Genomic DNA, 68179 nt, shown 5'->3' on the forward strand with positions numbered 1-68179 from the left:
TTTGGACACTACAGTGAAAATGGTTAACTTTGTCAAGCAATGCCCGTGAACTCTCGTGTATTTTCTGCATTATGCAATGATATGGGCAGCGACCATGTAACGATTTTATAACCTACAGAAGTGCGCTGGTTATCAAGGGGCAAAGTATTGACACATTTTTTTAAATTGAGGGACAAGCTTTACTGAACATAATTTTCACTTGTCTGACCGCTTGCATGATGACGAGTTTCTCACACGACTGGCCTATCTGGGTGATGTTTTTTCTCTATGATTACAGGGACTCTCCGCAACTATATTCAATGTGCGGGACAAAATTGAGGCTATGATTAAGAAGTTGGAGCTCTTCTCTGTCTGTATTAATAAGGACAACACATAGGTCCTTCCATCATTGTATGATTTATTGTTTGCAAATGAAGTCAAGCTTATGGAAAATGTCAAATGTGATATAGCGAAGCACCTGAGTGAGTTAGGTACACAATTACGCAGGTACTTTCCCGAAACGGACGACACAAACAACTGGATTAGTTTTCCCTTTAATGCCCTGCCTCCAGTCCACTTACTGATATCTGAACAAGAGAGCCTCATCAAAATTGCAACAAGCGGTTCTGTGACAATTGAATTTAATCAGAAGCCACTGCCAGATTTCTGGATAGATTTCATGCCTTGGCAAATCGCGCTGTTAAGACACTCATGCCCTTCGTAACCACGTACCTATGTGAGAGTGGATTCTCTGCCCTCTCTAGCATGAAAACTAAATACAGGCACAGATAGTGTGAGGAAATGATTTAAGACTGAGACTCTCTCCAATACAATCCAACATTGCAGAGTTACAGAGTTATGAGCATCCTTTCAAGCATACCCTTCTTATAACCTGTGGTGAGTTATTCACCATTTTTGATGAACAAATAAGGTTTTATATGTAAGATGGCTAAATAAAGAGAAAAATTATTGATTATTATTATATTATTATTTGTGCCGTGGTTCTATAAGAGCTCTTTGTCACGTCCCACGAGCTGGGTTGGGACAAAAACTCACACTCATTCTTATGTTTAATAAATGTATTGTATAGTGTGTGTGTGGCAGGCTTACAATGATTGCAAAAAACAACATTTGAGAGTGCGCTGACCCTGATGCTAGAGGGGGTATGCAGCTGGAGGTTAAATGTTTGAAGGGGTACGGGACTATAAAAAGTTTGGGAACCACTGATGTCATGAAAAGCCTTCCCAGAAGAGTGGAGGCTGTTATAGCAGCAAAAGGGGAACTAACTACATATTAATGCCCAAGATTTAGGAATGATGTTCGAAGAGAAAGTTTCCACATACTTTCGGTCATGTAGTGTATTTCTCATGTAGTGTATTTCTCTTTTTTTTACGCCATAGTCAGAACAAGCTAGAGTACAGATCTACTGTAAAATAAAGGCCATGCACCAAACAATGCACACATCCAGAGTGACGCTATGGAAATGGAAATTCCAGAAGTTCCCAAACTTCATCACTGTTCTGCTCTCTCTTTTCTGCTGCTCGTCTTTGACTAATATTAGTTTGAAAATGTATTTGATGACAAAAGATGCCATATGCATATGTCTTTAAAACAATACACTTCCTGAAATCCTAGGCTTTAGAGGGTGACTTGCTCTTTAAAAAGTACAGTACCTCGTTGACCAAATCGGAGAGTTGTATGTATGAGCGCATATGAAAAAGAGGTGTAGTGCGGATACTTTTCTGACCAATCACACCATTAGCTGGGATTACTGACAAGATGTTCACCCAATCGAAGTGGATATTTTTCAGTTAATGGGCTTATCTGGCATAGTTTGGGATAATGTATCACACAGCTGTTTTTCTCGATTTCAGTGTTATGACAGAATGGAAGGGAGTGGGCGTATTTCTTGAATTGCATTTCGAAAAAGCTACGGACTGTTTAACGAAAATATAATCCTTGTCGTTATTTCTTTGGAACAAATCTGCATGCGCCACTTGTTATGCTTACGACCAATAGGATTTAACTAAATAGTTTACGTTTAAACTTTAACACTAAGGTAGCTGGATGCAGTTCATACATACAGTTTATGGTCTTGTTTATTAGCCGACGCTCTCAGAAGTTCAACGAATGCCATGCGGATTCCCATCGAAAAGTATTGTTTTACAGAGGGAAATCAGAGAGTGGCTCCTCTGACACTGGAAGTAAAGTATCTCTCCGTGTAATACTTATATGCTATTTTTCATTTCAATCTACTTCATGGAGGAATGTGCATGCTCTGTTCCATAATCGATTGACGTGGGGACCTCCGGGGGCTGGCAGAGAACCTGGATGACTGGAGAGTTGGCACTACGCTGAGCCTCGCAGTACAGTAAACATAGACTCATGCTTTTGTTTATAGAGTTTCACCTGAACAACGTTTTGGATGCACATTTCAACAATGTTGCGACTGGCCTGTAAACAAATAAAGCGGGCGTGCGGTAGGCCCAACTTCTGTTTCCGAAAACTCAAGTAGTCCTGGATACATTGAATACGATTTTTGTCAAAAGAATAACCAGCGCCAGGTGAATGTTCACAAAGTAACTGTACCGGCACCCGAATTGCTGCACTCTTTTGTTTTAAGTTTGTTATAGTAGGCCTAGATGGAGTTTTGGCTAACTAATTTTAGTGTTGTCATTTTATTATTTTTAGGCCTAATTACTATCAACAAAATAATACATGTTTTAAATTTGTGAGTTGCTGTTAAAATGGTAGAAAATCGGTGCTCCGTTCAAAGGGAAGGGGTCTACCACTGGTTCTCGATATTGAACTCGGCCCAGAGAGCTGAGTTCCTTTGTGGGCTTTTGGACCTCTGTGTTCCAATCGAACTACGCTTCCTCGGGTCATGCTTGGAAGACTTAGCCCGCAAGGACTATCACTCCCTCAGGGACGCCGAGATCAAAGCCAACAACCCTGCTGACCTCTCGAACCTTACCAACATCACGGACGACGTCGTGAGGAGCAAGCTGCTCATCTCCCTCGCACTTCTCAACTCGGACAACCGAGATGCGGCGGGTGTTCTCTTCCGAACGCTCACGCACATCGACAGCGTCATCAACAACTATGGCCTGCAGCTCAACGATGGACGAACGGGGGAGCAGTTCCTTCTCCTCTTCACCATGGCATCCAATCATCCGGCGTTCAGCTTTCACCAGAAACAGGTGCTAAGACAGGAGCTGACCCAGATCCAGGAGATCCTGCAGGTCACCTGTGGAGAGCAGCAGGCCGGGACTGGAGGCTGCGGCGGGACTGGCGCGCTGGCCACCCTGTCTCCCGCCACTAGCATCCCTACCTACATCACTGCGCCCACCCTCAACTCCAGTCAGGCTGGGTGTCCATGTTGTCATAAGGTAGGTAATATATTGTCCCTGTTGTCACTTACTTGATGGCTATATATATGAATGGTCTTGTGCCACTTCCAAGTTTGAGCAGCCATCCAAAACACAAAGTTGTAGGATACCTAACAAGCAAAATAGTTAGTGAGTGCCAGTGCTAGGAGGCCAACCATAGTCATTCAACAGCTCCCAACACTGTCCAGGTTCTGGTATAGTGGTCTAAACTCCACTACATGGAGTGGAGTTTAGTCCGCTAGTTCTGGTAGTGATGTTGTACAAGGGCCTTCACATCCTTCACAAATGCATCTTGTGGGACAGCTCTGTACCCTCTTTGGTATGAGAAGATCATATGAAGGAAAATGTTTTGTGGTTACACTGTAGGCCTACATTATTTATAACCGATTGAGAATAGAGTATTGTTACACGGTAAGAACACTGTAATACGCCTGCTCCTTTTACTTGTGTGGGTTTTTCCAAAAGTAGGGAGGGGGTGATAACGTTATAGCGCTTCCCCTGTTTCCAGGTCAGGTTGAGACAAACTCTAAGGAAAGTGACCTGAAAGGAATTCATTTAACTAAACAAACATGTTTTTCACTGGTCCCCCAGGGGCATGTCTGTCGGTTGTCCCCGACCATTTGTTGTCCCCCTGAGTCCTGAACATTCACTCACAATGTCTGCCTGTAGATTCAGCATTACTTTTACTTCTCTGGAGAACCGGATGTCAACATAGCAATGTGGGAATAGGAAACCACGTCTTCCTTGTTAACAAAATATACAGCTTTCTTTGGTTTTAAGATGGATTGCAAAACGTTATGAATGATGTTATGACAGTTTAAGGGGCTTTTGACGAACATCAGGAATATTATTATTTACAAAAAACAACCTCTAGATACATCTGAAAATGTGTGTGTGTACGTGTGTGCGTGTGTGCGTGTGTGTGCGTATGTGCATATGCGTGTCTGCACGGGCGTGTGTGAGAAAGAGAGTAAGGAACACTTAAAAGGCCAAATATAATGTTACAAATTAAAAATGAACCGTAAACCATCAGTTGGATTTGAACACATTGGCACACAGGTTTAGGATCACTACGAAGGCCTGTTTGTCATTGGTTTAAATCAGAGACACACAGCAGACAAACACAGGGCCGTTCAAACTCGTGGCTGAGAGGAAAGTACCCTGACTGCTCAAAGGAAAGTGGTTGGTTGTATTTAGTGTTGTTTTGGTCTTGGCCTCCATTAACTGCAGGCCAGCACATTTCTCAACACTGAAATCAACCCTGTGTGAGAGAGACTCAACCCTCCGGTGAATCACCAGCACGCTCTGATTGCTGCTCTCTCTGACTGTTCGAAGAAGAAGCCTTTACGGTCACCCTAACCCAACCAGACATGAAATAATAACCACACTCACATATTAATCATTCAGTAAATTATAAACTTATGGTGATGGGTGATGAGAAGAAAGTCAATGAATAAAAAATAAAAAAACCTCACACATTTGTTATTAGATAATGTACTACTTTATTTGGGGTTTAAGCCTTCAGGAAAAAAGGCAAGAGGAACTCCTTAGCGGTGTTTCAGTATGTTATCTGCCAGGACCTTTGCCACTGTCATGCCCATTTCAGTTCTAAACCTCAGCTCATCCAGCTAGCATCTCTCCTAACAGCAGGATTTCCCCTTTTCCTCAAGAAAAATAGCAGATTTGTCAGGAGTGGATGCGGATGTGGCAGTAGCAGACTGTAAAGCATACTTAATTGGTTTCAGAGCTTGTCTGTGTGTGTTTCTGTTGCTGCTTGGGTGAGCATGTGTGCTGCATGACCTCTGCTGTTAAACACATCAGCCTCACCACTGAGAGTGCTTCAAAAAGGAAAGAAAGACACAACTGTATACACATTCGGTTTGGAATCAAGCCATTCCCATGACCAATCAGTTTGAACTGCACAACTCTAGAAAATACATTTTACCGGTCAATTATTACTGAAGCAGTAAGATTACTAGGCATATACAAGTAAAGATGAGCAGGATAAATTGTCCTGAAATAACATAAGAGTAGACCACCTAACAACGGCTCACCTTTCCAGGAAGCTGGTTAGTTGTACAGACAAGTGTTTAGAGTAACAGTAGCTATTACTCTCCCCTAGCTGTCTTCTTGACAACTTTTCAAGGTACCTAATCACAGAGCAAGCAGGACAGACACCTGCAGGCCTGCTTAGTGTGTCAATGCCCACTGTCAATGGTCATAACGTGTAACTCTTAAGACAATATAGACTACTGTGAAAGAGCTCTAACATTTTGTGAAAGACCAGCTGTCATATTCGTGGGAACCTTTAACTAATGACAGCTTTCCATCTCTTAAAAGGGCACTTCATCACCTCATCATCCATATTCAGTATCTCCAGCACCATACCATTTTCTATGTGAAAACAGACGTTTTCTATGTTCTGTAGTTAAAAAGAGAAAAATTCCTGAGAAAATGACACCCTATGAGGTCAACAGACGTCATTTTCAAATGATTTCAGTGATTTTGAAAAATGTATGTGTGACCCTGTCTCTTACCTCTTTGAGTTATGGTAGAATGTGTGAGACAAGTCTGAAAAGGCTGTCAAGGTGCTGGAAGATTACAGATCCGTAAACTTCTAACTACTTCTGACCATGATATTAACCTCTGACTACTTGACCTGAGCTTTGACCCCTGTTTCACAGACACCGCACCGAGAGGACGGGGCAGGGCGAGTGGACGAGGGGATTGGTCCAGAACCCATGCCTCACATGACATCTCTCTCATGCAAGGAGCTGCCAGTCAAGGTGCATGTTGGGAAACCGAGCAAAGGTGAGACACAGAACTTTGCTCTGACATACTTATATGGTACACAGAAATCTGTCACACTTATCTACCCTGTCTGCGTACGAGACAGGACAGGACATCCCGGTGACAGTAAGGGTCAAGGTTCTCTCCAACAACGTCACACACTAGTATGGGAATCTTGAGTTCAAAGGTAATACTTTGTCAGTCATTCAGTACGTGTCTTTAGAATAAGCAGTTCAGTTTGTGCCAGACACTCACACATGCACCCAGAACAAGAAACCACACGCTGAAACACCGAAATCGACAAACCAGGCTCATTGAGGAATGTGGAGGCATGCTTGCCGTACTGCCCTCCCCCTATCAGATTGGGAAGGGAGAAAGATGGTCATATATCTAGTTCTCAATCTGAGGCTGCGCCGTGGTGCAGTGAAGGGCATCAGTGTTATGTTTTACACATTGCTACGCTGCTCTGGTCCGGATGGAGCAGCTGCTGCAGGAATCTGCCATCATCCTCTGTTTCACACTTCTCATTCTCTCATTTTTCAACCACTCCTTTACACTGTACATACTGTACCTCTCACACACTACTGAACACTTCTACTGCTATGTGGAATGATGTTTACAACCTTTACTCTACTAGAGTATCACTTTAGTATTAAGGTATTTGTTATGACGGGGAATACTACAGTATATATGCTATTCAATCAGAGTGTAGCAGGCTGTTGTCTACTTCTCCTTAGTACAATCTTTTGAAATATTTGCTGTGAGGCTATAAACAGACTGGAATATACACTTGAACGCATGCACACCCACGAAGAAACAAACTCACAAAGGGCCATGCTTGTTTGGATTTGGATGATACTGTTGCATTGCGTTATTTGAAGGTCCCAGACACTACAGCTATAAATATTGTATGTTTCTTAGTTGTCTGCTTTCTTTTCTATCTCTTTTTTCTTGTTGGCTGGACCAACACACAGATGTTGAATCCAAGAGTGGTCACATGTTATGTAATTCACGAGCCACGTTTTCTTCACCAGTTTTGAAAAGTTTAGTCTGGAGGTGGGGGGGAAATGGGAAATGATGACCTCAGCAATGTGTCTTTTCTTCAAAGTTCTCAAAATAGGCAGTAGATGGTAGTACAGTAGAAGTTCTAAATTCTAGATTCCTCTTCTTCTTTGATTCACTGCACTATCTTGTAGGTAGAAGTGACAGGTCACTGGATTGTACTGTAACAATTTCATATTTTGAACACAAGTATATGCACAGACACACACTGTGTCAGTGTGCAGGATTGTCTTTTATCTGAACGTAGTGTAAATATTAAGGGGGTTGCTAGTTTTTTGAAGTGTGCTAGTGGGTTAAAGAGTTGATAGTTAGAGGAGCATGTTAAGCTGGGGTCTAATATTGCTTTGAAAGGAGCAAGTCTCTCGGTTACTCAGTAGGATTGGCCCTTTCATTTTCTGGTAACCCAATGCTGAGTTAGCTACACTACCTCATGGCCAGGGCTGCATGCCTGTCATATGCAGCACAAAGCAGGGCAAGCATACCTCCAAGCACACACACACACATGCACACACACACACAGTGGCAAGAGTGCACTTGTTATTCAAACATGCAGATGGTGAGTGACTATTATTTTGTAATGCAATCTTGGTTTTGCCGTCATTATCATAATACACAACACGAAAGATGATGATAATGCACATAAGAGAATATCTACTTTTGTGTGTTATTGTGTGATGGTGTATTTTCACAGGGTGCAATATGTAACCAGATCTGTTAGAATGGCAGAATGCCCTGGATTAACGAGTCTGGCACCAGGCATGTGGAGCCTCCAGCAGCTGCTGCCTGCTGGGCACGGGGCAGGGCAGGGTGCTGAGGGAGAGGCAAGGTGGTAGTGGGCTGGGTACCTGGGCACTGTGGGCAGTGGGCTGGGTGGCTGGACAGGGGGCTGGGCAGTGGGCTTGGTGTCTGGGCAGTGGGCTGGGTAGATGGGCAGTGGGCTGGGTGGCTGGGCAGTGGGCTGGGTGGATGGGCACTGTGGGCAGTGGGCTGGGTGGCTGGGGAGGGGGCTTGGTGGATCAGCAGGGGGCTGCTTGGCTGGGCACGGGGCTGTGCAGGGGGTTGAGTGGCTGCCTTTACAACAACAACAAACATTTTTTAAATTTAGAGTTCACATGTTAACACCACCTTTTCACATATGAAAAGAAAAACATGTTTACACCTCATATGTGAAATGTGCAGTTTTACATGTGAAAAACTTGTTTACACCTCATATGTGAAATGTGCAGTTTTACATGTGAAAAACTTTCTCATGTGAAAATCTTACTTTCACATGTGGAATAGCATTTTTACATGTAAAAAAACAATCCCATGATTTTCATTTAAGCCCTTGGGCTTCCAACCACACCTGCACCCAGTTTTGTTTTGATCTGTATTGTTGTCTATCACATGTTTTCTTTGGTGAAAATAAATAAAACTAAATAAATAAAACTAAAACATGTAAGAAGATTAAACGGGCAAAAATCTCACTTTCACATGTGGAATTGCATTTTCACATGTGGTGGTGAAATAGTGTTTTTCTCCTCACGTCAAAATGTGGTGTTAAAACTTCACTAGGGTAGGGGAATTTGGAATTTTGGATGAAAAGCGTGCCCAAATTAAACTGCCTGCTACTCAGGCCCAGAAGCTAGGATATGCATATAATTAGTAGATTTGGATAGAAAACACTAAAGTTTCCAAAACTGTTAAAATAATGTCTGTGAGTATAACAGAACTGATATGGCAGGCGAAAACCCGAGGAAAATCCAACCAAGAAGTACTATTATTTTGAAAGGCTGTTTTTACATTGAAAGCCTATCCCCCATACAAAGACTTAGGACCCAGTTCACGAGCTCTATGGCTTCTTCTACATGTGGCCAGTCTTTAGGCATTGTTTCAGGCTTTTACTCTGAAAAATGAGGGAGATACAGCACTTTCAATGAGAGGCCAGTGGAAATTTCCAGACATCAGCCATGTGCCTGATCGGGAACGCGCCTTTCTTGTTTCTCCTTTCCTATTGATGAAGCTTTTGTCCGGTTGAAATATTATTGATTATTGGGGGGCGGAGCTAGCATGTTGGAGTGAACGGCTGTGTGTGAGAGGCTCCTGCAACTTTTTTGCGAAATAATCTAACTTAACCTACTTTATGACACTTTTTACAACAAACGTTTCTTTCTAATACAATATTGTAACTTTCTATGTGAAAATGCAGAGTAATAAGTGACCAAAGGACAATAAATCCACATCGGAGGCCTACTCCACACCAAACAACGAGACAGACATGGCGGAAGGCACAGGTAACAACGTGACACTTTGGGAGAACTACGTGTTGCTTTAGCTGAGGATCTTAAGGCTACTATTGCTGAACTGGACACCAAAATCGAGAGCACCATTCGAACGGTTGCTTCGCAGGGCCAGAGTATTGTGGACCTTGAGAAAGCTTCTGAATTCAACGCTGGTAGGATCGACGAGTTAGAGAAGCTATGCACGTCATTGCAGGATAGTGTACAGAGGCTTTCTGTGAAAGTGGTCGACCTGGAGGGCCGATCCAGACGTAATAACCTTCGCGTTGTTGGTCTGGCAGAGGGGGTAGAGGCGGGCTCTCGCCCCACCGACTTCTTCGCCAAGCTATTGAAGGATGCAATGGGATCGGATGTTTTGGCTTCGGATCCCCAGCTGGACCGTGCACATCGCGCCCTTGTCCCAGTGCCTGGACCGGGCAACGTCCTCGCCCAGTAATCATCTGTTGTCACAGTTTCAAGACCAAGGATCTTATCCTGCGCGAGGCTCGAATGAGAGGCAACCTGTTATATAAAGGACACCCCTTCCGTGTCTATGAGGATTATGCGCCCGATGTGGCAAAGCACCGCGCCGGCTACAGAAATGTCATGACCAAACTCTACAAACTCCATCTTCGCCCAGCCTTGCTCTTCCCTGCAAGACTAAGAATTACCCCGCCTTCCGGTGAGAAGATTTGTCTCTCCTCGGTTTTGGACGCAGAGAAGTTTATCCGGGAATATACGCCAATCCCCCGTACAGGTTAGCGTGCCTTGTCATTGTGTGTTAGGGTCTGCTCATAGATTCGAATCCATACTATACCATAACGGGTGAAACCGTATTAAACGGTCTCAGCAAGGGCTACCGAACATGTAAGATGCTGTGGAGGGTGGTCAGAGCTCTCATTTAAAGTTAAAGTTAAATTCACTTTCATTCCGGCTGTGTTCAGAGCGATGCCTATTTGGGAGGCCTTCCAGGTTTGATCATTGACACTTTCGGATGGATATACTTATATTCCCCCATTTTTGTTTTGTTTCGTTATTTATTTTTCAATTCTTACATTATTGTTATTACCATACCATTTATTTATTGCTTGCGGGGGACTGGGGGTGATGGTTGGGAAGGGGCAGACACAGACACCTGGATAGCAAGTTGCCGTTCTGCCTTTGTCATAGCCGTGGGCCGCTCTCCCGATTAGATCCCCACCAGCCCTCTGTAGTGCTTGTGTCTGTGTAGGTGTGCGTACATATAATTATTATTTGTACTTTATTATTATTTTCTCTTAGCATTTTAGTATTATGTATGTGTATATTTTAAATTAGTGTAGATTATTATTCTGGGGTATGAATGTTTGTGTATGTAGATGTAGGTATGTATGTGTATATATGCATGTATGTATGTGTATATATGTATGTGTGTGTGTATATGTATATATTTTTTAAAATATATATTTTTATATGTATTTTTTTTTAATGTGTGTATGTATGTGTATATATATGTGTATATGTATGTATATGTATATATATATATATATTTTGTTGTTGTTGATTGGGGGGTACGTTTAATTTAGCAAAATCCTTGTTCCGATCTCCTAACCCACAATATGTAAATGTACTGCTGTCTATGTCGGTTGCTGATGGTTCATGTTTAGACCGGCATTGCTTAGCAATATAATCTTGTGATGCTATATCTTGCTTATCTCAGGGATTGACCCAAGATGACGCTTAAGTGCGGAATATGTTTAAGTTGCAACTTATTCTGTTTATGTTTATTAGATGCTAATTGAACACTTTATTCGGGGGAGCCTCCTCAGTTCATATGTTAGTAGAAGTTCTAGGATAGTGAGAGGTGAACGTATAGTTGGGATTTTATTTTTGTTTTACCTCTTGTTCGAGGTCGCAACGTGCTTTTTTGGCATCGGCCAGACAATGTGTTTATTATTTTTATTTTTCATTTTTTTCTCTCCTATTTGTGTATGCCTGTTAAAGGTGGGTTGATGGGGGGGGGGTAAATGTTGGGGAAAGTAGGGGAACAGGTTGGGAAGTAAAGGTGCTTGCAGGGGGGAGCGGTTGGTTGGATACTGCTCGGGTATAGGTGCTACATATGCTGATCGTGATGGTTTGGTGCGCTTTCTTACCTTTTTATTGAGTTACATGTTATGCAGGCCACCATAGGAACTACAAACGAGAGGAGGGCGGGGCTTACATTCAATTCCTGCAATGTCAAGGGTTTAAACGAACCAACTAAGAGAGGCAAGGTCCTAGCCCACTTGAAAGCACTCTCGTCTGATATTATATTTTTGCAAGAAACCCATCTGAAAAATAATTCTCATAGCAGACTTAAATGTAGGTGGGTGGGGCAAGTGTATCACTCTAACTTCTCTGCCAAAACGAGAGGCACAGCGATTCTGGTACGGAAAGGAATTCCCTTTCTACATAAAACCACTATTGTGGATAAAGAGGGTCGTTATGTGATTGTAATAGGAGAGATCCACTCTACTTCTGTAACTCTACTAAATATCTATGGGCCAAACATTGATAACCCCTCTTTTTTCAAAAGAGTCCTTGCCCTGATTCCAGATATCTCCCATACTAACCTGGTCATTGGAGGGGACCTTAAATGCTAGACCAATATTTGGATAGATCCTCTACCCGGCGAACCTCTACCTCCTATTCAAGTGAATTCTTGAATACCTACATAAAAAATTCTAACTTATTTGATATATGGAGGATCGCTAACCCTACGGGTAGGGAATACTCCTTTTACTCTCATGTTCACAATGTTTATACTCGAATTGACTACTTTTGACTACAGAAAACAGGCTACCTAAATATGGTTCCCAATCAGAGGCAGCTGTCAATCGTTGTCCCTGATTGGGAACCATATTTAGATAGCCTGTTTTCTGTTGGGTTTTGTGGGTGGTTGTTTTCAGTCTTTGTGTGTCTGCACCAGATAGAACTGTTTCGGTTGTTTCTTTGTTGTTTTGTTATTCAGTGTTCAGTTTTGGTTATTATTAAATATCATGAACACTTACCACGCTGCGCATTGGTTCTCCGATCCTTGTTACTCTTCATCCTCAGAGGAGGAAGAGGAAAGCCGTTACATTCACAAAGTTAAGTCTGCATCTGGGGAATTACTCTCTTCCCCCAAAGACATCAATGACAGATTCCGTCAGTTTTATGAGACTCTATATACATCTAAAGAGGATCCTAACCCCTTAATTATGCTAAACTTTTTGGAGGACTGTAATCTTCCTGCCCTGAACCAGGAAGATTCTAACTTCCTGAATAAGGAAATATCTCTTGAAGAAATTAGGGAAACAATTAAATCTCTAAAGAGTGGCAAGACCCCGAGCCCAGATGGATACCCTGGTGAATTCTATAAAACATTCAGCAACATGCTCTCTCCCTACCTGCACAAAATGTTGGTTCAGGCCAATGAGGATGGAGCTCTCCCATCTACTTTGGATGAAGCATTCATTACAGTTATACATAAGAAGGGTAAAGATCCGGAAGAGGTAGGGTCATACAGACCAATATCCCTCCTTAAAACAGACCAAAAGATTTTAGCAAAAACTCTGGCTAACAGGCTTAGCACTTTAATTGGCAAATTGGTCCATTCGGACCAGACCGGCTTTATCCCTAACAGAAACTCATTCTTCAATCTCAGGCGCCTCTTCAACATTATGTATTCTCAGAGGTTACCCAATGCGGACCTTGCCGTTATATCTCTTGACGCCGAAAAGGCCTTTGACCAAGTTGAGTTGTCCTATCTATTCAAGGTCCTACAGAAATGTAATATTGGAGATGGGTACATAAATTGGATCCAGCTTTTATATAGGAACCCCTGTGCGAGAATACTCACTAACCAATCATTGTCGCTGTCACGTTCTGACCATAGTTCTTTTGTGTTTCCGTTGTTTTAGTGTTGGTCAGGACGTGAGCTGAGTGGGCATTCTATGTTGTGTGTCTAGTTTTCCTGTTTCTATGTTTGGCTTGATATGGTTCTCAATCAGAGGCAGGTGTTAGTCATTGTCTCTGATTGGGAACCATATTTAGGTAGCCTGTTTGGTGGGTGGTTGTTTTCCGTCTTTGTGTCTCTGCACCAGATAGGACTGTTTCGGTTTTCACGTTTTGTTGTTTATGTATTTTGTAGTGTTTAAGTTTATGGTCTTCATTAAACATGATGAACATTGGCTACGCTGCGCTTTGGTCCTCTCCTTCGTCCACAGAAGAAAACCGTTACAGAATCACCCACCAAAACCGGACCAAGCAGCGTGGTAACGGACAGCGGCAACAACAGCAGCGGCCGAAGACACAGGACTCCTGGACTTGGGAGGAAGTATTAGACGGCAAAGGACCCTGGGCACAGCAGGGGGAATATCGCCGCCCCAAAGCAGAACTGGAGGCAGCGAAAGCAGATAGGCGCCGGTATGAGGAGCTAGCACGGCAGAGCGGCTGGAAGCACGAGAGGCAGCCCCAAAAATTTATTGGGGGAGGCACTCGGGGGGTGTAGCTGGGTCAAGTAGGAGACTTGAGCCAGCTCCCCGTGCTTACCGTGAGGAGCCGAGGATGGAACCGGAGCCAGTCGGGGTGGAGTTGGAGGTGAGCAGGGGGAGTGAAGTAGAGACTGTGAAGGATCTAATGGGGAAATTGGAGGAGAGAGTTATGAGGGAGGTGCTGTGTTGGTGTTTGAGGCACGACATCCGCCCGACGGAGCGTGTGGGGGACTTGATGTCACCTGAGTCAGCTCTCCATACTCGTCCTGAGGTGCGTGCTAGCCGTCTGGTGAAGACTGTGCCAGCACCACGCACCAGGCCTCCTGTGCGCCTCCCTAGCCCTGCACGTCCTGTGCCAGCTCAGCGCACCAGCTCTCCTGTGGCAGCCCCACGCACCAGCTCTCCTGTGGCAGCCCCTCACACTCGCCCAGTGGTGCGTGTTCCCAGCCCAGTACCACCAGTGCCAACACCACGCACCAAGCCTCCTGTGCGTCTCCAGAGTCCAGTACGCCCTGTTCCTCCTCTCCGCACTCGCCCAGTGGTGTGTGTTCCCAGCCCGGTACCACCAGTTCCGGCACCACGCACCAGGCCTACTGTGCGTCTCCAGAGCCCTGTATGCACTGTTCCTTCTCCCCGCACTCGCCCTGAGGTGCGTGCCCTCAGCCCGGTACCACCAGTTCCGGCACCACGCACCAGGCCTACTGTGCGCCTCAGCAGGTCAGAGTCTGCCGTCTGCCCAGCGCCGTCTGCGCTGCATGTCTGCCCAGCGCCATCTGAGTTGCCCATCTGCCCAGCACCATCTGAGCTGCCCGTCTGCCCAGCGCCATCTGAGCCGCCCGTCTATCCAGCGCCATCTGAGCCGCCCGTCTGTCCAGCGCCATCTGAGCCGTCCGTCAGTCAGGAGCCGCCAGAGCCGTCCGCCAGTCAGGAGCCGCCAGAGCCGCCCGCCAGTCAGGAGCCGCCAGAGCCGCCCGCCAGTCAGGAGCCGCCAGAGCCGCCCGCCAGTCAGGAGCCGCCAGAGCCGCCCGCCAGTCAGGAGCCGCCAGAGCCGCCCGCCAGTCAGGAGCTGCCAGAGCTGGCCTCCAGTCATGAGCTGCCCTCCAGTCATGAGCTGCCCTCCAGTCATGAGCTGCCCTCCAGTCATGAGCTGCCATTCAGTCCGGAGCTGCCATTCAGTCCGGAGCTGCCATTCAGTCCGGAGCTGTCCTTAGTCCGGAGCTGCCCTTCAGTCCGGAGCTGCCTCTCAGTCCTGAGCTGCCTCTCAGTCCTGAGCTACCTCTCAGTCCTGAGCTACCTCTCGGTCATGAGCTACCCCTCGGTCATGAGCTACCCCTCGGTCATGAGCTACCCCTCAGTCATGAGCTACCTCTCAGTCATGAGCTACCTCTCAGTCATGAGCTACCTCTCAGTCATGAGCTACCTCTCAGTCATGAGCTGCCCCTCAGTCCGGAGGGGTTTCCTCAGTCCAGAGGCGCTCCTCAGTCCAGTGGGGCCCTTTGTTAGGGTTCCCAGGCCAAGGTCGGCGGTGAGGGTCGCCACTCAAGGGACGCTAAGGAGGTGGACAAAGACAATGGTGGAGTGGGGTCCACGTCCAGCGCCAGAGCCGCCACCGCGGACAGATGCCCACCCAGACCCTCCCCTATAGGTTCAGGTTTTGCGGCCAGGGTCCGCACCTTGGGGGGGGGGGGGGGTACTGTCACGTTCTGACCATAGTTCTTTTGTGTTTTCGTTGTTTTATTGTTGGTCAGGACGTGAGCTGAGTGGGCATTCTATGTTGTGTGTCTAGTTTTCCTGTTTCTATGTTTGGCCTGATATGGTTCTCAATCAGAGGCAGGTGTTAGTCATTGTCTCTGATTGGGAACCATATTTAGGTAGCCTGTTTTGTGTTGGGGTTTGTGGGTGGTTGTCTTCTGTCTTTGTGTTCATTACACCAGATAGGACTGTTTCGGTTAGATTCACTTTTGTTATTTTGTATTGTGTCTTGTTCAGTTGATTATTATTAAAACATGGACACTAACTACGCTGCGTCTTGGTCCGATCCCTGCTACACCTCCTCTTCAGACGAAGAGGAGGAAATCTGTCGTTACAGTCGCCCCGATTTAACCTTTACAGAGGGACAAGGCAGGGTTGTGTGCTGTCGCCTATGCTCTTCGCCCTAATCATTGAACCTCTCGCTCAGGCGATTAGATCTCATGCAGCAATACATGGCTATAATACTAAAGATACTCTAAATAAGATTTCCCTATACGCAGATGACATTCTCCTCTATGTAACAGAACCCAAAGCTAGTATTCCAGCTATTCTTGATGTGATTAATTTGTTTGGTACCTTCTCGGGATACAGAATAAATTGGAACAAGAGTGAATTAATGCCCATACGGTTGCAAAACACCTCCTGGCTAGAACATCTTCCAGTTAAGTTATCTTCAGAAAAATGTACCTACCTAGGACTTGTAGTTACCAAACAATACTCCTTACTATTTAAAGAGAATTTCCCCTCTCTGATGCAAAAACTCATGGCAAACATCCAATTTTGGAGAACTCTCCCAATTTCTCTGCTCGGAAGAATTAATGCCATTAAAATGGTATTCCTCCCACAACTGCTCTACCTATACCAGAACATCCCAGTATTCATACCTAAATCCTGTCGTAAACAACTGGACTCAATTATCAATCCTTTCATCTGGGATTATAAAACACACAGGATAGGTAAAAAACACCTCTGCAAATCCAAGATGGAAGGAGGATTGTCTCTCCCAAATTTTATATTTTATTACTGGGCCGCTAACCTCCGCGCTGTTATGTTTTTACTGGATGACGCACGTCCATCATCCAGCTGGCTTAGTATGGAGCGTGAGGAGTGTCACCCCTTCTCTATTGGTGCTGTGATTTTGTCGCCTGTCAATCTGGAGAGGTCACTTTATCGTAACAATCCTATTATACATAGCACAGTCCGAATCTGGAAGCAAATTAAAGTCCACTTTGAGCTTAGACCAATGTCATTCATGCTCCCTGTTGCCAGGAATCCCTCCTTTGCCCCCTCTAACCTTGATAACACCTTTGAGCGATGGGGAGAGTTGGGGATAAGTACCATAGGGGATTTATATATAGAAGGGACCTTTGCTTCCTTTGAGTTGCTGAGGGAAACTTATAATCTTCCCAGAAGTAACTTTTTCAGATACCTACAAATTAGAGACTATGTTAGAAAACACCTCCCAACATTTGGGAACGCTAAACCTTACATGTTTGACGGATGCATAAAAACATCCCCCACCTCAGACAAACTGATATCTCGTCTATATGATGCTTTTCAATCTGTTAGCCCACCTTCTACAGATGCCATTAAGGCAAAATGGGAGGAAGAACTAGGGACTGACATTTCGGTGACAGACTGGGAAGATAGCTTGGAGTATATCCACACCTGCTCCATTAACTCCAGACATCGTCTCATACAATTCAAGGTATTACACAGGTTACACTATTCCAAAACCAAACTGCATAGGATATTTCCTGATACATCCCCTATGTGTGATAAATGTCAGGCTACGCAGGGTACACTACTCCACTGCTTTGCCCTATGCTCTAGCTTGTATGGTTATTGGTGTGGAAAATTTAGGATCCTCTCTGAAGTTCTGGAGACTTCAATAGACCCAGACCCGCTTCTGATAATCCTGGGAGTGTCTGATTCCCTAAACGGATTAACCAACCCCCAAAAACAACTCATCTCTTACAGTCTCATTTCGGCAAATAAACAAATCTTGTTTTTTTGGAAAAGGAGGGAAGTGCCCTCTACCAAATGATGGCTCAGCGAATTGGCAAACACTGTACACTGTACACAATAAATTATCAACATTTGATCAAATCTGGCAGCCTTTCCTCTCTTACCTGGACCATTCGGTGCTGTGAATTTGTAATTTTTAACGCACTCTCAATTGTAATATTTTAATCTACCTTTGGGCAACATGTGCTGGCCCCGCCACCCGAGCAGTCGGGAGGGGAATAGGGGGTAATAAGGGGGGGGGGATAAGTGGGGGTGTGACATCTACCCTCTTTCTTTCTACCTGTCTCTGTTCTGTATGTCTTGTTTTGTAATATTTGTTTTGTACCCAGAACTCTGGGTCTTGTTGTTTCTGTCTGCTCTTTTATGTTTAGATAAGAATCGTATACCTGTCTTTTATGCCTATACACCATTCTTGTGTGTGTTCAATAAAAAATATTTGAACTAAATATTATTGATTATTTATGACAAAAACAACCGGAGGATTGATTTTAAACATCGTTTGGCATGTTTCTACTAACTTTTATTGTACTTTTTAAAAACTTTTCGTCTGGACTTGTGCACGCGCCTTGTGCATTCGGATTACTGGACAAAACGCGTGAACAAAAAGGAGGTTTTTGGTCATAAAGAGGGAAATTATCTAACAAAACGAACATTTATTGTCTAACATGGAGACCTGGGAGTGCCACCAGATGGAGATCATCAAAGGTTAGTAATTAATTTAATTGCTATTTCTGACTTTTGTGAGCCCTCTCCTTGGCTGGAAAATGGCTGTATGGTTTTCTGTGACTAGGTGCTGACCTAACATAATCGCATGGTGTGCTTTCGCAGTAAAGCCTTTTTGAAATCGGACAATGTGGTTGGATTTACAAGAACTTTATCTTTAAAATGGTGTATAATACTTGTATGTTTGAGGAATTTTAATTATGGGATTTCTGTTGTTTTGAATTTGACGCTTGCGTCCCACTTGTACCAGAGAGGTTAACATGTTGCTGTAGCAATGTTTCACACATGAAATTGCAAATTATGTAATGCCATTCTGTAAAAAGTTAACTTAGCCTACCTGACTATATTAATTCATGTGTGTTAAAAATAATGATTTCTTATTTCTGAGTGTAACTGCTGCAGGCGCACGTCTCTCTTCATACGTTGGTCAATGACTGTCGGAAGTTCATTACCAAGTATATTTTTTATTCGATAAGTAGCTGCTGTCTTGCTAGGGCATACTTAATAACGCTGTTTGATTGCTCAGTTCTTGTGGACTAAAATAAGTTTAATTATCCAGGGCGACTTACATTAGTGAACACATGCATTTTCATACTGGTCTCCCATGGGAATCAAACCCACAACCCTGGCATTGCAAGAGCCTTGCTTTACCAACTGAGCCACACAGGACTTCACCTCTTCCAAGCAATCAGTGCTGGGAGGTGTGTCTTTCACCTCTGCAGGGAAATTAATGCAGGTACTTCAGACTCCCCTGTTTTTTCAGCGGTGGCAGTATTGTGAAGTGGTAATTTTGTCTCTGAAACAAAGACACTCTTCTGAGTTGTTTGAGGAGGGAAGGAAAGGAAGGCTCCACACCACTCTCTCACTTGAGTATCTTACCTAGTTATTTTCTGATGATCTCATTTTGCTCTTTTGTAGCTTTGGTACAGTGTCTTCGCAAAGTATTCACACCCCTTCGAAGTGTTCCACATTTTGTTGTCTTACAACCTGAATTTAAAATGGATTATATTTAGATGTTTTTGTCACTGTCCTACACACAATACCCCATAATGTCAAAGTGGAATTATGTTTTTCGAAATGTTTACAAATGAATAAAAAATGAAAAGATGAAATGTCTTGAGCCAGTTAGTATTCAAGTCCTTTTTTATGGCAAGCCTAAATATGTTCAGGAGTTTACATATGCTTAAAAAGTCACATAATAAGTTGCCTCGACTCACACTGTGTGCAATAATAGTGTTTAACATGAAAGGGATTTTCAATGTCGGCTTTTTTAATTTTTACCAATCTACGACTGAGGGACCTTACAGATAATTGTATGTGTGGGGTACAGAGATTAGGTAGTCATTAAAAAATCATGAATTTCAAACACAGATTCAACCACAGAGACCAGGGAGGTTTTCCAATGCCTCGCAAAGAAATGCCACCTATTGGTAGATGGGTGAAAATATAAAAGTAGACATTGAAAATCCCTTTGAGCATGGTGAAGTTATTAATTACACTTTGGATGGTGTATCAATACACCCAGTCACTACAAAGATACAGGCGGCCTAACTAGGGATGCACGATATATCGGTGCAAAACCGATGTCAAAGCTGAGGTGCATATCTATATAACGTAAGTAGATGAAGTAATGATGCCACGAAAAGTACAGCGCTACACAGAACAAAAGCAGAAAAATACTAAGCGCACACTTCCAAAAACTAAACAAGTTCAAGTCCAGCAGTCATTTGAAAGAGTAAGAAGATTTCAGTGAGGCAACTCAAAGGTAAAATCCATTAACGCCAAGATAATGGCATTCATTGCCCTTGACAATCAACTGTTCTCTGTCGTGGATGATGTTGGCTTTTGCCGACTGGTCGAGCACCTTGAGCCCCAGTAAACACTACTAAGTAGGCTCTATTTTTCAGATGTTGCCCTACCGGAGTTACACAGCATTGTTGAAACGCCTTACCAGGCGGTGATACAGCCCGACAGGATGCTCTCAATTGTGCATCTGTAAAAGTTTGTGAGGGTCTTAGGGGCCAAGCCGAATTTCTTCAGCCTCCTGAGGTTGAATAGGCGCTGTTGCGCCTTCTTCACAACCCTGTCTGTGTGGGTGGACAATTTCAGATTGTCAGTGATGTGTACTCCAAGGAACTTGAAGCTTTCCACCTTCTCCACTGCGGTCCCGTCCATGTGGATAGAGGCGTGCTCCCTCAGCTGTTTCCTGAAGTCCACGATCAGCTCCTTCGTTTTGTTGATGTTGAGGGAGACGTTATTTTCCTGGCACCACTCTACCAGGGCCTTCACCTCCTCCCTGTAGGCTGTCTAGTCATTGTTGGTAATCAGGCCTATTACTGTTGTGTTGTCTGCAAACTTGATGATTGAGTTGGAGGCGTGCGTGGCTACACAGTCATGGGTGAACAGAGAGTACAGAAGGGGGCTGAGCACACACCCTTGTGGGGCCCCTGTGTTGAGGATCAGTGAAGTGGAGGTGTTGTTGCCTACCTTCACCATCTGGGGGCGCCCCGTCAGGAAGTCCAGGACCCAGGAGCAGGGTTCAGACCCAGGGCCCCGAGCTTAATTTAAATGTTTTATTTATTTCACCTTTACTTAACCAGGTAGGCAAGTTGAGAACAAGTTCTCATTTACAAATGCGACCTGGCCAAGATAAAGCAAAGCAGTTCGACACATACAACAACACAGAGTTACACATGGAGTAAAACAAACATACAGTCAATAATACAGTAGAAAAATAAGTCTATATACAATGTGAGCAAGTGAGGTGAGATAAGGGAGGTGAAGGCAAAAAAAAGGCCATGGTGGCGAAGTAAATACAATATAGCAAGTAAAACACTGGAATGGTTGATTTGCAGTGGAAGAATGTGCAAAGTAGCGATAGAAATAATGGGGTGCAAAGGAGCAAAATAAATAAATAAATAAATAAATACAGTAGGGAAAGAGGTAGTTGTTTGGGCTAAATTATAGATGGGATATGTACAGGTGCAGTAATCTGTGAGCTGCTCTGACAGCTGGTGCTTAAAGCTAGTGAGGTAGATATGAGTCTCCAGCTTCAGTGATTTTGCAGTTCGTTCCAGTCATTGGCAGCAGAGAACTGGAAGGAAAGGCGACCAAAGGAGGAATTGGCTTTGGGGGTGACCAGTGAGATATACCTGCTGGAGCGCATGCTACGAGTGGGTGCTACTATGGTGACCAGTGAGCTGAGATAAGGCAGGGCTTTACCTAGCAGAGACTTGTAGGTAACCTGTAGCCACTGGGTTTGGCGACGAGTATGAAGCGAGGGCCAACCAACGAGAGCGTACAGGTCGCAGTGGTGGGTAGTATATGGGGCTTTGGTGACAAAACGGATGGCACTGTGATAGACTGCATCCAATTTATTGAGAAGGGTATTGGAGGCTATTTTGTAAATGACATCACCGAAGTCGAGGATTGGTAGGATGGTCAGTTTTACAAAGGTATGTTTGGCAGCATGAGTGAAGGATGCTTTGTTGCGCAATAGGAAGCCAATTCTAGATTTAACTTTGGATCGGAGATGTTTGATGTGAGTCTGGAAGGAGAGTTTACAGTCTAACCAGACACCTAGGTATTTGTAGTTGTCCACATATTCTAAGTCAGAGCCGTCCAGAGTAGTGATGTTGGACAGGCGGGCAGGTGCAGGCAGCGATCGGTTGAAGAGCATGCATTTAGTTTTACTTGTGTTTAAGAGCAATTGGAGGCCACGGAAGGAGAGTTGTATGGCATTGAAGCTCTCCTGGAGGGTTGTTAACACAGTGTCCAAAGAAGGGCCAGAAGTATACAGAATGGTGTCGTCTGCGTAGAGGTGAATCAGAGACTCACCAGCAGCAAGAGCGACATCATTGATGTATACAGAGAAGAGAGTCGGTCCAAGAATTGAACCCTGTGGCACCCCCATAGAGACTGCCAGAGGCCCGGACAACAGACCCTCCGATTTGACACACTGAACTCTATCAGAGAAGTAGTTGGTGAACCAGGCGAGGCAATCATTTGAGAAACCAAGGCTGTCGAGTCTGCCGATGAGGATGTGGTGATTGACAGAGTCGAAAGCCTTGGCCAGGTCAATGAATACGGCTGCACAGTATTGTTTCTTATCGATGGCGGTTAAGGTATCGTTTAGGACCTTGAGCGTGGCTGAGGTGCACCCATGACCAGCTCTGAAACCAGATTGCATAGCGGAGAAGGTATGGTGGGATTCGAAATGGTCGATAATCTGTTTGTTGACTTGGCTTTCGAAGACCTTAGAAAGGCAGGGTAGGATAGATATTGGTCTGTAGCAGTTTGGGTCAAGAGTGTCCCCCCCTTTGAAGAGGGGAATGACCGCAGCTGCTTTCCAATCTTTGGGAATCTCAGACGACACGAAAGAGAGGTTGACCAGGCTAGTAATTGGCAACAATTTCAGCAGATAATTTTAGAAAGAAAGGGTCCAGATTATCTAGCCCGGCTGATTTGTAGGGGTCCAGATTTTCCAGCTCTTTCAGAATATCAGCTGACTGGATTTGGGAGAAGGAGAAATGGGGAAGGCTTGGGCGAGTAGCTGTGGGGGGTGCAGTGCTGTTGACCGGGGTAGGGGTAGCCAGGTGGAAAGCATGGCCAGCCGTAGAAAAATGCTTATTGAAATTCTCAATTATAGTGGATTTATCGGTGGTGACAGTGTTTCCTATCTTCAGTGCAGTGGGCAGCTGGGAGGAGATGTTCTTATTCTCCATGGACTTTACAGTGTCCCATAACTTTTTTGAGTTTGTGTTGCAGGAAGCAAATTTCTGCTTGAAAAAGCTAGCCTTGGCTTTTCAAACTGCCTGTGTATATTGGTTTCTAGCTTCCCTGAAAAGTTGCATATCACGGGGCCTGTTCGATGCTGATGCATGTTTTTGTGTTGGTTAAGGGCAGTCAGGTCTGGAGAGAACCAAGGGCTATATCTGTTCCTGGTTCTACATTTCTTGAATGGGGCATGCTTATTTAAGATGGTGAGGAAGGCATTTAAAAAAAATAACCAGGCATCCTCTACTGACGGGATGAGATCAATATCCTTCCAGGATACCCCGGCCAGGTCGATTAGAAAGGCCTGCTCGCTGAAGTGTTTCAGGGAGCGTTTGACAGTGATGAGTGGAGGTCGTTTGACCGCTGACCCATTACGGATGCAGGCAATGAGGCAGTGATCGCTGAGATCTTGGTTGAAAACAGCAGAGGTGTATTTAGAGGGCAAGTTGGTTAGGATTATATCTATGAGGGTGCCCGTGTTTACGGCTTTGGGGTGGTACCTGGTAGGTTCATTCATAATTTGTGTGAGATTGAGGGCATCAAGCTTAGATTGTAGGATGGCTGGGGTGTTAAGCATGTTCCAGTTTAGGTCGCCTAGCAGCACGAGCTCTGAAGATAGATGGGGGGCAATCAGTTCACATATGGTGTCCAGAGCACAGCTGGGGGCAGAGGGTGGTCTATAGCAGGCGGCAACGGTGAGAGACTTGTTTTTAAAGAGGTGGATTTTTAAAAGTAGAGGTTCAAATTGTTTGGGTACAGACCTGGATAGTAGGACAGAATTCTGCAGGCTGTCTTTGCAGTAGATTGCAACACTGCCCCCTTTGGCCGTTCTATCTTGTCTGAAAATGTTGTAGTTAGGGATGAAAATGTCCGAATTTTTGATGGTCTTCCTAAGCCAGGATTCAGACACGGCTAGAACATCCGGGTTGGCAGAGTGTGCTAAAGCAGTGAATAAAACAAACTTAGGGAGGAGGCTTCTAATGTTAACATGAAACCAAGGCTATTACGGTTACAGAAGTCATCAAAAGAGAGCGCCTGGGGAATAGGAGTGGAGCTAGGCACTGCAGGGCCTGGATTCACCTCTACATCACCAGAGGAACAGAGGAGGAGTAGGATAAGGGTACGGCTAAAAGCTATGAGAATTGGTCATCTAGAACGTCTAGAACAGAGAGTAAAAGGAAGTTTCTGGGGGCGGAGGATGTGAATACAGTGGAGGTAAACCTAGGTATTGACCACCCCTGAGCTCACCATCATCGTCGAGGTCATCAAGAGTGTGTGCTGCGTCAGCGTCGTCAGGGACTACACTCTATACAGGAAGTACAACCTGCAGGAGGTTGCCAAGGAGGAGGGGCCTAAAGATGGGAAACAGGAAGAGGTCACCACAAACCAGGAAGAGATCAAGTCGAACCAGGAAGAGAAGGATGGGAAACAGGAAGAGATCAAGTCGAACCAGGAAAGGAAGGATGGGAAACAGGAAGAGATCAAGTCGAACCAGGAAGGGAAGGATGGGAAACAGGAAGAGATCAAGTCGAACCAGGAAAGGAAGGATGGGAAACAGGAAGAGATCAAGTCGAACCAGGAAGGGAAGGATGGGAAACAGGAAGAGATCAAGTCGAAACAGGAAGGGAAGGATGGGAAACAGGAAGAGGGAAAGGATGCCCCAAAAACAGACAAGGAAGGAAAGGGGGATGAAGAGGAGAAGTAGATCCCTGTACCAGGAGGGAGAGAAGAAGAGGGAGGATAAAGTAATCCTTCTGACCCCCCCCTTAAAAGATTTAGATGCACTGTTGTAAAGTGGCTGTTCCACTGGATGTCATAAGGTGAATGCACCAATTTGTAAGTCGCTCTGGATAAGAGCGTCTGCTAAATGACTTAAATGTAAATGTAATGTAAATGTATTGAGTGATGATGAGAGAAATATTGTCTCTAGAAACATCATTGAAACCAGGTGATGTCATCGCATGTGTGGGTGGTGGAACTGAAAGGTTGGATAAGGTATAGTGAGCAGGGCTAGAGGCTCTACAGTGAAATAAGCCAATAAACACTAACCAGAACAGCAATGGACAAGGCATATTGAGGAGAGGCATGCTTAGTTGAGTGATCATAAGGGTCCAGTGAGTAGAGGTTGGTTGGGGTCACGGCGATTCAGACAGCCAGCCGGGCCATCGGTAGCAAGCTAGCATAGGATGGAGGTCTGTTTTTAGCCAACTCGTGCGTTTCCGTCGGTAGATTAGTGGGGTTCCGTGTGGTAGAGGGGATCAATCCAATTGGCATAATAGATATAGTTATAGTGACCCAAGAAAAATTGTCCGATAGACTTATTCAGATAGCCAATAAGACAGCTAACGATTAGCGGGCCGCAGATGGCCGTTCAGGTAACGTCGCGACGGAGGTGCCAGTTGGATAACTCCCTCGGGCAGATAACGTCGGTAGGCCAGTCGTGAAGGCCCGGTGGGGCTCCGCATTGGCAGTAAAACGGGTCCGGATAGGTGATTGTAGCCCAGGAGTGGCTGATGGAACTCTTCAGATGGCTAGCTCCGGAATAATTGATGTTTGCTCCGGGATCGACGTAAGCCAATAGTCACACGGGTAGCAGCTAACTAGCTGCGAAAGCCAGGTGTAAATGTCCAGAGCTTGCGGTTGAAATCCGGGGATATGGAGAAAAAATAGGTCCGGTATGTTCTGGTCTGAGTCGCGTTGTAAAAAAGTGCCAATAGATTTTCGAGCTAAAGGAATAGCTGAAGACCACAAACCGTGGTTAGCTGAAATACTAACGTTAGCCAGTAAACTGGTTAGTTTCTGGGTAGCTTCTGGTTAGCTTCTGGCTAGCTTCTGGTTAGCTTCTGGTTAGCTTCTGGCTAGCTTCTGGCTAGCTTCTATTGTGGATTTTCAGATTTGAGGTAAATAATACTTATTTTTTTTTAATTGGTGAGGTGGGTTGCAGGAAAGTGTTTTGAAGTTGAGTTTTTGGAAAAGAAAATATATAAAAGATATGCGAAGAAAGGTGTAAATATATATATATATGGGACACGACAAGACGAGGACAAAGGACGTCTGACTGCTATGCCATCTTGGATGGTGAGCTTGGAGGGTACTATGATGTTGAAGGCTGAGCTATAGTCAATGAACAGCATTCTTACATACAGTACCAGTCAAAAGATTGGACACACCTACTCATTCAAGGGTTTTTATTTATTTTTACTATTTTCTACATTGTAGAATAATAGTGAAGACATCAAAACTATGAAATAACACATATGCAATCATCATCATCAAAAAAGTGTTAAACAAATCTAAATATATTTTAGATTTGAGATTCTTCAAAGTAGCCACCCTTTGCCTTGATGACAGCTTTGCACACTCTTGGCATTCTCTCAACCAGTTTCAGACTGATCCAGTGAAGAATTACAACACTACACAACATATTGTATCAAGTCTGCCAAGAGTTTGCCTGAAGGTGCAGAATTGTTCAATTTATAGTACATAACTATAGAGAACATACACAAATTCTGTGGTAATCCAAAAATGAAGTTGACATATTCCCAGGAATGTCATTCATGATGGATCATTATCTTCCCTACAGAAAAGACACTAACCTTCACACATCTAGATGACCTGGCGGGAAGGGGGGGGCAATATTACGGAATGTAAGTACAGTATTTACCTTCAAAGGTGAATGTATCAAACCAGTTGCTGTGATAAAAATGTTTTGTTGTTGTGCACTATCCTCAAACAATAGCATGGTATTTTTGTTGTTGTAATAGCTACTGTAAATTGGACACTGCAGTTATATTAACAAGAATGTAAGTTTTCTGCCCGTATAAGACATGTCTATGTCCCAGAATTGGCTGTTATTTACAACATCATTCTAGTCACATTATCGCATATTGAGCAACAACCGTCCCGGTTTAGGGACACCAATCCCGTAGAGGTTTTAACATGCTTAAATGTCTTACTCACGTCAGCCACGGAGAATGAGAGCCCACTGTCCTTAGGAGCGGGCTATGTCGGTGGCACTGTGTTATCCTCAAAGTGGGCGAAGAACGTGTTCAGCTTGTCCGGGAGCAAGACCTCGGAACATATCCCAGTCTTGAAGCATGGAATCCAATTGGTCAGACCAGCATTGAATAAACCATAGCACGGGTACTTCCTGTTTGAGTTTCTGCCTAAAGGAAGGGAGGAACAAAATCAAAATGGAGTCGTGATCTGATTTGCCGAAGGAAGAGCGGGGGAGGGCCTTGTAGGCATCTCGGAAGGGGATGTAGCTGTGGTCGAGCGTTTTTCCAGCACAGGTACTACAGTCAATGTGTTGACAGAACTTCGGTAGTGTTTTCCTCAAATTGTCTTTGTTAAAATCCCCAGGTACAATAAATGCGGCCTCGGGATATGTGGTTTCCAGTTTGCACAAAGTCCAGTGTAGTTCCTTGAGGGCTGTCGTGGAATCGGCTTGAGGTGGAATATACACGGCTGTGACTATAACCGAAGAGAATTCTCTTGGGAGGTAATATGGTCTGCATTTGATTGTGAGGTATTCTAGGTCGGATGAACAAAAGGAATTGAGCTTTATGTACGTTATCACAATCACACCATGAATAGTTCTTCATGAAACATACACCACCTCCTTTCTTCTTCCCAGAGAGTTCTTTATTCCTGTCTGCGCGATGTACTGAGAACTCAGCTGGCTGTATGGATGTGAACTGTATATCCGTAGAGAGCCATGATTCTGTGAAACAAAGTATGTTACAGTCCCTGATGTCTCTCTGGAAAGAGATCCTCGCCCTGAGCTCCTCTACTTTATTGTCCAGAGACTGAACATTAGCGAGTAATATACTTGCATCTTAGACCTTTCCACTTCACAATAACAGTACAGTTGACCGGGGGAGCTTTAGCAGGGCAGAAATTTGACGAACTGACTTGTTGGAAAGGTGTCATCCTATGACGGTGCCACGTTGAAAGTCACTGAGCTCTTCAGTAAGGCCATTCTACTATCAGTGTTTGTCTATGGCGATTGCATGGCTGTGTGCTCGAATTTATACACCTGACAGCAATGGGTATGGCTGAAATAGCCGAATCCACTAATTTGAAGGTGTTTCCACAAACTTTTGTATATACTGTATAGTGTTTTATTTTTCATACTGTATATGCTTTACAAATAAAAAAATAATTATCCAATTTGACCTTACAGAGTGTTTTGTGTAGATCGTTGACAAAAAAATGCCAATTAAATCAATTTTAATCCCACTTTGTAGCACAACAATATGTGGAAAAGTCAAAGGTTGTGAATACTTTCTGAAGGCACTTGTATGTGTGTGTTTTCTACCCCAGTTCGCTCCTCTTCAACGTAGGTTTTACAGATGCTCCCCTACCCCGTAGCGGCAACCCCTCTAATGTTGTGTACCCTGCGTGCACAACCCATGTGGAATTCCTAGTGCCATTCAGTCTCTACACTTTTTGGCACTGACGGAGACATTGATTACCCGAGAGAACACTGCTGCACCAGCTGCTCTATTGTCATCTGACTATATTGTTATTTATTTTTTGGGCTCTTTTGCACCCCAGTATCTCTACTTGCACATCATCATCTGTACATCACTCCAGTGTTAATGCGAAATTGTAATTATTTCGCCACTATTGGCCTATTTTATTGCCTTACCTCCCTAAACTTACTACATTTGCACACACTGTACATAGATGTTTCTGTTGTGTTATTGACTGTTTATCCCATGTGTAACTCTGTGTTATTGTTTTTGTCGCACTGCTTTGCTTTTATCTTGGCCCAACCCCAACTCAAACTTGTATCTCAAACAGACTGTTTAAAAAATGTTTGGGATGCTCTGGATCGACGTGTATGACAGAGTGTTTCAGTTTCTGCTAATATCCACCAACTTTGCACAGCAATTGAAGAGGAGTGGGACAACATTCCACAGGCCACAATCAGCAGCCTTATCATCTCTATGCAAAGGAGATTTGTCACGCTGCATGAGGCAAATGGTGGTCGCGCCAGATACTGACTGTTTTTTTAAGGTATCTGTGACCAACAGATGCATATCTGTATTCCCAGTCATGTGAAATCCATAGATTAGGGCCTAATGAATTTATTTAAATTGACTGATTTCCTTATATGAACTGTAGCTCAGTAAAATCTTTGAAATTTTTGCATATTTTGTTTATATTTTTGTTCATGATACCAATTTAAAAAAAGATCTGCTTAGATTTGTTCTAGGTGAGTTTTTATCATTTTCTATTGCGTGAGGATGGAGGGGGCTGTGCCTGATGTGTAAACTCTGCCGTGACGGAGAGTGCATGGTATTGGGGCAGGACTGCTCTATTGCTGAGCCTGTGGCTACTGTATAATTCTGTATGGGCAGGAGAGGGTCATGGCTAGAAGGGATACAGCTTTTTGTAAAATTAATGTCAGATATGACTTTTCACAGCAGGTTAGGAGAATTAACGAGGCAGGTTACGAGAATTAGGTTAAGGTTAAGAAAATAGTTAGAGTTAGCTAAAATGCGACAAAAAAAAAATTGACGTTAATTTTACAAAAGCTGGATCCCTTCTAGCCGTGACTGCAGGAGAGGGAGCTCACACAGGAAGGGAGAATCCAGGCCAGACAGCATGACATAGTTCCTCTGCTGTCTCTCACTCATATCACATTCACTTTCCCCACTTGGCTCTTTTACACACGGTGTTCCTACGCTCTTTCACTTACACACTCACACATGCCTGTGCACGCACGCAGGCACCACGTACACACACACGCACACGCAGGCACCACGCACACACACACGCACACGTGTGCGCGCACACACACACACACACACACACACACACACACACACACACACACACACACACACACACACACACACTCACACTCACACTCACACTCACACTCACACTCACACTCACACTCTCACACACACACAAACAGTGAGAGTAATGACGTTTTAGCCTTTAGTAAAGCAGTTTAGACTTACAGTGAGGCCTATAGACTTTCTGCTACTCAGAACACTTCAGATGAGTTCACACTTGCCTGCCGGGGGAGAGGCCCTTTCCTGGCCTGAGACTGAGAGCCAAATCTCTGGGTAAGAACAGTTACATGGGGAGGTTTTTCAAAATATTTCTACATTTCTGATCCCCTCAGATAGGTCACATTCAGCACAGAGCTTCATTCAGCTTGCTAGTGCCTCTCCCAGTGCTAATACACACCGGAGGAAGTGCTGAGTCTGCAGGGTATATTTAACAAACAGGCCTGTGTGTGTGTGTGTGTGTGTTTGTGTGTGTTTGTGTGTGTTTGTGTGTGTGTGTGTTCTCTGAATCCGATACGGAGTTCAGCCAAATGTTTTAAAATGTCACTGGCAGGATCCCTAAAATGTGCCACTAGTCCAGCCATAAATCTAGATCATCCTCCTGTCGCTTTTTCTCTCCATGGCTCTCTTTCTTTCCAACTTGTTTCTCTATCTGTATGTTCTCTCTAGTCTTTTTTGTTCTATCTCGCTGTCCTCCTCTGTTCTCCAGTTTAAAGTGTTTAATGTGTTTAAATAGACACCCGGTGACATCATTCCCTGTGATGTTCTCTATGAATTCAGATATGTCATTTAAGTACATTTGGTGCCAAAAAAACAGTCTCGACAGTAGATCTAACAGGAACTACGTTTTCATCTAGCATGCATGGTAGAAAAATATGAGACACCAAAGCAATGTCTTACTTGATGTTTTTTGTTTGCTGAACGATAATATCAGATAATCCAAATAATATATATATATTATTTTTTTCAGTGAACATAGAGAGGATAGAGCTGAGTGGAGTGACTCACAAAGGGGAGAAACCAAGTGAATATATGCTAGAGGTGGGTATGCACACGCACACACACACACACACACACACACACACACACACACACACACACACACACACACACACACACACACACACACACACACACACACACACACACACACACACACACACACACACACACACACACACACACACACACACACACACACACACACACACACACACAGGAACACACAAGTTCCAGTATGTACTGTATGTTAGTTATTGTATACTATTGCCCTGTCTACTCACTCTCTCCTTATCCCACAGGTCACATGGTCAGACTCCTCTGTTTCCACTGTGAGCAGGACTCACCAGGAGGTGCTGAACTTTCTCTCCCAGGTAAGAAAGTGGCTGAAGCATAGAGGGGACTGAGCGCTTATGTCTCTTATCGACTGTTCTGCTAACTAGCAGCCATCTTTTTTGAGGCTAAGATTTACAGAATTTGAAGTGGGGGAAAAAACTGTTTTTATGTGCACTGTACCCATCTGCCATCTGTTGAATAGTGAGATGAAGGTCAATATCCTATTTTGTGTTTCTCCCAGGTCTCCCAGCTTTTCCCTGACGAAGGTCTAGAGAAGTTTCTGCTTCAGTCCCTTGGCCTTGATCAGGCCCCTGAGCTGGACCCCAGGTAAGGTCCATCAGCATTGTCACTGACCAAGGTAGCCCACCTGAATATGTTCACTTGATAACAGTGGTGCATAGTTAACACTGTATGTGTTGTGATATATAATATTTTCATACTACATATGTATGATAATGAGTAACAACCAAGTAGTTACTGTACTTCATCAACAAGTGCATCGATGATGTCGTCCCCACAGTGACTGTCTGTACATACCCCAACCAGAAGCCATGGATTACAGGCAACATCCGCACTGAGCTAAAGGGTAGAGCTGCCGCTTTCAAGGAACGTGACTCTAACCCGGAAGCTTATAAGAAATTCTGCTATGCCCTCCAACGAACCATCAAACAGGAAAAGCGTCAATACAGGACCAAGATCGAATCGTACTACACCGGCTCCGACGCTCGTCGGATGTGCCAGGGCTTGCAAACTATTACAGACTACTAAGGGAAGCACAGCCGAGAGCTGCCCAGTGACACGAGCCTACCAAACGAGCTAAATTACTTCTATGTTCGCTTCGAGGCAAGTAACACTGAAACATGCATGAGAGCATCAGCTGTTCCGGACGACTCTGTGATCCCGCTCTCCGCAGCCGATGTGAGTAAGACCTTTAAACAGGTCAACATTCACAAGGCCGTAGGACTAGACGGATTACCAGAACATGTACTCCGAGCTTGCATTGACCAACTGGCAAGTGTCTTCACTGACATTTTCAACCTCTCCCTGTCTGAGTCTGTAATACCAGCATGTTTCAAGCAGATCACCATAGTCCCTGTGCCCAAGAACACTAAGGTAACCTGCATAAATGACTACCGACCCGTAGTACTCACGTCTGTAGCCATGAAGTGCTTTGAAAGGCTTGTCATGGTTCACATCAACACCACCACCCACTCCAATTTGCATACCGCCCTTACAGATCCACAGATGATGCAATCTCTATTTCATTCCACACTGCCCTTTCCCACCTGTACACACCTACAGTATGTGAGAATGCTATTCATTGACTACAGCTCAGCGTTCAACACCATAGTGTCCTCAAAGCTTATCACTAAGCTAAGGACTCTGGGACTAAACACCTCCCTCTGCAACTGGATCCTGGACTTCCTGACGGGCCGCCCCCAGGTAGTAAGGGTAGGTAACAACACATCCGCCACGCTGATCCTCAACACGGGGGCCCCTCAGGGGTGCGTGCTCAGTCCCCTCCTGTACTCCCTGTTCACCCATGACTGCACTGCTAGGCACGACTCCAACACCATCATTAAGTTTGCCGATGACATAACAGTGGTAGGCCTGATCACCGACAACAACGAGACAGCCTACAGGGCCGTGTGATGCCAGGACAACAACCACTCCCTCAATGTGATCAAGACAAAGGAGATGATTGTGGACTACAGGAAAAGAAGGACAAAGCACACTCCCATTCTCATCGATGGGGCTGTAGTGGAGCAGGTTAAGATCTTCAAGTTCCTTGGTGTCCACATCACCAACAAACTAACATGGTCAAAGCACACCAAGACAGTTGTGAAGAGGGCACGACAAAACCTATTCCCCATCAGGAGACTGAAAAGATTTGGCATGGGTCCTCAGATCCGCAAAAGGTTCTACAGCTGCACCATCGAAAGCATCCTGACTGGTTGCATCACTGCCTGTAATGGCAACTGCTCGGCCTCAAACCACAAGACACTACAGAGGGTAGTGCGTACGGCCCAGTACATCACTAGGGCCAAACTTCCTGCCATCCAGGACCTCTATACCAGGCGGTGTCAGAGGAAGGCTCTAAAAATTGTCAAAGACTCCAGCCACCCTAGTCATAGACTGTTCTCTCTGCTACCGCATGGCAAGCGGTACCGGAGTGCCAAGTCTAGGTCCAAGATGCTTCTAAACAGCTTCTACCCCCAAGCCATAAGACTCCTGAACATCTTATCAAATGGCTACCTAGACTATTTGCATTGCCCCCCCACCCCCACTTTTACGCTGCTGCTACTCTCTGTTAATATCTATCACTTTAACTCTACCTACATGTACATATTTTCTCAATTACCTCGACTAACCGGTGCCCCCGCACATTGACTCTGTACCGGTACCACCTGTATATAGCCTTTTGTTATTTTACTGCTTCTCTTTAATTATTTGTTACTTTTATGTCTTAGTCTTTTTTTGTGGTATTTTTTAAAACTGCATTGTTGGATAAGGGCTTGTAAGTAAGCATGTCACTGTAAGGTCTACACCTGTTGTATTCGGCGCATGTGACAAATAAAATTTGATTTGATTTGTTTTGAAAACAAACCATGTTGTTTTAATGTTGTTTTTGACCTAGTTCCAGGTGTTACTGTCAAAGACAAGAGATAAGGAGGGAAGGAATCATATCAAGCATGGAATGTAACGTAATCTCATATGTTCGTTCCTTGTACAGGTGCCTGACAGTGCTTCCAGCCCACATTCTCAAACACTACCAAGCCGAACTCTTCTTCAGCACTGCCACCACCGCCCTCTCCCCCCCCTCCACTGCAAGTAAGACTCCTGTCCTAACCCTACTCTGTGTTCATGGGACGTATATGTCCCCCTCTCTGTTTGGCTGAGAGGAGTGGCACTTCATCTCTGGGGTTTGAAGGGTGTTGGGGGGGGGGGGGGGGGGTTTATTTATAGTTCCATCCTAGAGTTTATTTATAGTTCCGGCTCCCCAGGCAGGGCAGTGGCAGTGGGAGAGCCCTGGATGTCTGTCTGACTGTGTCTGGAGCAGCTAGCCTTTCACCCCTTGGCTGATATTGCGAGACCCTTGGGATGCAGTGAAATAAAAATCTATCTTACTCTGCTGTAATGTGGTACCACAGGCCCCAGTAAAGTGCTGAAATATCACACTGCTCTTAAATTAAACTGGAAAAACGGGTGATCCTCAGCTGATATTTCGTTCCTAACTTGTAAAGAGGTCAAGAAGTCAATAAACAATAGACAAGATTCAAAAATGAGTTTTGCGTACTGTATATATCGCCATTCATAGAGTATACTTGTTTAGAGGTTGTTGATTATGTGGCTGACTGATCTATGTTTCTTTCATGTGCTACAGGTCTTGGGTGCTTGTTTCAATACAGAGGAGCCAACAGGTGGGCTCCCCTCTTTAACACTCAATATACACTATATATACAAAAGTATGGAGACACACCTTCAAATTAGTGGATTCGGCTATTTCAGCCACACCCGTTGCTGACAAGTGTGTAAAATTGAGCACACAGCCATGCAATCTCCATAGACAAACATTGTCAATAGAATGGCCATGCTGAAGAGCTCAGTGACTTTCAACATGGCACCATCATAGGATACCACCTTTCCAACAAGTCAATTCGTCAAATGTCTGCCTTGCTAGAGCTGCCCTGGTCAACTGTTAGTGCTGTTATTGTGAAGTGGAAACGTCTAGGAGCAACAACGGCTCAGCCATGAAGTGGTAGGCCACACAAGCTCACAGAACGGGACTGCCGAATGCTGAAGTGCGTAGACACTCGGTGCTGCAACCGAGTATCCTCGGTTGCAGCACTCACTACCTAAGATCACCGTGCGCAATGCCAAGCTTCGGCTGGAATGGTGTAAAGCTCACCACCATTGGACTCTGGAGCAATAGAAATGCGTTTTCTGTAGTGAAAATCACGCTTCACCATATACAGTGGGGCAAAAAAGTATTTAGTCAGCCACCAATTGTGCAAGTTCTCCCACTTAAAAAGATGAGAGAGAACTGTAATTTTCATCATAGGTACACTTCAACTATGACAGACAAAATGAGAAAAGAAAATCCATAAAATCACATTGTAGGATTTTTAATGAATTTATTTGCAAATTATGGTGGAAAATAAGTATTTGGTCAATAACAAAAGTTTATCTCAATACTTTGTTATATACCCTTTGTTGGCAATGACAGAGGTGAAACGTTTTCTGTAAGTCTTCACACACTGTTGCTGGTATTTTGGCCCATTCCTCCATGCAGATCTCCTCTAGAGCAGTGATGTTTTGGGGCTGTTGCTGGGCAACACAGACTTTCAACTCCCTCCAAAGATTTTCTGGGGTTCTTTGGAGGGAGTTGAAAGTCTGTGTTGCCCAGCAACAGCCCCAAAACATCACTGCTCTAGAGGAGATCTGCATGGAGGAATGGGCCAAAATACCAGCAACAGTGTGTGAAGACTTACAGAAAACGTTGGGGTTGAGATGGGGTTGAGATCTGGAGACTAGGCCACTCCAGGACCTTGAAATGCTTCTTACGAAGCAACTCCTTCATTGCCCGGGCGGTGTGTTTGGGATCATTGTCATGCTGAAAGACCCAGCCACGTCTCATCTTCAATGCCCTTGCTGATCGAAGGAGGTTTTCACTCAAAATCTCACGATACATGGCCCCATTCATTCTGTCCTTTACACGGATCAGTCGTCCTGGTCCCTTTGCAGAAAAACAGCCCCAAAGCATGATGTTTCCACCCCCATGCTTCACAGTAGGTATGGTGTTCTTTGGATGCAACTCAGCATTCTTTGTCCTCCAAACACGACGAGTTGAGTTTTTACCAAAAAGTTATATTTTGGTTTCATCTGACCATATGACATTCTCCCAATTTTCTTCTGGATCATCCAAATGCCTCTCATCTTTTTAAGTGGGAGAACTTGCACAATTGGTGGCTGACTAAATACTTTTTTGCCCCACTGTCGTAGTCCGACGGACGAATCTGAGTTTGGCGGATGCCAGGAGAACGCTACTTTCCCCAATGCATAGTGCCAACTGTAAAGTTTGGTGGAGGAGAAATAATGTTCTGGGGCTGTTTTTCATGATTTGGTCTAGGCACCTTAGTGAAAGGAAGGGAAATCTTAACAATACTGCATTCGATGACATTCTAGACGATTCTGTGCTTCCAACTTTGTGGCAACAGCTTGGGGAAGGCCCTTTCCTGTTTCAGCATGACAATACCTCCATGCACAAAGCGAAGTCCATACAGAAGTGGTTTGTCGAGATCAGTGTGGAAGAACTTGACTGGCCTGCACAGAGTCTTGACCTCAACCCCATCGAACACCTTTGGGATGAATTGGAATGCCAACTGCGAGCCAGGCCTAATCGCCCCACATCAGTGCCCGACCTCAATAATGCTCTTGTGGCTGAATGGAAGCAAGTCCTGCAGCAATGTTCCAACATCTAGTGGAAAGCCTTCGCAGAAGAGTGGAGGCTGTTATAGCAGCAAAGGGGGGACCAACTCCATATTAATACCCATGGTTTTGGAATGAGATGTTCGACTAGCAGGTGTCCACATACTTTTGGTAATGTAGTGTACTCTTTCACTCAGTTTGATATAGACTGTTGCTGCCTATCCAAATCTGCAAACTGTATAATTATCTTAATATCTTAATTACATTAATTCCATCCTTTGCAATATGTCTCTTCACTGTCCTTTTTCTGTCATGAACCTTTCCCTATTTTTCCTCCATGTTTCCTATCCTCTTTCACCCCCCCGCCCCTCTCTCAGGGCTTTATGTGGTGTAGCCAGTATCCAGACAGTCATGAGTGTTCACAACTCCATTCAGACTCGCTCTCCTACCCAGCTGCCCCCCCAGGGCACTGTGCCCATCCTTCCCCCCGGTGGGTCGGGGGTAGCAGGGGGGGACAACGCACTCCCTCCCGGCCACCTCCAGAACCCTGGTCCTCCACTGCAGAGCATCCCAGAACAGAACGGCATCCTGGACTGGCTGAGGAAACTCCGCCTGCACAAGTACTACCCAGTGTTCAAGCAGTTGACCATGGAGGAGGTGGGTGGGCTTTGAGGAAGGAGAGAGTCTCTCATTGGTGGGTTTAGGTTACAGTGGATGAGTGGCATTTAAGACACCTATAGAGCTGAAGAGATAAGGATATAACTAAAAGTGGCTTTGTTCTGGCTTGGAAATGGGGTGTATGCAGGGAAAGAGTTCAGATTCAGAAAACGTTTATGTCCTCAAAGAGGGATTCATTTTGCAGCAATCACAATACTGACAAAATTACATATTAAAAAACAACATCAAACAGCAAAGGATATTTAGAAGCAAGTAGTCTGGACAAGTGCAATATCAATGATAACATGTCAGAATGAGGCTACATGTCTGTTATTAGAAAGCCCCAACAATAGACATTAGAATAGATCAAACAACAGTTGCTGTCTTCCCCTAACAATCACATTCTCCCTAGTAGCCCCTATCTGTGCTCTTAAATGTGTTTTTGTCCCCTGCAGTTCCTTGGACTCACAGAGGAGGATCTGAACAAGTATGACCTCACCCAGGGAGCCAAGAAGAAGCTGAAGACGCAGCTGGAACTGCAGAAGTGAGTCTGAACACTGAACCCAGACCCCTTATCAAGCCCTCTGTCCCCCAGCCCCATAAAAGCAGTGACGTGCCCATTCCAACATACTCCTGTGTAGACACAGGTAGTTCAGTGGGTAATGAGATGGATGGATGGGTAGATGGATGGATGGATGGATGGATGGATGGATGGATGGATGGATGGATGGATGGATGGATGGATGGATGGATGGGTGGGTAGATGGATGGATGGATGGATGGGTAGATGGATGCATGGGTGGGTAGATAGATGGATGGGTGGGTAGATGGATGGATGGGTAGATGGATGGGTGGGTAGATGGATGAATGGATGGGTAGATGGATGGGTGGGTAGATGGATGGATGGGTAGATGGATATGTGGGTAGATGGCTGGATGGGTAGATGGATGGATTGGTGGGTAGATGGATGGATGGGTAGATGAATGGGTAGATGGCTGGATGGGTAGATGGATGGATTGGTGGGTAGATGGATGGATGGGTAGATTAATGGGTAGATGGATGGATGGATGGTAGATGGATGGGTAGATGGATGGATGGGTAGATGGATGGATGGATGGATGGGTAGATGGATGCATGGGTAGATGGATGCATGGGTGGATGGATGGGTAGATGGATGGATGGATGGATGGGTAGATGGATGGATGGGTGCGTAGATGGATGGATGGTAGATGGATGGTGGGTAGATGGGTGGATGGGTAGATGGATGGATGGGTAGATGGATGGATGGATGGGTAGATGGATGGATGGGTGGATGGATGGGTAGATGGATGGATGGATGGGTAGATGGATGGATGGGTGGATGGATGGGTAGATGGATGGATGGATGGGTAGATGGATGGGTAGATGGATGGATGGGTAGATGGGTAGATGGATGGATGGGTAGATAAATGGATGGATGGATGGATGGATGGATGGATGGATGGATGGATGGATGGATGGGTAGATGGATGGATGGGTAGATGGATGGATGGGTAGATGGATAGATACTCTATTTACAACTAATGTTTCATACTTTTATCATTTAGATAGTCATACTTCATAGTTTGTGTAGCATTTGTTTATTTTATTAAACATTAACACAGGAGATTTGTCAATGGTGTTTATGTAAGGGACAATCAAGACGAGGTTATGTGTTCTATGGAATATAATGAACGACACGCGATAGCGGAGTGGAACTAACCTTCCATGGAGTTGCATTATTTCCCTGAGAGCCACAAGTTGATAATCCCTTTTATACTAAGGCTTTCAAAGCAGCTCAAACAAAACATGTAAAAATTAACTATGGCCATTGAATTGCAAATATACCGTGCGTTATAAGAAAATAATGCTCTAGAATGCCCTTCAAGCCAGAAATTTGTATTCAACAATCCCTTACAAAAAAATATTGCAGTTTTTAAACTGATGTAAAAGTGCAGTAACTGCAGTCGACTGTGGTATTTTGGACTCAATAATTGCAGAATAACTACAGTGAACTGCAGTTGAACTGCAGTTATACTGCACTGTAACTGTAGTTATGCTGCACTGTAACTGCAGTTACACTGCAAAATTACCATATTAAAAGAAACTGTGTTATTTTGGACGCAGCATACTGCAGTTGTACTGCATTCTAACTGCAATCTTTTTTTGTAAGGGATGTCATGGTATAAAGATTAATCGTAATTTGGTTGTCAATGGTTAACTAGCATTCCGGTGGGGTAGATTGGTTAGTCCAGATAAGTTGTACCTAAAGGGAAGATGGAAAGAATAAACCGGATGGAAAACCCAGTCACCTGTTGTAGCGTAGGAGTGGTACTGAGAGAGAACACTATCACTCAGCGTGTTTCCACAGCTAATATCAGCATGTTTCCATTAGCCAGGTTTAGCCAGGTACGACCATGTGTGTTGGTGACAGGAAGTGGAAAGTTCCTCAGGTGCTTTTCCATAGATCTGTCTATCAGTGAGCTTAATGGGAGCTTATTCGGGATCACTCATTACACTGTCAAGCCTGTTTTTTTTCTCCACCTGGCAATGCAGCTAAATTAACACGATTTTCCCTAGCTATATAATATGGTGAGTTGTCAAAATTGTGTATGTGTCATATGTCCACCTCCGTGTACTGTATTTGTAAGAGTACTGACTCAAAAGTTGTTCAAAAAAATGTCTAGCAATTCTCTGTACCATTCATGGCACTGGTGTTCATCTCAAATAACTATTTCTCACACAACTTGTTGCTGGTGTGTTGGTGAAACAGAGGGTGTTGATGCTGTGCTTTTGTAATCTTGACGGCTAGACTAGAGCACCCTCTAGGGTTTCAATAGTGCTACTGTCTCCAGATCATACTGTGGCTGTCCCCTATGTAGAGATGGCAAAGATGTTTCTGTGATGACTGACTGTGTTCCTATCAGTAGGGAGAAGATGGAGAAGAGGTATATGTTGTCCCAGTTCCCTGTGTCCTGCAGTGGCATCGCTAGGGTTACTCCATCCAGCCACATAGGCCCAGTGGCACACGTCTACTCAAGTAGCAACACAGGTACAGTATGCAACTCATCTGACAGGTTATAATTTCAATACAAGTAAACTTGACATTTGGAATAAAGGTTACACAAAGACATGATCGGTACTCTGTTGGCATGTAGACTACACATTTATTAACATAGGCAATCCCTCAACATGTGCACCAGAGGAGGATGGTGGGGGGAGCTATAGGAGGATGGTCCCATTTTAATGGCTGAAATGGGATAAACAGAACGGAGTCAAATGTGTGGTTTCCATATGTTTGATGTGTTTGATACTGTTCTGTTCCATTTATTCCATTCCAGCCATTACAATGATCCGTCCTTCTATAGCTCTTCCCACCAGCCTCCTCTGACGTACACCTTCTCAGCATGACCCTACAGTTGAAGTCGGAAGTTTTCATACACCTTTGCCAAATACATTTTAAACTCAGTTTTTCACAATTCCTGACATTTAATCCTAGTAAAAAAATTGTCTGTCTTAGGTCAGTTAGGATCACCACTTTATTTTAAGAATGTGAAATGTCAGAATAATAGTAGAGAGAATGATTTATTTCAGCTTTTATTTCTTTCATCACATTCGTAGTGGATCAGAAGTTTACATACACTCAATTAGTATCTGGTAGCATTGCCTTTAAATTGTTTAACTTGGGTCAAACGTTTCGGGTAGCCTTCTACAAGTTTCCCACAATAAGTTGGGTGAATTTTGGCCCATTCCTCCTGACAGAGCTGGTGTAACTGAGTCAGGTTTGTAGGCCTCCTTGCTTGCACACACTTTTTCAGTTCTTCCCACAAATTTTCTATGGGATTGAGGTCAGGGCTTTGTGATGGCCACTCCAATACCTTAACTTTGTCATACCGCTCAGGAAGGAGATGCGATCTGTCTCCTAGAGATGAACGTACTTTGGTGTGAAAAGTGCAAATCAATCCCAGAAGAACAGCAAAGGATCTTGTGAAGATGCTGGAGGAAACAGGTACAAAAGTATCTATATCCACAGTAAAACGAGTCCTATATCGACATAACCTGAAAGGCCGCTCAGCAAGGAAGAAGCCACTGCTCCAAAACCGTCATAAAAAAGCCAGACTATGGTTTGCAACTGCACATGGGGACAAAGATGATACTTTTTGGAGAAATGTCCTCTGGTCTGATGAAAAAAAATAGGACTGTTTGGCCATAATGACCATCGTTATGTTTGGAGGAAAAAGGGGGAGGCAAGCCGAAGAACGCCATCCCAACGGTGAAGCACGGGGGTGGCAGCATCATGTTGTGGAGGTGCTTTGCTGCAGGAGGGACTGGTGCACTTCACAAAATAGATGGCATCATGAGGAATGATAATTATGTGGATATATTGAAGCAACATCTCAAGACATCAGTCAGGAAGTTAAAGCTTGGTCGCAAATGGGTCTTCCAAATGGACAATGACCCCAAGCATACTTCCAAAGTTGTGGCAAAATGGCTTAAGGACAACAAAGTCAAGGTATTGGAGCGGCCTGACCTCAATCCTATAGAAAATTTGTGGGCAGAACTGAAAAAGCATGTGCGAGCAAGGAGGCCTACAAACCTGACTCAGTTAAACCAGCTCTGTCAGGATGAATGGGCCAAATTTCACCCAACTTATTGTGGGAAGCTTGTGGAAGGCTACCCAAAACATTTGACTCAAGTTAAAACAATTTAAAGGCAATGGTACCAAATACTAATTTAGTGTATGTAAACTTCTGACCCACCGGAAATGTGATGAAAGAAATAAAAGCTGAAATCATTCTCTCTACTATTATTCTGACATTTCACATTCTTAAAATGAAGTGGTGATCCTAACTGACCTAAGACAGGGAATTTTTACTAGGATTAAATGTCAGGAATTGTGAAAAACTGAGTTTAAATGTATTTGGCTAAGGTGTATGTAAACTTCAACTGTACACCTTCAGCTTCATTGATCACAGTTTCTTTGTTTAGAGCTGTGTGTGGAGGTAGAGACGGGCGTGCACCCTCTCACCCGGGACAGCAGCTCCTCTTCAGGGTATTCCAGCGCCCCCTCCAGCCCCATGACCCCTCACTCTCTGTCTTTGTCCCGGGAAGGGGTCTTCAACAGGGCCAAGGAGCCACACAGACGTGAGTCTATCTCCCTCAGCAGTTATCATGCTAACTGAAATGGCCTTCAATAAGTTGGTATATCACTGATAACATTTTGTTCTGTGTCATCCTGTCCCTATCCAGGGATGGAGTCAGGACTAGAACTAGGAGAGAAGGACAGGACTTACGTTCTCCTAAACCCCACCGTTACAACAGGGCCTAGTCGGCCCACTGCTCAGGTTCTGCCCGTGCAGAATGACCCTACTCCCTGCCCCTCCCACATGAGCCTCCCTCCTCCCTCCCGAAGCCTACAGTCACCAGGACGCATCCTGGGTTCCCCCTGTAAGCCCCGGCTACCTCCCTTCTGCCCTGATGAGCGGGCCAAGCCCCTTGGTTCAGGTGTGGCTGTTGGGGTGCGACTGGAGAGAGTGTTCCCTGCCCTGAGTGTGGACAGTATGGGGTCCCCTCCCCTTCGCCAGGACTCTGCTGGGCCCCGGGGGCCCTCTGGGGTCACTGTGCTGCGCCCCCCTCCAGTCTTGATGGTGGACACCAGCTCCGCCCTCACCACAACCTCCAACACCCTTCACCACGCCTCACATCCCCCTCTACACCTGCTGGTGTCCCCCTCTCTACGGCATACTGGACACTACCCATACCCCTCCTCTTCTGCCTCCTCCTCCTCTTCCTCCTCATCTCCTGCCTCCAAGTTAGCTTTTCCGTCTGTGGGTGGCGTTCACATGGGAACTGCGAGCAGTGTTCCCATGGCAGCGGTGCCAGGCAACACCTACTGTGTGAACAGTAGCACCGCTGTCCAACCCAGCTCCAGTCCCACCTCCACGGAGACCAGCATCTACGCTGTCACTTCTGGCTCCACCCCTAACTCCTCTGTCTGCGTCTGCAGCTCTTGTGGCTGCAGTGGGAACTGTGGCTCCTACGGGGCCCTCCCGGCCAGCTACGCAGGGTACTTCCAGCACCCCTTCTCAGGGACGTCAGTGTTCCCCCTGGGGCCCCTGCTTCACCTCAGTCCCCTGCTGGCTGGGAGCAGCACTGCCACCCCCTTCCCCTACCCCTTGGTGGCACCGCCCCTCTACAACAGCAGCGTGTCTCACAGCCACGACACCCAGGGGCAGCAGGGGCTTGTCCTGCCCCCCATGCAGGGCTTCCTGGGGGCCGGTGCCAACGTGCACAAGCCTCATGGGGGGGTGGGGAACGGAGGGCATAGGAAGCCAGGGAGCTTGTCCTGCTACAACTGTGGGGTCACCGGCCATCGTGCACAGGAATGCAAGCAGCCACCCATGGACGCTGCTCAGCAAGGTATAAAGTAGAAACCTTACAGCTACTAAAATAGATATTGTAATTCCATGATTACATATACATATGTTTAATATCTACAGAAACCTCTTGGGGAACTTGATATATTTAGCACCATTGGTATTTTGTTTTGCAGGCACGTTCCGGCTGAAGTATGCTCCCAAATCAGACAGCCAGGACTCTGGGGACTAAGAACAAGGAACTCCTGTGACCTGTGACCCCTGTGCACATCAGCACCTTATGCTCCTCCTGGTGGAGGAGTCCCTTTCATTTAGGTAACTCTTTGACTCTTTGAACACACTTTGATGATTGGTGAATGAATGGTGGCCTGAGGCCACTTAACTCGACTGATGAAAGTCAAAGCATGGAGTCGGTTTGGAAGGAGCTATTAACCCCAGTCCATCTGTAACATATGATTTTGATCATACCAAATAAAAGAGATGGTCAGGTCTAAACCCTGAGGCCGAGGGTATACAGTATTTTCGAATGGGAAATAATTTAGCTGTACAAAACCCACAGTTGAAAATATGATGCAATACGCCTCACACTACTTGGTACACACCTCAGCCTCACTCAGTCAATCGGTCAAACTCCACAGACCTATACCTTTCATAACAACTCATGCGGTATGCAAAGATGTCCTTTTAAGTCGCTCTGGAGATGAGTTGGGTGTATCTGAGAGGATGCTGATGTGTGAATGTAAAGACGTACAGTATAATATGACTGCCAAATAATGCACATTGACTGACTGACTACCAAATCCTTCTCCTCTGGGACAGAGCAGGTCTGTGAGAAACACAGAGGAAGAGAAACGAGTGCTTTATTCTACACATCATTCGCTGTGGGTACTTTGCCCTATACAGTGCAGGTATTAATGGTGAAAGAAATGGTGCGAGCATTCTTAGTTTAGATTTTAAGATGTGCCATTGACATTTGTGTTGTTTAATCGTTTAGAAGTTGGAGCAGTCTAATATTATAATGATTGTCGAAATGTGTGTAGGTTTTAGTTGTATGTATAAGGTTATGTATGTTTGATTTTATAATAGTTGGATTTGATGTGATGAGGTTGTGCTATGTAAGAGGATCCTTTTTGAAAAAGATTTGATATTGAATGTCAGTGAATGTGTCCTTGAGTTGCCATAATGGTGTGGCATGTGAAAGCACTTTTATGAGACCGGCTGGTCCCAGTCCATTGGATGTGAGTGTGACATGAGGACCGTAGTCCTCAAGGATGGAGAAGTTATTATAGTTTTTTTATGTTGCACTGGAATGTTCCTAGCCAGGTCTGGAGGACACAATTCAGTCATAAGGGACATTTCATTGAAAATGATGTTTATGTACCAATAAACACTTGCACCGATTGCTTCAAATTGGTCATTAAAGGGCAACTGCACTTCCTATTTTGGCGTCATTTTAGATTTGACTCATTAAGAAATGCTCGGGCCATGACTGAATTCAAACTGAGTTGGTTTTGGGGTGTGGTTTGATGTGGGTGTCTTTTGTGTGTGTTCGCAGGTGGGACGAGTTAGCCAAATTATTTAGCCAATTTGCTTCAGCCAGCTTGTCCGGGACCTCTGCAAAGTTGATTTGACTTTAGATAGCCTATCTTCTGGGCTAGTTAGGGACCTTCAATAAATGACACAATATAAATTAGACAATATTTTCATGTTGCAGAACTTTTCGTTTTCATTAAATGCTTTCAATATTTGCATATGAATTTCTACAATTTATAGTTGGTTTGATGTTTTAAGTAATTGAAATGTGGAGCTATTGGAATTTTTACATATTGTCCCTTGTATATTGTGTAATATACAGATGGTCCATAACTAGCCCCATAGGGATATCCAAAGTCAACCCAAATTTACCACAGGCATTACGATTGTGTTGCGTGCAGCTCCACTCTGAATTTATGATTACTTGTGTGCTGTCAGCTGTGGGCACATGGGCAGGATTGAAACAAACCCAACCTTCATTTACATTGTGATGCAGTCACGACCACAACACTTACAAAACTCTGTTTTAGACAAGACTGACTTTATGACCAAAATGATCCTATTTACACTTCGTAGTCAATTTTGACAGTATAATAAATGTTTCTGACTCATTTTGATGCCACATAGGCTGTTTCTAAATGAGAAGTTGTTTTTTAGGGGCCGTTGCTCTTTAAGACTTTGACTAAATCAGGATCCTTTGGTTGAAACAGGAAACAGATTTACAGTAGTTCTATTCTGCTGGGTGTGATCTGGTCTGAGGACCGAAGATCAAGGAATTGTAGGGCACAATCAAGGATTGTATCTGACTATCTGTAGAGTATTGCATGCTAGGGAATGTTGTATTTTGTATAAAAAGTGTCAAAGCTTTGTGGTCAAACCTTTTTACCACATCTGTACTGTCTAGTTCTCATGGGAGTAATAGAGCTTACAGTGAGAACATTACTGTAACAGTACGCCACATACAGAACTAGCATGGACCACGGTCACAGAATAGACATGATTATTTCTCTGGTGGTGCATTTGTTTTTACATTGTGCCTAATGAATACACCCTGGTTCATGCTGCAAACATTGTGTAAACCAACCGTTTTCATTATATCATTCAAATGAAAAAGAGTGATATGATTGACCACTGGAAATCATGTTGGAAATCATGTTTGTGCACTAAGCTGTTTATCCTGGGTTCCTTAGCAACCCTGCATGGTACAATCATTTACTAAAGAAAATGTATGGCCATAATAAAATGACACCATATTTTTGATTCTGGAACTGGTTCACCTTACTTGGTTCCAATGAGGTTGTTGTCAAACATACATGACATCCCCCTGTCCAAAATACAAATCTAATTAGCTGGTATTATTTGAATGTAACATAGCTATCTTCTTAGTCAATAGCTATGCATGTTGCTTGATCTCAAGTCAACATTTTGTGCATTTAAAAGGAGTTTTAAAACATTTGGTATTATTTTGAAGCAGATTTGAGCTTGAAGGGCATATCACTTGTTCATTTTTATGTACAATTTTTGTATTGTATGGTGTAGTGTCTTTAAGAAATGTTTGTTTTATATACTGCATCAAAAACATTGTAAAAGACATTAAAATGTTTTCGGTTTCCATCCTTTCATGGCAACATTTGTATGTTTCTCACTGATCAGTATTTTATCTAATTCAAACGTCAGGATAGGAGTTCTAGATGGGGAATACCTTTACATAGTCTGTTTTATTCATAAAATACCAACAAATACAATAAAAGGCTGTGTAATATTGCTGTGAATATGAAGAATGAGAGCGGCAAACAGCAGAGCATGCAGAGGAACGTTGGGCTGATAAAACGGCATCATTCCTCTGTTATTAAACCCTCAATCAAACTGATCATAGAATCATTCGTATTCATTACACACACGTATAGCATATGGACATTTGTACAAGGAAGTAACATCACATTAAATAAAAACAGAAGATTATCTGCCAAAAATTCTAAGATAAAAAGGCATCTAACAGTTCCAACAGTTGAGAGGACAGCGAGAAGGAAAAGCACAACAGTCAGCATACATTATAAAAGGCATAAATAACACTCTATTAAACAAATTGAATATTCCAAAAGCGTGATGCCACCCTGGGATGAGTACTGTTCAGAACCCTAGGGCAGGTCTAGGAGGGGGACGGATGGACAGTTGGTTGGTGGTCAGACCCGGCCGTGATGCCCGCCCAGTCCAAAACAGCCACCAACCCCACACCCTACTTCTGACATCAGCATTATCCCACATCAGTGACCCTTTCACACGCGTGCAATTCGATCATCATGCTGTACATGGAGGCAAATTTCTTATTACAATCATCATAGCAGGTTTTCGGTAGCATTTTTTTCCTTTTTAACCAGGAGTCCCTAACATCTCTTCTACGTGGAGATGTTTACAACAAAGCGCGGGAAGAAAAAAATAAATATATTTTTTAAAAGGACCCTCATTTTTTTTTTTTTTTTTAAAGGAGCCAAGTAAAATAATTTCTGAACCCACAACCCTTATCAAGTAGCTCAACAGAGCAACACGGGGGGGGGCTGCTAAACTGAACGCACATTAACATGTTAGCCTTAAAAACTTGTATTAATACAATGAAGCCTATAGTTGGCCTAGAATATTCAACCAAGTTGCTAAAGGAAAGACTAAAGAGGAAAAAGAACCACTCATTTTGTCACAGAGGTTGAGACTATTGGCGTGAGCCACCAATTATAGGAGACTTTTAACACGATGAAACATGTTCTTGTGGAAGTAGTATGTCCCATGTCTGTCAAACTGGATTCAACGCTTTAACTAAACGGTTAGAAAATTCCTCAACAGCTGTTGTGATTGAAGCTTCATCCAAAATACTGAGCTCATTCAAGTTTAGCAAACATAACAAATGGAAAATAAAATATGGAGATCTCTTTATAACTGAACTCAACCATGATGGACTCAAGCAGGGATTTAAGCTGTAAATTGTTTGAGTCGAACTCAACCTGAACTGGCAATCATCTCTGCTATACTAATCCATTCTATACACCAAACATCCCAAAGATAACTATTGAATCTCTTTTCCTAAACACATGGCTGGATGAACGGGAAGAGGTTTCGAGTAATGGATGTACGGGGAGAGGTTTTGAGTAATGGATGACGGGGGAGAGGTTTTGAGTAATGGGTAGTGGGCAGTATGAGAAGGTGCAGGACATGGCTTTTAATATCTATAAGGGGCCCTTAAGGGCATGGGAGAAGAGGTCTGTCTGGTTCCTATTGTCTTGGCTAAGGTTGTAAGCAAGTGTTCGAGGGAAGGCAAGGGGGATCGGTCTGTATTTAGGAACAAAGGATCAGGGAGGGAGGAGGTGGTATCATTGTCCGAGCTATGGTGTGGTGGTGGCAGGCTGTTACTGGGGGGTCACGGTTCCGAAGGTCTCCTGCGAGGCGTACACCATGTAGAGGAAGCCATCATCGTCCTTCTCGCGATCGTACACCTCAGCGATGGCTGCCGACACGGAGACCATGCTGTGGCCGTTCACCAGCAGGAAGAAGGCCTGGTTGGAGTTCAGCTGGAGGCGCCTCCTAGTGGGGGCAAACATACAGACAGCGAGTTTAGCACATCTTATCCTCACATAGACAAGAGAGTAGATATTGTATCTGTGTATCAGATCCTCACATGTATTTTAAATGATTTGTAAGATCAACTAAGTGAATTTGCTTTGGTGATTAAATGACTGATAAAGTGATGTCAGTAAATACAGAGAAGAGAGGATGATGGAACATCCTGTACCTGATGATTTTGATCAGCTCACTCATATTGACATGGTCAGGAACCAGGAACTTGGTTTTATCCAGGATGGGCAGCTGCTTCTCTCCCTTGTATCTCTCGATGATGACCTGAAAGGGAGCAGAGGAAACGTCTTATTATAGAGCTCCCTGGACCCAAGCTACACCCTGCTTGGAGGAGTCACATCACAAAGACACAGCTAGTGTTAGTCACAGGGGGAGGGGATAATACCAAGACACAGCTAGTGTTAGTCACAGGGGGAGGGGATAATACCAAGACACAGCTAGTGTTAGTCACAGGGGGAGGGGATAATACCAAGACACAGCTAGTGTTAGTCACAGGGGGAGGGGATAATACCAAGACACAGCTAGTGTTAGTCACAGGGGGAGGGGATAATACCAAGACACAGCTAGTGTTAGTCACAGGGGGAGGGGATAATACCAAGACACAGCTAGTGTTAGTCACAGGGGGAGGGGATAATACCAAGACACAGCTAGTGTTAGTCACAGGGGGAGGGGATAGTACCAAGACACAGCTAGTGTTAGTCACGGGGAGGGGCATTACTCAGCACTTTGTGACCCTGGAGAGACAAAGGAAAGGCTCAGGAAGCGGTCATGTAGTGTAACTGAGGCTCTGTTAGGCTCTCAGTGTGTGTGTGTGTGTGTGTGTGTGTGTGTGTGTGTGTGTGTGTGTGTGTGTGTGTGTGTGTGTGTGTGTGTGTGTGTGTGTGTGTGTGTGTACATCTGGGTGGAGTAGGGGAGAGAGGCAGCAGATGGAAGGTTAGAGCGATATTCAATCTGCTATGTGGTCTGCTTGGGTCCTGATACATGGCTAACACAGAGAAGGTTCCACACCCTTCTACCTATTCCGCATGAGCATAACCGCTAGGGAGGATACCCTCGGTGTGTTGAGGGAAGCAAGGGTGGGTGGGTCTGTATTGAGGAATATTTTCTGTTCATGTATACATTAGGATTGTTGTGGCAATAGATGTAATACTAACTGGGATCTTGTTGGGGTGCTGCTCTCGAATCAGTCTCACATCATCTACTCTCTGCTCTGTGGACACAAGGAAGAACAGGTGAGATGACAAATCAATTGGAAAATATATGGTAGCCTGTTATCTTAAACCTCCTATGTTTACACAATACAATCTGTGCAGCAAACCACCAGGTGCTGAATAAACTCAGACCCTAAACGAAACAGCAAGTGAACATTATCGGCACTAATCCAGCCCACCTGAACTTTGCACCTCCATGACCATTTGTAACAAGTCCAAAACTACTGTTTCCATGGCACCAGATAAGGCCTTGGGCCCCTTTGTTACCACTCAAACCCTGGTCTGGGTTAGTTCTGACAGACTGACAGAAGAAACAACAATAACACAAATGCCTGGAAGGATGAACTGCCTGATCCCAACTACTCCAGTAAAATGTTCTTATTGTGGCCTTTCTATACAGAAATACACTAGAGAAACAGGTGCCTACAGGACTGATAGCTCACTTTTCTCTTATGTAAATCAGTTTAACAGGTTGAAAGCCAGAGCAGTTAGAAAAACAAGGAAGCTCTGGCTACCTCTGGGCTACAGTCAGTGGACCAATATGTTGCTCAACACTTGGAAAGAAATATAACAGAAGGGAAATGAAAAGCTTGTTAACGCCATCTCTATTTTCACAAACCCTGTTAAAAAAAGTTATTAGGAAAGTGGACACATTTCACGTCTGTAGCCTCAGCGCATAGATCAAGCCTACTCATGACTTCATAGCCACATACTTTGATATAGCTGGTCAAATCTACACACTATGTAATGGTAAGTTAACGTTTTAGATTTAACTTATGTATAACTACAATAATATAATAACCAATGCAATAACTACATCCCCTGTTGTAACTACTGCAGTGTAAACTAGTAGCATGTTACAGCAACATTGTAACTGGTAAGATGTTTATGTTCTTTGAGTTTGGGACACTGCACGTGTTCAGTCAGCGCTCTCATTCTCACGTGGTGATATTGCGCAATTTTTTGGGAAAGGTTGAAGACTGACGTTTGGTCTGAATTGTTTTGAAGAAATTTGCCATGACATCAGATACTTTACTGTGACGACAAATTGGCCAACTTCAAATTCAAAGAGCTAGGAAAGCTTCGGAGCCAATGCAGACTCACCCAGGAAATGGTAACTAACCGATATTTTGGTTACATGGCTTTTATCGCCAAAGAGCTAACTGTCGCGAAGTAAACAAGGGGCCTCATCTCAGACGAACAAATTTATCGGATATAAAAGCCTATTTGCGGAAAGCGAAGTTAACAGTCCAAATATGAATTGTCGTTATCTAGGTCTAGGCCTACATGATAAAGTCACAGAGGTTACAGACATTTGTTTTTGTCCCTTTCCCCTAGGCCTTCCTTTCACCTACGCAATACGTCCCATCCCCCAATCATGCAGCGCACTTTCCTGCTTTTCGAGAAGAGTAATATCGGCTACTTGTTGTTTTTTAACATCTCGGTCACAAACAAGCTGAGCACACGACAATATATTTAACGTTTCGCTGCCACACGCTTACATTTTACAGAGACATACATTATATGCTACAGCATACAAACTAAACACAACAACACCATATTTGCAATCCGTCTGTTCGGGTTGCATAACATGAGCCAGATCCATTAGCCTATACAAATACAGCTACCACCTTTAATTATCACGAATTTGTCGCTGTGAAAAGCCAAGTGGAGGCCTATATTTTATAATAGATCAAATAAAGTATCTCCCATTTGTACTTAGACTGTTTATTGCCTTTGGCTTCTGATCGAAGTTGAGCTGATTAACTATTCAGACACTAGGCCTACTAGGGGAAATTGGAAAACCATCTGTTCTCCAAATAAAGGCTGATACTGAAATAAGAAGCCACTACATTTGATAAAATCGAAATAATATACACAATTAGACAACTTCAATGTTAAAACTTGCTTTACTAATAGGCTACATACCAAATGTCCTCCTTTGTTTGAACGTCTTCTCTGAAGGCATATTTCACGCAGGTCAAACCGTTTTGTAAACGAGGCAAAATATCCCTGTATGAATTGAAAATATATTTAAATGTAGGTGATATAAATTTTGGGGCGATCAAAGCCCAGTTTTTTGTAATAATAAGAAGTTATTTGAGTCCTTTGATGTTGTGCTATTCCTTCTTTGCTGATTGCTGCGGAGTCTATAGCGAAACAAAACAGTCAGCTGATATTTGACGTCACACACAGAGAGAGCGAGCGAGAGAGAGAGAGAGGCTCTGTATTTGCCGTTGGCTGCCCCACCACCACAGAAAGCACTGAGCGATCAGCCTAGCTCAGTGCATTCTGTGGTGGTGGGCCAGCATAGCTCAGTGCTTTCTGTGGTGGTGGGGCAGCCAGCGGAGACACATATTTCCCTCAGATTACACAAACCCACAAAGAATTTGAAAACAAATCCAATTTTGATAAACTCCCATATCTACTGGGTGAAATACCACAGTGTGCAATCAAAGCAGCAAGCTGTGTGACCTGTTGCTACAAGAAAAGGGCAACCAGTGAAGAACAAACACCATTGGAAATAAACTATATTTATTTTCCCTTTTGTAACTATTTTCACATCATTACAACACTTTCTATAGACATCATATGACATTTGAAATGTCTTTATTCTTTTGGAATTTTGTAAGTGTAATGTTAACTGTATATTTTTATTGTTTATTTCACTTTTGTTTATTTATTTCACTTGCTTTGGCAATGTAAACATATGTTTATATGTTGTGTGAGATTTAAGCTACAGGTTGCATACAGAACAACCCTACCAGCCCTTGCACACCTTAGGTGCTGGAACTGGATAGATATAAACAATATGGCAAAAACGTATTAGAGGCCCTAGGAGGTAGGATGTAGGGTTTATTTCTGGACGTGGACTATATTCAAATACTCCACCATTCTCCCTGAAGTATGAATTTGCTCAGAGACCCCCACATCTTCTGCCATTTTCTTACAGCAGTCCATTCCATTAAATCCAGCAGGGGGAGTGAATGAGCTGGATAGAGCAGGTTTAATAGTAGAGGACCAATACCACAACCTGAATGGTATTAGTGGCAATAAGGTCTATGCTGTCAGAAAAGACAGAAATAAAACGGATAACAAGGATCCCTTTTTCCAGTCCGCAATCTCAAACCCTTCTTCCTGTGCAGTTTACAATTGTTCTTGCAGAGCCCCACCTTTCTAGCAAAAAAAAATATATGCATGTTTTGCATGTTATTTCGGCATTAATACGTAGGGGTTGGTAATGTTCTCTAGTTGCGTGATTGGCTCAGTGTTCTGTCACTCATGGGGACACTACGTCACCGCCAAATCTAAGGGTAGAGCTAGCTGCCATAGAGTTACATTAGAAGTGCCCATCCAAGAAGGCTCAAGGTCATTGGCCACAGATAAAATTATGTCAAATCACATTAAATCTACAGCAGCTTTGATTGGACTGATCATGTCAACATCATACTTTCAAAATCTTAGCTAGCAAGCAACAGTCATTATCATGAATGAAGTCGACAAAATCTACTGGCTAATCCTTTTTAATCCTTGTCATATGAAGAGAAATAATGAAGAGAAATTATAGATAAAATGTATCAGTGCTCATCGGCCATTGGACATAAACATTACACAAGTTGGAAATCACAAATTCAACAATGACTGGGTTGGAATGACTCATTGGCTAACAGCAAGCATTGCAAAGCAATCACTAGCCTGCTATTCAGATTTTGTGTGGTCCCAAGTCTAGGTCTCTTTTCCAAGCTTAAAAGGATAAACATTGGCCATGGTGTCAATCCAGCATGATTTCTGCCGTGCTCAAAACAACTGGAAACTGGGACTGAGCTATCAGCCTAGCTCAGTGCATTCTGTGGTGGTGGGCCAGCCACTGGGAAATCTGATTTCAGTGAGTTCAAGACAGACCTGGGTTTAAATGCATGTGTCACGTCGGTATGAATGATTCGGGAGACAGGAGCAGGAATGCATAATATATTTTTTAAATTATACCCAAATTACGGCGTGCAGTGTAAAGTCATGGGGACGAAGACCAAACAAACACTATACAAAACACAGGGTTGAAACCCAAAACAAAAGACCGAGGAGTACCTTGAATAAATAACACAAGCGCACAATGATTAACACACGGGACGAGACCTGTAATCATCTGCGCAATCCACAATGGCACGAAAGCCAAAACACACAGCACAGGTACTCACACGCACCAACGGACATTGTAACAATAATCGACAGGACAATGATAAACCAAGGGCACACTTATACAATTACTAATCACTGGGAATTGGGGCCAGGTGTGTGTAATGAAAGTTCCCGAGGGATCCATGACAGCATGGGACTGGAATATTTAAATATTTGTATTTTAAGAAGAAGAAAACCCGCTGTGTTTTGAGTACATGCCAATTATTTTCAAGTGTGTTTCCAAAATACGTTTTCAAATATTCAACTAGGTGTATTGTCAAAGAAAAAATATCCAAACTTTGAAATAAGTGTGAAAGTAATTTCAAAATACCTTAAATAGTATTTAAACCCAGATCTGGTGTGGTGTATTACCCTGAAACAAGGGTCCCGTGTGACTCAGTTGGTAGAGCATGTCGCTTGTAATGCTAGGGTTGTGGGTTTGATTCCCATGGGGGACCAGTATGAAAATGTATATAAGTTACTCTGGATAAGAGCATCTGCTTCATGACTGAAATGAAGGGGTGTCTTCATGGAACAATATTTTCATGATGACTAACTATGACCATACTGTTACCATGTTATTAGTCTACTGCTTTATTCTGTGCTACAGATAATGTCATAAACATTCAGGACTTCTTGTATATGCGTGTCTTACAAATTGCACTGTGCACACATTTCATGGGGGTTCTATTGATAGTAGCACTGAAAGGTACACTACATGACCAAAAGTATGTGGACAGCTGCTCGTCAACACATCTCATTCCAAAATCCTGTGCATTCATATGGAGTTGGTCCTCCACCAAACTTTACAGTTGGCACTATGCATTGGGGCAGGTGACAATCTCCTGGAATCCACCAAATCCAGATTTGTCTGTCGGACTGCCAGATGGTGAAGCGTGATTCATCACTCCAGAGAACGTGTTTCCTCTGCTCCAGAGTTTAATGGCAGCGAGATTTACACCACTCCAGTCAAAGCTTGGTATTGCGCATGGTGATATTAGGCTTGTGTGTGGCTGCTCGACCATGGAACCCAAACCCATTTCATGAAGCTCAAGACAGTTACCGTGTTGACCTTGCTTCCAGAGGCAGTTTGGAACTCGGTAGTGAGTGTTGCAACCGAGGACAGATGATTTTTACGCTCTACGCGCTTCAGCTCTTGGCTGTCCCGTTCTGTGAGCTTGTGTGGCCTACCACTTCGCGGCTGAGACGTTGTTGCTCCTAGATGTTTTCATTTTACAATAACAGTACTTACAGTTTACCGGGGCAGCTCTAGAAGGGCAGGAATTTGACGGACTGACCTGTTGGAAAGGTGGCATCCTATGACAGTGCCACGTTGAAAGTCATTGATCTCTTCAGTAAGGCCATTCTACTGCCAATGTTTGTCTATGGAGATTGCATGGCTGTGTGCTCGGTTTGATACACCTGTCAGCAACGGGTGTGGCTGAAGTAGCCGAATCCACTAATTTGAGGAGGTGTCCACATACATGTGTATGTGTATTTGAAAATGGGACCAAAGTTGATAGTGCAGCTTCTGTTCTTGAGCCGCAGGTGGCGCTCTCTGATAACCTCTGACTGCCACTCATCCTGCAGATTGAGATGTTTTGTGGAGCCAGTCGACAGTTCTATGACTACCATATCCTCTAAGCCAGGAGTGTAGCCTTCGGGTATTTTTTTATTTCTATATTTTTTTTTATGTGTGGGGGGGACGAACTCAATATACTTTAAAATGACTAAAACCAAAACGCAACTGTGTGGAAATGAAAATGGACCTACATTCGTACAGTTTTTTGACTTGTGTCCAGCTCGCTAATAATGACCTATGACAGTCAGGGAGCATCGAAAAAAATAATATTTATGGATAGAGAACTATTATTTTGCTACTATTATTTTACTCAAATTTTGACAGCGAGGACATAATAACACATTTTCAGTGCGGCACTCCGGCCCTCGCTGAAGACCGAATACATCCCCCGGGGCAAAATGTCTTGCGATTATTCATTTTACATTTATTTTACCAGGTAAGGTTGATTGATCTGGGGAGTATTGCAAGGAAAGGGGTGAGACAGAGCTGACGACTACCTACTGTTACTAGGGATAGAATTCTTGAATTTGACCCTTTTTACCCAGAAAAATTGATTGAGGACACATTTATAACTATGACCTTGGGAGTAGGCCTATTGAAGGGGAGTGAGAGTAGCTTTCTCAAAAGTAGCTTTAAGTTGTAGGCCTACTTTTGATTACTGCAGACTGCACCCTGATCTGATATGCAAATCTACTATAAATATCATTAAAACAAATAATCAAATAGTCTTATTATATTAATAACATGACACCTACTAATCATGTTACTTATCAAGATTGAAAAAAAAAAGTGATTTGATGCATTGATTTGACTAATAGACATGTGTAAGTATGATTTATGTTCAAAGAAAGAAAAAGGATCTTTGTGCAATGGTGCTGTGCCTGCTATCACACAATGATAATGTTACTATGTATTTGCAATAGGGTTGCAAAGGGAGGGTATATTACTGGAAACTTTCTAAGTTTATAAGTAAACTACTAGCATTTTGGTAACTTTCAAATTTTGTTTGGAATTTTATCAGATGACATCTAGTGGCCTTTTTTGGGTACTTCAGATTATCACAGGCATCTGTAATTATCTCTGGGCCTCTGAGTGGCCATATCATGTAAAAAACATGATTTAATCAAATAATATGATAACAAAATAGATTGACAAAGCTGTAAAACATTATCTTAAATATAAACTTAGTGAACACCAATATCCTTTATATATATATTTTACACACTTTTATTTATTTACTATGTCAATATGTCTTTGTTGTAAATGTTCTGGCATGAAACTGGTGGCAGCTGTGAAAAAAGTAAACAGTTGGAAGAGTTGCAGAGTGCATTGAAAATGCAACATTGTTGATTAGATGCTTTTTTCATAAATTAGGCTACTTTATCTTGAAACATATGGTCTATCTACTAGAAACTCATGGCAAACTCATGGACAAAATGAATACTATATATGAATACATTTTTTTTTTTAATGATTCAAGTATAAATTACAAAATTACCATAGATGTTAATTACCAACATTACTGAAGATTCCAGTAACTTTGGTAAATTACCGGTAGCTTTACAACCCTAATTTGCAAACAGCAAACCCCTGTTTCAAATCAGTCTCCCTTTAATTAAATGAATCATTATAGGCCTTACCCAGTTCTTGCTCACCAGCTGTTGCTAGTTTCTATATAAAGCAGCCTGAAGCTTGTTACTGGGTATGAGGATCACCCTGCCTGCCACTATCTTCTTCTAGGTCACAGTAACAACCTAAATAATGCTCATCTAAATGGCCATCCATTTAATATCTAATAAACCCACTGCTCTTTGAAGTAATGAGTTTTTAAAGGCCCAGTTTAGTACAAAATGAGATTTTCCTGTGTTTAATATATATTTCCACAGGTTGGAATAATACTGTGCAATTGTGAAAATTATGAGAATGCCCTTTTAGTGTAAGAGCTGTTTGAAAAGACTGCATGAAATTTCTGCATGTTTTGGTGGGATGGAGTTTTAGGCAGCCTGGTGAATCACCAGGCGGTAAAGTAGTTAAAAAAATCAATAACAAAAAGAGTTCTAAACCTCTTTGCCAATAACAGTTTTCAGTTTTCCCCATCCCACTTAGACCACTCCCAGACAGTCCTAACAAAATTCTTGCTTGAGAAATGGTTGTTTGCTAAGAAGCTATTTTTGTTTCTTTTTGACCATTATAATTAAAAACAATCACAGTAAGGTACTTGTTACCCAGAAATGATTTGATATTTATATTAAAACTGCTGCATTGGACCTTTGAACAATCTTCAGGGACCTAGTGTTTGATTGATAAAGGGGATGCTGAGTGTCATAAACAATGACCCTCAAGGCCTCTAAAATCATATAGCCCATTCTGTGCTGCTGGGTAGCTTCAGGCCGAGGCTAGTCATTCAGCCTGGGTTGCTATGGCAATATCCATGGAAACATCCTACATGTTCACTGAGAGTTGAAGGTAACACCCACTCTCATTGTTCAATCTCTGTAATGCATATGTATACCCACAGACAAGCTATTACAGAATGCTTTTATTAGTATACCAATCGATATATTAATTCATCCATCCAGCCATCTACGGTTTTACTACATGGGGTAATTACTATGACAATAGTTCAGAAATGCACTCCCCATCCTTTAAACTAAATAGATTCATAACCTTGCTTGATTGAATTGATTACCATAGAATGAGATGTTGAATTCATTTATATTTGAAAAATCTGTGCATGACATTTCAAAAGTGCTTTATTTCATCATAGATTATTTACAGATTGCAAGAGAACAGTGTTGAGGTCTTAGTAGTGATGTTGACTTACATTGTGGTGAAAATGGTATAAAATCAATACACAATATACAAGCTACAAGCATATGTATTATATAGTGTAATACTTTAATTGCAAACACGCACATGGAATTAGGTATAATTATCTATATCCCTTGTACACTTGTATACCTCACATTCCTTTCCAGGGTAGTTTGTGCTCCGTTAAATTAGGGAAATAATTAGTATACGTTTATGTACACTTTCATGAGTGAGAGAAGAGTGTAGAATTGTTCACACTGGCTGGACTTACCGTCTTAGACAGCGTTAGGATCTCACTGACTGGATTAGAAAATGCAGTGACATCTTCAGGTTCAGATGAACATATTACGATGTGACACCATAGTTCTTGCTAGCATTTATTGTTTACACATTTTATTTGGCTGCAACACAAACAAAACTGCTGTAATTCACAAACAATAAACAATGATTTAAAGGTTTGTTGCAGCCTGCAAACAACAATAAACTATGAGTGCACTCTACGTTCTGAAATGAAGGTCCGTAGGGCTCACTCCAAATGTGCTTTCTGATGAATAGGAAACTAAAAGCGTTGTGGGTGGACAAAAATGTCATCTTGTGCAGTGACTAAACTAAAAGCTGTTTAAATAATGGTGTGTGGGACCTGGTCACTGAGGTAGACAGTGACTTGTTGTCAGAAAGCTAAATTTACAACAACAAAATCACTAGTCTTCCACAGCGTCCAGGACCAAAGTGCACATTCTCCTGCAAGCATAGAGTAGGATAATGACAAATTATAAACATATCGTTATTCACCTGAACATTTTTCCTATTTACAATCATAAAGCCAGGCTACTGCACAACATATTTATTCTTCAATATTCCATTTATATTTTACAATTGATCAAATAATTGAGATAGCATGCAAGACCGATTACATGCTTAGACTAACCATAATAATTGGATTTTATATATTGATGTTATAAAGAGATTTGTGTTGGTACATAAACCTGTTTACAAACGTATAAAGCAAATAAACAAAGAAAAACTGTACATCTGTTGTGTACACATGGATCCCCCTCTGCAGCTGTCAATAATGTGGTAAAACCTGTAGCCTATATGCCCTTTCCACACACAGCACATATCACACACATCGAAATCCACCCCCTTTCATTTCGAAAGGCTATCACCTGTCCTCATATCCCCAGCCTCTAAAAGTCCACTAAAATTGAAAGACACAGTTGATTTAAGGGACAAGCTCCCAGTTTTAATAAGAGAGAAAATGAATAAAAGTAAAAGTGCATCTATTGGTTTCCTAAAGCTCAGCCAATACAGGGAGGTATACTTGGGCTCAGAGAAGGGGGAGAAAATAAAATGGAATTGTGAATAAAGGACACATTCAGAGAGCTATGTATTTTATGAGGCATTTTTCATTGACGCCAAAGACGATGGTGATACATTCTGAGTGATGATGTGTTATGAATCACAAATCAGATTATATCTTACCTTTCACACATCCTTTTGATGTGTGCTTTGCGTTAGCATAATCTCATGAATGAGGCCATTTCTATTTGTTTTGGTTGTGTGTGTGTACCTACACTACAAGGCTTCCAGAGTACACCGCACATCTCCTTGTGGCGGATGGAAAAGAAATAGGAAAGAAATGCATCATTTGCCAGAATTGTCCTTGTAGGATACTTAACACTGTTGATCCTAGCATTCTTGTGTTAATGCCAGGAATTTGGTCACGTCTGAGCGGCGTGATGTCATAAGAGATGATGAAGTACAGCACAGCATGAACAGGCCCGGGCATTCCATCAGGCAGCTAATGAAGTGACGAGTCCGTGGAAACGAGGGATTTTGGAGATAGTAGAGCAGAGGCTTCAGCAAGCTGTTGATCACTGTCTGTTCCTGTCTGTCTGTCCCTGGCTGGTTCCTCTACTTATCTGCATGCGTACAGGGTGTACGAGACTGGAATAGCAGCAACAAAGGCTCTGATTCTGATTCATTACAAGCAGACTTAGAGCATAAGGAGAGTGGTACTGTGTACTGGGTAGGTACGGGTAGGTACGTGCACACACGCACACACGCAAGCACGTACACACACACACACACAAACATGGGCACACATGGACACATGCGCGCACACACACACACTCTGAGACCTTTTAGTGAGCTCAGCAAAGGCTGGTGACATTTGAAGGGGATGAAATAACCCAGTGGATCTGGGAGTGCTTTGCGTTTTTGCTCAGTGGAGAGGTATTACAGACCTCAATGCTTCTCGCTCACACTGGAAGGCTCTGGGACATTCAGCTCTGTCCTATGTGTATGGGGCCCAGAACCCTATCAAAGCTTACCAAAACCAAACCTGTTCAGTCTCATGCCAGTATTTAGTGTGCACTTGCCTACCACTTCTCACTACCGCTCTGTTCTGAAACAACTCCATGAATTTTTATGGGCACCAGTGAAGTCTTCAGAACTGTATATGGTAAAGCCTTGTTTCCTTCTGAAAACAACAACAAAAAACCTCAACATGACTTGTGACAACTCTACCACCTCAAAACACATGTCAATATTGTCATTGTAACAGCAGGCAGATGATTTTGATAGGCTTTTTGAAATGGGGAAATACTATTTTCAAGACGAATATAGATGATTTTTATAACATACTTTCTACAGGTGTTTATTTTGGATTTCTCACTTACAATTACCCTATCAAAATCACCTGCCTGCTGTAACAATGACAAGACCGACAAGTGCTTTGAGGAGGTGGAGCCGTCACAAGTTAAAGTTACATTGCCCATTCATTTTATATAAGGATCTGCTTGGCTTAACACGCACAAAGAGAAGGCAACAATTGGGCAGCATTGTACTGGATAGGGCATTGAACGGAGAGTGACAGGCCAATGCTAGGCTCAGAAGGAAAGCTTCATTAGTGGCTTAAGGTCATCACTGACACTGACTTACAGAACAGAACAGAGAGGTGATGTATTACTTTCAGACTCACACTGTACAAGGGATATTAGCTCGCATTAACTATGGTTTTCCCCATTAAAAACTATATTGGATATAATGGGCATCGCTGTTCGCATGAATACCACCGACTCTTACTCTGAGTGGCAGAAGCTGTCTCTGCATGCACTTATACATTTACTCAAGATTCCCGGGAAAAAGGGGAGGTGAAAATGCAGTTCTTTTATATCTCCACTCCACTGAAAATAATAGGCTTGGTATTGAATAGTGATGTATTATTAAAGCTAGTTCAATTATGCTCTCTAGCTGAGGATGGACGCCTTTCCTTCTTTACAATTAGAATGAGGAGACACAGCGTGCAGAATGGAGCTTCATGGCCAGCCAATGGGAGTGAAGCAGCATTACATTCTGCTCCTGTGCCAGTTGAATTAGGACCAATGTTCAATTATGGTGCCCCTGCCAGTCTCCTAAATATAATTAAGTGAAAAAAATACCTTTTAACAGACTATAATTCCCAATATTGGACAAATGCCCAAATGTAAACTCTATTATAATACCGTACAATAATTACATCATTGGCTGTCATACATTTTTTGGTGGGGATAAAGATCTGATTGGGATTCTACAGCTACAGTTAAATGTAGATTTAGGTTCCTACATTGCGCAAGTAGATCTTTCTGTCTCTATAACTGTGAGCACAGACGTACAGAAGGAAACCATGCTGAGCAGCGGAACACAGATCATTTGTTTAATTGGCTTCTCACTCGGCTAATCTGATACCATGTTTTCTCTGGAAGCCAAGTGGCAAACACATAGAGCACGAGGACAAGTCTCAAAATAAAGATGGACCTTTGGCATTAAAACTCTTGCTGGTTTGATAAGCCTGCTACAGGTTAAATATAACTGAAGATGAACAGGTAAGTCCAGGAAAAAAAATATGAATACAGTGTAATGGGAATAGAGCTTGGAAGACATGCAGCTCGAATGTTGTACACTCATCCTTCCATTACATTTTGGTAAGCACCATGGTTGGAAAAAAAGTTGGGGGTACTGTAACGCAAAAACCTAATTCAAAAAAAGTGTACACTCATAGTCCTGTTCTACACTGTGCGAACAAATGATGATCCATGTAACCCGATAACTCTCCTGTGAGCCTATCCATAAACCTTAAGGTGGCCCACACCTTCCATGCCCTCAATTTATATTTAAATTATTGTCTCATCAAATGACTATGTCCTTTCAGAGAGCATGGTGCGTGCACCTTAAAAGGCTGTTCATTCACCCCTTAAATTCATTAGCTGAACATCTCTCCCAAGCCACTGACTGAACAGAGTTAAGTATGCTACTTAGAGGCACAAGGGTGACTTCCTCCCTTTCTCTCCAGCCCTCCCCTCATTGACTCTGTCTTAGCAGGGCTAACTAGGATGGCCATTGGGGGATGTAAGCAGGGCCGGACGGGGCTACTGCACGGCACAGACATCTCCTGGGCTATTGGTCATGGGTTAAGACTATCATATTGCCTGCCATGTACTGCACTGCAGACAGAGGCTTGGGATGCACATTATCCATGGCCTGCAATTTACTTTAATTAGCTTGAATTGTGTGCATCTGCGTACAAGTGGAATCAACCAGGGCAAAATAGAGTGTTAAAGAAAGAAATACTGTCACACTGCAACAGCTGACACAGATAAGTCAAAATGGTCTTAAAATACTAGATGGTACATCTTTATTCAATATTTATTTTGAATGAATACATGTATCCCCCCCCCAACACCCTTCTCTTGTAGGACAATTGACTTGCGGTAAGCCCCTACAAGCAACATCTATTTTGACTATAGAAGTTACACATGTAAATGGTACATGGCATAATTGCTATTGTTGTAAAAATGCTATGAGGAGAGTGAGGCTGCCAGGAAAGGCGGACAGACAGATCCACTGTAATTAGAGCCAGTAAGAGCATATGATTTGTGGTAATTGCCTTGACAAGGGGCTGAGCGTAGCTCCACTTAATTACCTGTGCTTGCTCTTTCCTAGGAGCCCTGTGGGAAATGGGCTTTCATTTTTCATTGCTGAAATTGGAAGGATGTGGGGGTGGGAAATGTGTTCTGCTCCCCTCTGCATCTGTCAAAGTGACAAAAAAAATTCTCAAGTACAGTAAGCATGTGTCTTTACCGAAGCCTAGTGCACCATATTTCATATGATGACAGGCCATTTGCCTTTTAGATGCTGTACAGGTGCACTCTGCCTGCTTTGAGTATGGCATCCTCATCAGCAACGCAGAAAGCTAAGGACCCAATTCAATCAATCAGAGATAAAGGACAACTGCATTTTGGGTTTACTCACAACATTTACTCTGTATTTTCATGTCAGAGGTGGTTTCAAGTCAATATCAAATGACAATATTGCTTTCTAACCAAGGCAGCAACAAAGAAGTGGCTGAAGGAGAAAAACACAAGCATCCAGGCAAAACCTCAGAAGCATATAGCCTACTCTGGCTGGTGCCAAATCAATTCATCCAATTTTCTCTACACTGTAAGATGCCATGTACAAGTCCTCATGCCAACTACTCTGAAATCGAATCAGCATTCCCACCATGCGTACAATTCAATACAATAGAAAAACAGTACATATAAACTGGACACGTCAATCATGGCTTTAAAATGACATCAAGCACATTTAGTCAACCTGGACGAGCAGGTTACAACAGCTCAGTGCTTCTCCCCCCTAGACGCACTGCTGTCATCAACGCAGTTGTAGCCTATTTTCGTGGAAGTTTCACAAAATGATTGCTACTCTAAAAATGACAAAGGAAGCAGAGAGCTAGAATGGATAGACTGATAGAACACTGAACACTATTGTGTTCTGTCAGAGCCAACGGGTCAGCAGCATGTGATCATGGCTGTGATCACCACTCATGGGTAAAAGGATTGCATAGGGAGAGTTCAGTGACCCCATGCTATGGCGCTTTCCTGTGGATGCATGCTGGAGACGAGGCTAGCAGTGGGGGAGCACTGGCTGTGGCAGTGGTGGGGGAAAAGGTGGTCTAGTGGTGGGGGAGCTCTGGCTGTGGGAGTAGTGGGGGAGAGGTGGTCTAGCTGTGGGGGAGAGGTATGTGCCTGACGGGCTTTGTGACTTAAGGCCACTCGCTGGGTCCATCTCTGATGTTGAGTTTCTACCCTTGTCTGAGATTGCCCATCCTTCATCATCCCCTACCTCGCCCCCCCCCCCCCCATCCCCCTACCTCCCACTGACTGCCTTTTGGTTTGATGTGTAGCTCGTACACCAGGACATTGTAAGGCTTTTTGTATTCCAGCCGGCTTCTCCAACCGGGTTGAGCACCTGTGTGCCACTCAGAACAAAGATTCATAGCAACCAGAGAAGGAGAACGCATCTGTAGGATAGCACCTGTCATATCTTTAGGAACACTCATTGAAAGTAGCGGTAACCAAAGCAATCAAATCTAAATTGAGTTTGAATAGAGTTCCAGTGAATGGGCTGGGTTTACAAGCTTCACACAGAGACACGCTAATCATCCACAGAAACTCTCTGACACAAATAGAGGTGATAGAAAAATGACATTGCCACATACAGATATATAGATGAATGTACTTACAATACACCAGTGGAGAAGAAGGCAATGCTCGGCATGTCACTTCACACAACCGAGACCTTGAAAAATAAGCGGGAATTTAATTGTTCAATCGATTCACAATTTTTGTAACGGAATACAACTAAGTGACAGATCCAGAACTGAAATTCTGGTTTGCAAATCTGTTGCAATTCTAACAATATATCACATGAACATCTTGGAGCCTCAACGGTAATTTATTGCCGAGACCAAGCTGAATCCACACATATGCAACATGCAAATATTACAATCTGTGTCTTTCTGCAAAGAAACTGTTCCTCTGACTCACTTCCAGATCCATAATTAAATTTTACATTTCCATGAACACTCACTCTGTTGGAGAAAAACAGACCCTGTCAGCCAGAACCCTTGAGATCTGTCTCTAAGAATTGTCTTCAGAAAGAAACAAAGGCAATGTTAACCCATTTCACACATTTACACAGGGCGTAAGCATGGCACTTTAGATGTCACTTTGTGTCAGGATAAATAATTTACATGCAAAACGTGTTAGACAAACATGCTTGCTTTTGAGCATGCAATGACTCATGTAATGTCTTTATCGACAGAGTAGCTCAGCCTAACTGATGACAGTACTTCATATCTTATTATCACGTTAACCTACCTCAGACACAAAACTGATCAGTCTCAATGCCATCTGTTTGTAAGAACTCTGGAGAAGCCCCTATGTTCATGTACAGCCTGGTTATTCTCTCTCGCTCGCTCTCTCTACTGCTCTCTCTATGCTGCTCTCTCTCTCTGTTCTCTCTCTGCTGCTCTCTCTCTGTTCTCTCTCTGTTCTCTCTATGCTGCTCTCTCTCTGTTCTCTCTATGCTGCTCTCTCTCTGTTCTCTCTATGCTGCTCTCTCTCTCTGTTCTCTCTATGCTGCTCTCTCTTTGTTCTCTCTATGCTGCTCTCTCTCTGTTCTCTCTATGCTGCTCTCTCTCTCTTCTCTCTATGCTGCTCTCTCTCTGTTATCTCTATGCTGCTCTCTCTCTGTTCTTTCTATGCTGCTCTCTCTCTGTTCTCTCTATGCTGCTCTCTCTCTGTTCTATCTATGCTGCTCTCTCTCTCTGTTCTCTCTATGCTGCTTGGGGGCACCTGGTCACCCCAGTTCATTCTGTGTTGTGCGGAGAAAAAAGTTAATTCTTCAGACCCCAGTGAAAAGGCCAGATCAAACAGTGGTCTCAGCCTTCCTTGCTGCTCCATGGGGCATCGATGCTGAGGGGAGAACAGCACTGTCACTGCCATGCGTGCTGATTGTGATTGCACTTCAAACACAGCGACAAATGGCTCCCGCTTTACACAGATTCTGCCGTGTTTTGATGTCACTCTAAAATGTCCCTATGGCGCTATTCATTGTTTATTTTCCCTTAAAAGCTGCAAAAATGGAAGGTGGAGGGGAGGTTTCGTGTGAAGGTACACCTTAAAAACAGCAGATTGCCCTCTTTGGGATAAAACACCACAGCATGGTGAGCTCCTGTCTGAAGGTCTCAATACTACTGGTTCCACACATATTCATTTAGAACATTACCTCGTATTCCTTTAAAGTATTTATGATCCAAAACAATGGACATGATGGCCAATCATTCCACAAAGGGAAGCCATTATAAGTCAAATGTGCTACAAAGAAGGCAGTGAGCTATCTATGTGTGCTAAGAGGAAGGGGAATGGGTAAATACTTACCCCCTAGGTATCTTTAGCAAACAGAAGATGGTTGCTATTGTACAATACAATTGGGTTTATTTGATATTAAATGCATTTGTTTGCTGTAAAGACATAAGCCTACAGTCTCAAACAATCTGTTGAAACAGATAATGACTGGATGTGTTTGTAGGTGTGGAGGTTTGGTTTTATTTAAGGCATGTGTGGGGTTCACACATCAGTGAATTCAGACAGGTGTTTTCCCCTAGAGATAGCAACTGCATACTTCTCCTTTATCCCTGCATGCACTCGTTGGACATTATTAAGTCGTAACCAAGCTGCATCTAATTGTATTAATTGGATCAATGCACAAACTGTCTTGTTTTAACACCTGCTGTAAATTACTGTATTTCCTGTGTACAGACTGCATATGTAGCACACCCTTTGTGGCACCGTTATGGGGAGTGTTTCGCCACGTAAATGTGTAATCATGACGCTTTACAGACAACCTGCCAGCCAGTGTGTTCAACATAGACACCGTGCAGAAGTCTATGAGCGCTGAAATACGGCTATTCGATGCTCAAATTGTATAGAGCAGTAAGATATAAGGATCATCTCTAAATATGAAGTCATTTTAAACAACCTCCTCATCTAATACATGCAGGAAGTTACAATTAGGACGACCTACACTGTAACCTAATTGGTAGTCTAAAACATGTATGCCTAACAAGTGAATGGAAACATTTTATTGCGCTTAGGCTGAAAAAAATATTGTTCAAAATATATATTCCATTCGTATAAAATGGCCCTGAGTATTAGGAGTTAACCGTAGTGCTGAAATGACTAGCCACGACTAGCAGGAACGTTTCCTGCTCTACAGCCTACACCACATTGGAGCTGTCCACCCCGTGGTGCTGAAATTAGCGAACATGTTTTTAACAAGTTGCTTCAAGCTAAATAGACAAGCACGTGCTTTTTTGTGTAATAGGCCTATATTTTCTGGAAATGTGAGTAAATGTTCATTATATTTTCTTGATTTCCAAGGCGGACTATTATAAAGTAATTTACTTGTTATGGTCTTTCAAAAACAACTTATCGATCTATGTAAGCTTCCAGAGATCATCAACGCGTAGCTTACTTGGCTATGGTC

General features: G+C 43.4%; 2 protein-coding genes across 2 annotated transcripts; one reads left to right on the forward strand and one right to left on the reverse strand.

Moving 5' to 3' along the window:
* Positions 1-1866: 1866 nt before the first annotated feature.
* zcchc14 (zinc finger, CCHC domain containing 14) lies at positions 1867-47521 on the forward strand. The gene is made up of 13 exons (XM_071326242.1): positions 1867-3368; positions 6053-6179; positions 31030-31100; positions 31361-31432; positions 31636-31721; positions 34129-34226; positions 34780-34816; positions 37202-37481; positions 37937-38025; positions 40427-40551; positions 42489-42644; positions 42750-43919; positions 44053-47521. The coding sequence occupies exons 1-13, from the start codon at positions 2727-2729 to the stop codon at positions 44106-44108; spliced, it is 3009 nt and encodes a 1002-aa protein (XP_071182343.1). The 5' UTR covers positions 1867-2726; the 3' UTR covers positions 44109-47521.
* Positions 47109-52456, reverse strand: map1lc3b (microtubule-associated protein 1 light chain 3 beta). The gene is made up of 4 exons (XM_071326243.1): positions 52171-52456; positions 50185-50240; positions 49188-49294; positions 47109-48979 (listed from the first exon to the last, which is right to left on the reverse strand). Exons 1-4 carry the CDS (start codon positions 52208-52210, stop codon positions 48805-48807), a joined length of 378 nt encoding a protein of 125 aa, XP_071182344.1. The 5' UTR covers positions 52211-52456; the 3' UTR covers positions 47109-48804.
* Positions 52457-68179: the final 15723 nt, after the last annotated feature.

The sequence above is a fragment of the Salvelinus alpinus genome, chromosome 9 (assembly GCF_045679555.1).
Source record: "Salvelinus alpinus chromosome 9, SLU_Salpinus.1, whole genome shotgun sequence".
NCBI lineage: Eukaryota > Metazoa > Chordata > Actinopteri > Salmoniformes > Salmonidae > Salvelinus > Salvelinus alpinus.

Excerpts from the sequence above, each read along its gene's own strand:
- zcchc14 (XM_071326242.1), top strand. The coding sequence starts at position 2,727 with ATGGTAGAAAATCGGTGCTCCGTTCAAAGGGAAGGGGTCTACCACTGG. Across the intron at positions 3,369-6,052 it reads GGTGTCCATGTTGTCATAAG|ACACCGCACCGAGAGGACGG; the intron begins GTAGGTAATATA and ends CCTGTTTCACAG. Across the intron at positions 43,920-44,052 it reads CATGGACGCTGCTCAGCAAG|GCACGTTCCGGCTGAAGTAT; the intron begins GTATAAAGTAGA and ends TTTGTTTTGCAG.
- map1lc3b (XM_071326243.1), bottom strand. The coding sequence starts at position 52,210 with ATGCCTTCAGAGAAGACGTTCAAACAAAGGAGGACATTTG. Across the intron at positions 50,241-52,170 it reads CAAACAAAGGAGGACATTTG|AGCAGAGAGTAGATGATGTG; the intron begins GTATGTAGCCTA and ends TTGTGTCCACAG. Across the intron at positions 48,980-49,187 it reads GAGCTGATCAAAATCATCAG|GAGGCGCCTCCAGCTGAACT; the intron begins GTACAGGATGTT and ends TGCCCCCACTAG.